The 68,843-nt window shown below is 49.6% G+C and overlaps 4 protein-coding genes across 7 annotated transcripts in view; 2 read left to right on the top strand and 2 right to left on the bottom strand.

Moving 5' to 3' along the window:
• The window catches only part of LOC102181259 (nuclear envelope pore membrane protein POM 121C), a 19,142-nt gene extending 16,939 nt beyond the window's left edge, over nucleotides 1-2,203 (top strand). The window contains exon 13 of the mRNA XM_013974863.2: nucleotides 34-2,203. Coding sequence (XP_013830317.2) covers nucleotides 34-131 — 98 coding nt within the window. The 3' untranslated portion in view covers nucleotides 132-2,203. The remainder of the gene's footprint in view (nucleotides 1-33) is intronic.
• On the bottom strand, nucleotides 2,197-7,503 carry NSUN5 (NOP2/Sun RNA methyltransferase family member 5). Its single transcript, XM_018040555.1, has 10 exons — nucleotides 7,370-7,503; nucleotides 7,149-7,271; nucleotides 6,092-6,266; nucleotides 5,893-6,001; nucleotides 3,944-4,082; nucleotides 3,737-3,852; nucleotides 3,192-3,370; nucleotides 2,806-3,016; nucleotides 2,590-2,730; nucleotides 2,197-2,505 (listed from the first exon to the last, which is right to left on the bottom strand). Exons 1-10 carry the CDS (start codon nucleotides 7,460-7,462, stop codon nucleotides 2,403-2,405), a joined length of 1,389 nt encoding a protein of 462 aa, XP_017896044.1. The 5' UTR covers nucleotides 7,463-7,503; the 3' UTR covers nucleotides 2,197-2,402.
• Nucleotides 11,256-19,808, bottom strand: TRIM50 (tripartite motif containing 50). 2 transcript variants are annotated; one of them, XM_018040552.1, is made up of 7 exons: nucleotides 19,622-19,808; nucleotides 18,618-19,095; nucleotides 15,547-15,642; nucleotides 14,534-14,764; nucleotides 14,409-14,431; nucleotides 13,734-13,858; nucleotides 11,256-12,099 (listed from the first exon to the last, which is right to left on the bottom strand). In XM_018040552.1, the coding sequence occupies exons 2-7, from the start codon at nucleotides 19,014-19,016 to the stop codon at nucleotides 11,510-11,512; spliced, it is 1,464 nt and encodes a 487-aa protein (XP_017896041.1). In that variant the 5' UTR covers nucleotides 19,017-19,095; nucleotides 19,622-19,808; the 3' UTR covers nucleotides 11,256-11,509. The 2 variants fall into 2 exon arrangements, with proteins under 2 accessions (XP_017896041.1, XP_017896042.1); XM_018040553.1 differs by having other exon boundaries at nucleotides 14,409-14,428.
• On the top strand, nucleotides 26,019-48,951 carry FKBP6 (FK506 binding protein 6). Of its 3 annotated transcripts, XM_018040070.1 has the most exons (9): nucleotides 26,019-26,139; nucleotides 26,362-26,479; nucleotides 26,784-26,873; nucleotides 28,058-28,260; nucleotides 29,734-29,853; nucleotides 35,063-35,257; nucleotides 35,381-35,490; nucleotides 36,917-37,009; nucleotides 48,481-48,951. In XM_018040070.1, exons 1-8 carry the CDS (start codon nucleotides 26,083-26,085, stop codon nucleotides 37,005-37,007), a joined length of 984 nt encoding a protein of 327 aa, XP_017895559.1. In that variant the 5' UTR covers nucleotides 26,019-26,082; the 3' UTR covers nucleotides 37,008-37,009; nucleotides 48,481-48,951. The 3 variants fall into 3 exon arrangements, with proteins under 3 accessions (XP_017895559.1, XP_017895560.1, XP_017895561.1); XM_018040071.1 differs by lacking the exons at nucleotides 26,019-26,139; nucleotides 48,481-48,951 and adding an exon at nucleotides 26,201-26,263 and having other exon boundaries at nucleotides 36,917-37,011; XM_018040072.1 differs by lacking the exons at nucleotides 26,019-26,139; nucleotides 26,784-26,873; nucleotides 48,481-48,951 and adding an exon at nucleotides 26,202-26,263 and having other exon boundaries at nucleotides 36,917-37,011.

Raw genomic sequence — 68,843 nt, 5'->3', positions numbered from 1 at the left:
CCGCCCTGATGAGATCTTGTTGAATCTTTCCAGGATCGACAGCCCCTTCCTTTTCCATTGGTGCGGGATCCAAGACCCCAGGGGCTCGACAGCGGCTACAGGCCCGGAGGCAGCACACCCGCAAGAAATAGCCTTCGTCCCTCACCCAGCCCCCCACCACCCCTTGCCCAAATCCAGACCTCGGCACCTGCTAGGAAGAGCCTCTGATCCTTCTGGTTCCGCCACACAGACCAACCCCAGGCCTCTGGCTTCAGCCCGCAGGGAGGTAGTGGCAGCGCCAGGGGCTGTTTCCCTCTCAGGAAGCAGAAGCCCCAGGTCAGGGGGGTCATGGGGGGAGGGATGTGGCAGGGCAGAAGCTGTTACCTTACTTGAACAGTTGAACTGGTGAAGCTGGAGAGAACTAAAGAAACATCTGTACATACTGTCCACTTCCTTCCCCAACGCTCGTGTAGTGTGTGAGCTCAGGCAGGCAGCCCGCTGCCCACCTCCTCTCCGACAGCCGTCTTGGCTGGAGGCCAGCAGGTCAAGCCCTGCTGCCTGCATCTCTGTGCACTTGATGGGTTGGGGTGGACCGTCCCCGAAGCCGCACTGGGCTTGGCTTGGCTGTACAAGTGGCTTTCCCCCTCCAGTCCCATGAGGGGACTGTTTCCCCACTTCTTGCTGCTTTATCCCTCACCAGTTCTTTGCAGGGTCAATTCCTTTTAAAATGATCCTGAGTCTAGCTTTGCCTTGGAGACCCCAGCGGGTGCAGCTCCTGCTATTCCACTTCCTCCTGCCAAGTCCAAGCCGACCTTTCACCCCCAACCCGCTCTGCCAGTTTGGCCCCTCAAAGCTTGGTGGCTCAAGACTGTTAGCCTGGCAGACCCAGGGGTGGTACCTCCCTCGGGAGAGGGAAGCTCTTGGCACAGGCAGGACACACCGCACACACACAGCCGCCCCACCCCGCTTTCAGCTGCCTGCTCACCCACCGTCCCCATTGGCCTCCCGGGCCCGTCTGCCTCTCCGGGATAGTCTGTTTAAAGCTTTGTCCTGTGTTACGTTGTCTGATGCTCATATGTCTGTTGCTCTTTGAATCGAGTTTGGAGGAAGAATTGAATTGTGTGAGTGGCGGCATGTTGGTAGTGCCGGACTTAACTGTTGCTCAAGTTTCTGGGGCCTCGCTCATCAAGTGTGGAAAGTGGCACCACTCTGTGGCTCCAAGTGCCGAGTCTTGAATTCTCACATGGTGTTTCGACTTTAAAGGGCTGGCAGCCCAGGAGGACGGGGCCATGGGGAAGGGCTTCTGCCCTATGCTCGCTCTTTCCCACCTACCTAACCTCAGTGTCTATAGTATATGTTAGAAACCCTAAATTAATGAACCACTTTTTAAAATTGCCGTCTTCCTCCCTCCCTTCCCTTCCCTTCTCCCTTTGTTCCCAACCCAAGCCCCTTACCCCAGGCCCATGAGCCTTGCTGCCATGCCCATCCTCTTTGGGAGAAGTATGAATGCGTGTGTCTAAATTAAAAGAAAAAAATATTTAAACATTTTTTAACAATAAAAATTTATTTTTGTATTTAAGCTAAATTGCCTTTTAAATTCCTTCAAGCTTGGTTCATTGAGGTGGTTCAGTATAAATGCTATTTGACTAGAGATTAGTTGTGTAGAGTTAAGTTATGCCTGTGTGAAGAAGAGGCTCAGATGCTGTCCCGGCAGCATTCCTGAGGGACTTGAGCTCCTTCTGGAAAACAGAAAAATGTAATTCTTATTTTATGAATAATGTGACGTAGGTGTAACTAGTCCCCTCCCCTTTGTGACTGAGGGTGAATGGTTCGTGGCGGGGGACACGCCTCCACACCCCGAGAGCTCTGTTGCGTGTGGAGCTGGGGGTGAGGGGCCTGAGTCCTGGGTACCTGTTCGGATGGAAGGGAGCGGGCACGGGTCTAGAAATCAGGCTGCTGCCTATACCTCACGGAAGGTAGACCCTCAGCTCGATTACCTCAGCTCCACAGGCAGGACAGCTGGTCCAGGAGCCCCCCGCCCCAAGTGTGAGCGCGTGAATGTGGGTGTGGACACGTACGTGCACTGGACAGGGACGGGAGGCTGAGACTTTCCATTATAAACGAAGACTGAATTCCTGTGAGTCTAGTTGGAATTTTTAGTATGAATGTGAGATTTTTCTCCTTGCTTATGTCATTAAGAATAAAAAAACTGTGATCTATCGTAGACCATGTCCTGCGTTTTATTTTTGTGAGCAGCAGTGCGTCTCACCCACAAAAGCACAGCCCAGGGAAGGGACCCAAAGCAGAGGAGTGTCCCGTCTCTCTCCAGCTGGAGGAACGGGGTTCCCGGTCTTCTTCCTCCAGCCATAACCAGACTGCCACCTGGGGCTGAGGGCCTGAGAGGAGTTGGCGCTCTGCGCCCGCTACGTGCCAGGGGTAGCCGCCGCTTTCCGCCGCCTCTTCTTCCCCTTTGGGGCTGGGCTGGGCGTCAGCTCTGAGGCTGCTGCTTCAGCCTGTGAAACAGAGCTAGAAGAAAAGTAAAGGGGGTGAGATGTGCCCCAGTCCTCCAGCCTCTTCCAGGGAGGCCCCCCCCCCCCCCCGGTCACTCACCTCGGCACCTCTACCCGTTCAAGCACCGCAATGAAGAAGCCACCAGTGAGCGTGGTCTCGGGGGAGGCCCGGAGGCAGTGTTCAGCGCCTGGAAAGGCGCCGAGGCCTCGGTGTGGCCAGGAGGGGAGGACGGCAGCCAGCCTGCAGGCAGGCATTAGGGTGGGCTTCTAGGTCAGAGGCAGCCCCCTCCCCAAGGCCCTGGTGGACACCTACTACCTGAAGGCCCCCAGGCTCTGCTGCAGGGCGGCGCTCACCACGTCTTCATTCTCTTCCTGGCAGACGGAGCACGTGGAGTAGACGAGGCGTCGCAGGGCGGGGAACGTGAGCGCGTGGCTCAGCGCCCGCTGCTGGAAGGCAGCCAGTGCTCGCAGGCGCTCCGGGCTCGGCATGCCAGCCTTGGGCTCCTCCAGCTGTCTGCTGGGCATCCCTAGGGAAGAGTGCTTTCAGCACAGCCAGCCTGGAAGAGCAGGTCCCGCTTCCAGGAGAGCACGTCTGCCACGGGTCACAGGAACCAAACCTCAGGCCAGGACAACCGACCACCCCTCACGCCCCAAGGTTGCCCTGGGTCTGTGGGCCCTGGGCCGTGCTCCCCGCCGTCTCACCAGAGCCGCTACAGGAGGGATCCAGCAAGATGTACTGGACCTGACAGTAACGCTGGTCCGAGGGCGAGACCGTCAGGAAGTCCTGCTCGGCCAGCTCGCAGCAGGAGACCCCCGCCCGGGCCAGCAGGGTAGCCATAGACGCCAGTCGCTTGGCATCCTGGTCAAAGGCAAAGATCTTCCTAGGGAGGAGGGCAGAGTTGAAGTGAACTGAGAGCTTAATGGAGCACGTAAGAGCCCACAGCTCTGACACAGTAACACGTACGTGAAGTCAGGACACACAGACTATTTAAATATCTTTAACTTCTAAAAAGCTCAGTGGTCAGAAATAGCTGGCCTGGGCTCTGTGCTCCGAGGGCTCGGGGACTCACATCTCATACCTGCCGCCCACTGGGAAGCTTAGGGAGCTGCCCTAGGTCCAGAAGGGAACACTGAAAGGCAAGGCCTCCTTTCAGCCTGCAGGACTTCCTGGAATAAGTGCTCCTTATCTCTTCCTACAAAGTACGGGATCAGATCCCACCCCACTCCTGTCTGACCATGGCACTCACCCTTGGTTCTTGAGAAGAGCAGCCAAGTGACTGGTCTTATTGCCTGGGGCAGCGCATGCATCGATGACGTGGGACCCCGGGGGCGGAGCCAGCAGCATGGCCGGGAGACAACTTGCCTGGCGGCGCAGAGCACAGGGGCTGGGTGAACGGAGGCCCCAGGCTGACCACCCCCCACCTGCTTCCCCCCTTTCCACCCATCCTCCCTACCTTGTCTTGCAGGATGAGGTGACCGGCTTGGTACAGTGGATGGTCATGCAGATCTGTTTGGGCAGGAAACACAAGCAACTCTGGCAGCAAGGGATCCAGGAGAAAACACTTCCCTTTGAGGGCCCTGATGTCATCGAGGCTGCCAGGGAATACGAACTGCTTATTCCACATTTTATGCCTCCCTCCATGCCAGGTACCAGCCAGGCACTTCACACGTCACCTGACTGCTTACTGGTGTGACAAAAGCTTTAAACTGCTGTGAGTATATTAACACGCCGATAAGACAGAGGCAACAGTTCAGAGACGGGGTTCTCAGGCCAGACTCTGTGTCCAGAAGATGCCAGAGGTGGAGGCATGGGCACCTCAGCCTCTGTACTTCTCGAAAACGGTAGGTATTAAATGACATGCAAACCTCGTAGGAAAAGATTTCGCACACATTAGGCTCGCAACAGCCAGTACTATCAGAACATAACCCTGGGGGGAGAGGCCTGGTACAGGGAGGTGAGTACTAAGTCGATTCCTGATGGATGAATTAGTACCCAGAGGAGCTGAGGTGAAAACTTTGTTCTCTAAACTATGGAAAAGCACTGTCCATTCACTTGCCCCATGTAGAAAACATGAGAGAATAACAACTCAGATGAGAAAGCTAACAAGCAGCGGAAAGAAAAAGTGAGTCACTCGGCCGTGTCTGACTCTTTGAGACCCCCTGGACTGTAGCCCACCAGGCTCCCCTGTCCATGGAATTCTCCAGGCAAGAATACTGGAGTGGGAAGCCATTCCCTTCTCCAGGGGATCTTCCCAACTCAGGGATCAAACCCAGGCTTCCCACATTGCAGGCACATTCTTGACCGTCTGAGCCACCAGGGAAGCCTGACAAGTAGCAGTGCTGGCATCCAAACCGACACACAGCCATCCGCCACCACCCTGGTCTCTGCAGGCCTACAGGGAGACATCTGCAACAGAGGGAGAGGACGCCGCTTCCCAGAGCGGTGAGGGGACAGAACAGGAGGCAGGAGTGCAGGGGCGGGGCGGCCACGGAGCAGCAAGCACCGCAGGAACACAGGTGCACAGCAGACGCGCCTGGAAGGGGCAGGGAGGCACAGCCCAGCGGAGGGCCAAGGGTTTTCAGTGAGGGAGTAAAGCGTCAGGTCTGCGTTCAGAACTTTCTGCAGCCAACACAGAGAGGACGAGTGTGACAGCAAAGTCTGGACATGGGGAGGCCGGCTGAGGGTTCTCCGTGCCAGCCACGACAGGATATGATGCTGAAACCTAAGCAGTGTCCGGAAGGAGAGACTCTAAAGGCAGAGCAGTGAATGCCCAGACAGACAGGAGGGAAGCGTGTACAATGACTCAGTTTCGACTTTGACCAAATGGGTGCGCAATAGTGACATCTGTTAAAACAAGGAGTGCACAAGATGCCAAGTTTAGGGATGCAAGGATGTAAAGTAATCGATGTGTGATATACCGCAAACGGCAAAAATCACATGACCATCTCAACAGATGCAGAAAAGGCATTTGAAAAAATTCAGCACCCACTCATGATAAAACTTCTCATCAAACTTGGTACTGAAGGAACACATAGCAACGTAATAAAGTCTGTATATGACAAACCCACAGCTCACATCACACTCAGTGGGGAAAGGCTGAAAGTTCTTCCTCTAAAATCAGGCACAAGACAAGGACGGCTACTCCAGTCACTTCTATTTAATACAGCATTCCATGCTCAGTCGCGTCTGACTCTCTGCGACCCCCATTGACTGCAGCCCGCCAAACTGCTCTGTCCAAGGGATTTTCCAGGCAAGAATACTGGAGTAGTTTGCCATTTCCTCCTCCAGGGGATCTTCCTGATCCAAGGTTTGAACCTGCATCCCCTGCACTGGTAGGCTGATTCTTAACCACTGAGCCACCTGGGAAGCCCATTCCATGCTCAGGTAGGGTTCTAAACTCACCCAGAAGCTCGACCCTGGTAGGAGAAACCTTGTCTCTTAAAATAATCAATGGCATCTTCAGCGCAGGTCTTCAAAGTGTTCACTCGCACAAATCGAGGCACCTGGGAGGCTAGGAAGCAATCAGCAGTGAGTGAGCAGGAACCGGGCCCTCTCCTGAGGGCCTGATGGCTATCCCCCATCTCCACACCTCCCAGCTCACCTGAGCCAGGCTTGGATCCCACTTCCAACAGGTCCTCGTTCCGGCTCACACCTTGACGAACCTTGAGCCGCGCCAACTCAGCCTTCAGCCTGGCCTGGTGCCGCTCCAGCAGAGGCTTCCATCGTCCCCCACGCCCTCTAAAGCCTCTTCCCAGCAGTAAGTCATATACTAGCACCTGGGATGGAGAAAGGAGGCAAGAAAACCTTGAGTATGAAGATCCTGGAACTCCACAGGGCTGGAACTGTAAAAGTTAAACAGACCACTTATCAAGATAGTAATGGGTAAAAGTGAGCTACCCTGTTCAAGATCACACAAGAAATTAACAGACAGGTACACGATTTGAACCTGGTACCTGGCTTCCCAGTCCCGAACACCTTCCCCATGCTTCTCACCAGGAAAAGCTCTGGATCTGAACCTTCCTCGTCAACATCACCTTTTCGTTTTACCTAAAGAGAGCCTGCTGCGCTATCAACACTTTGGTCTTCTGTTTCTTTCACACAAGGCTCAAAGTTAAAGCATGTGCTCTGCTGCTAAGTTGCTTCAGTCGTGTCTGACTCTGTGCGACCCCACAGACGGCAGCCCACCAGGCTCCCCCGTCCCTAAGATTCTCCAGGCAAGAACACTGGAGTGGGTGGCCATTTCCTTCTCCAATGCGTGAAAGTGAAGTCGCTCGGTCGTGTCCGACTCTTCGCGACCCCATGGACTGCAGCCCACCAGGCTCCTCCGTCCATGGGATTTTCCAGGCGAGAGTACTGGAGTGGGGTGCCATTGCCTTCGCCTAAAGTATGTGCACCTCCTCTCAATTCATAAACCAGTGAGGGGCTGCGCCTCCTCATTTCGGAGGAGCGACTTGCTAGCATCACACAGTGGACGGCGACGGAGCTGACACCCTAAGGTTAGGAGGGGCTCACCCTCCTGTTGGAGACAGAAATGGCAACCCACTCCAGTATTCTTACCTGGAGAATCCTGTGGACAGAGGAGCCTGGTGGCCTGCTGTCCATGGGGTCGCAGAGAGTCGGACACGACTGAAGCGACTTAGCATGCACCCTTCTGTTACCTTGGCTAGGTGCGGCCGCAGCTTCTTCTCGGCTCGCAGGAGGCCGGCGTTGGCGATCACGGCGTCCAGCACGGCGGAGTAACGCTGCGTTTCGCACACCAGCGCGTACAGCTGCTTCACGTTCTGCGCTCGGCCGAGAAGACCCAGGTGAGACGCGGGCCGGGCCGAGCTAGCCCCCTCCCGGGGACCCCCTCCCGGGCACGAACCCCGAACCCTGCTACCTGGAAGTTGCTGGCGTACACCAGCCCCTTGAGCGAACCCTGGCGGCTCTCCACGCCGGCCAGCACGGCCGCCGCTGCCGAGTACACCGCCATGCTCCGTGCCCGCGCGCGCGCCTTTACGGCTCTGTCGCGAAGCGCGCGCGGCTCCCCACCGCCCCCACCTGACTTCCGGGTCAAAGGGCACGGGTGTTCCGGACCCGGAAGTCCCCGTACCCATTCAGGTGGTCCCAGGGCGTGTGACAGTTCACTCTCCTGTAAGGGTCTGGAGGCCGACGCAGAGAACCCGGCTGACCACTTCTTCGCAGTTCTTTGCGTTTTTCTTTCAATCCTTGCCGATATTACAGGCAAACAATGAGATTTTATTGATGTTTTAATTTCTGTGATTGAGGTTAAACATTTTCCCGTTATTGGTCGTTTGTATTTCTTCTATTATGACATGTAGATGTCTTTGGCTTACCGCTCTACTGTCTGTTCAGTTCAGTTGCTCAGTCGTGTCCGACTCTTTGCGACCCCAGGCCTCCCTGTCCATCACCAACTCCTGGAGTTCACTCAGACTCATGCCCATGGAGTCAGTGATGCCATCCAGCCATCTCATCCTCTGTCGTCCCCTTCTCCGCCTACCCTCAATCCCTCCCAGCATCAGAGTCTTTTCCAATGAGTCAACTCTTCGCATCAGGTGGCCAAAGTACTGGAGTTTCAGCTATAGCATCAGTCCTTCCAAAGAACACCCAGGACTGATCTCCTTTAGAATGGACTGGTTGGATCTCCTTGCAGTCCAAGGGACTCCCAAGGGTCTTCTCCAACACCACAGTTCAAAAGCATCAATTCTTCAGCAATCAGCTTTCTTCACAGTCTAACTCTCACATCCATACATGACCACTGGAAAAACCATAGCCTTGACTAGACGGACCTTTGTTGGCAAAGTAATGTCTCTGCTTTTTAATATGCTATCTAGGTTGGTCATAACTTTCCTTCCAAGGAGTAAGTGTCTTTTAATTTCATGGCTGCAGTCACCATCTGCAGTGATTTTGGAGCCCCCAAAAATAAAGTCTGACAGTTTCCACTGTTTCCCCAACTGTTTGCCATGAAGTGATGGGACCCGATTCCATGATCTTCGTTTTCTGAATGTTGAGCTTTAAGCCAACTTTTTCACTCTCCTCTTTCACTTTCATCAATAGGCTTTTTAGTTCCTCTTGACTTTCTGCCATAAGGGTGGTGTTATCTGCATATCTGACATTATTGATATTTCTCCCGGCAATCTTGATTCCAGCTTGTGCTTCTTCCAGTCCAGCGTTTCTCATGATGTACTCCGCATATGATTTAAATAAGCAGGGTGACAATATACAGCCTTGATGTACTCCTTTTCCTATTTGGAACCAGTCTGTTGTTCCATGTCAAGTTCTAACTGTTGCTTCCTGACCTACATATAGGTTTCTCAAGAGGCAGGTCATGTGGTCTGGTATTCCCATCTCTTCCAGAATTTTCCACAGTTTATTGTGATCCACACAAAGTCTTTGGCATAATCAATAAAGCAGAAATAGATGTTTTTTTCTGGAACTCTCTTGCTTTTTCCATGGCCTTTATATATTAACAATATATACCTCTTAGGTTTTGCCATTTTTCCAGTTTTTTTTTTTAATGTGGTTTATAATTGTTTCGGACACCATGAAGTTCTCATTTTAAAAGTATTTACCTTTATGGTTTCTGCCCTTGACATCACACTTGAAACCCACTTCACATCTGTACAGTATAGAAATCATCTATGCTTCATCATTTCACACTTAAATCCACTGACTGCTGCACCGCGTGTGGGATCGGAGTTCCCTGACCAGGGCTCCAACCTGTACCCTCTGCAGTGGGTGTGCAGAATCCGAATCTGGGCTTTCAGGACACTGCTGAACACACCTTCTTTGTTGCAAAGCTTTGGCTTCCATGACCTCCTCTGCTGGCATTCCCTCCCTTCTCTCTGCCAAGGTCTACGTTTCCTTGGCCACCCTGCCTAAGTTGCTCCCTAGGTTCTGGTGTTCCATTCACCGACCTCCTTTCCATCAGTCTGATATTTCCTCCCCTGGGGCAGACTCACCCACTTCCACACTGTTGTTCGTACAGGACAAAGTTAACATCAAGTAGCATAGATGCACACCCTCCACCCCAACCAACCCCTACGCTCATCTCCAATCCCAGCTGCAGCATCCCGTTTTGTTTTGCTGGCTGCACTTCACGGCGTGTGGGATCTTATTTCCCAGACCAGGGATCGAACCCTCGCACCCTGTACTGAAGGCAGAGTCTTAACCACTGGACCACCAGGGAGCTGCCCCCACTGCAGCATCACCCCTTCTGAACCTAGATCCCTGCAGGCTCTTTTCTGCCAGTGTTCCACTTCTTTCAGTTTAAATGCCAATTCCACATGAAGAATTAACTATTATTTCCTCTGTCTCTTGCATATTAGATGTGCATCAGTTAAGATCTTTCTGTTGCAAGCACAAACACTTACTCTGGTTAGCCAATCGAAAGAGAGGATTTATTAAATGGGTGCAGAATTATGCCATCATGTCCATCATGGTCTGGCTGCAGGCAGGGTGGTGCACACAAGGGAGTCGCTGAGCAGAGTTTAAAGAAAGGAATTTTCTAAAAAGAACAGTCAGAGGTGAGGAGGTTGATGGGTGATGGCGCAGAACTCAGGGCTGGCGACAGCGCTGTTCGCCACCAGGAATATAGGAAGAATCGCAAAGAGGGGGGACCCTGCAATGCATAGCCCAGCAGGTGGAAAAGCAAGAAAATAAGCACCTCCAACTCCCTTCTCCTGCCCTGGGATCTCCTGCCAGCCTCTCCCATCAGCTGAACCCAACAGGAAGCCAGAAGGATGTGCATTCTAGCGAGGCCAGCCCCCTGGGCCACGCAGGATGGAGAGCAGAGGTAGCGTCATGAAACTGAAGGAAGAGCTACACAACCAAAAACCAAGTCTGGAAAGCGTCAAGCATGCAGCAACCAAGGCCAAGGCCCGACAGATGCAGCTGATCCAGAGACAACAAGCAGGACTTCCCTGAGGGTCCAGTGGTTCATCTACCTGCCAGTCCAGGGCACAAGGTTGGATCCCTGATCTGAAAGATTCCACATGCAATGAAGCAACAAAGCCTGTGCACCCACAACTCCTGAGCCTGTGCTGTAGAGCCCAGGAACCCCAACTACTGAGCCCGTGCACCTAGAACCCGTGCTCCGCAAGAGAAGCCACCACGGTGAGAAGCCTGCCCATCGCACCTAGAGAAAGCATGCGCACAGCAATAAAGACCCAGCATGGCCAAAAAAATTAACACGTAAATTTTCAAAATTTTCAAAAAGAGACAAGAAGCCGCTTTTGATTATGACTTACACAGATGGCAGGGGGAAGATTAGCCAAAGGCAGCAGCTCATGTAGGCCTTGTTGCCCACGGCAGAAAGGATGGTGTGGAAATCAAAGGGCTCATGGCTGTGAGATGTGGCCCTACCAGAGGCTGGCGCTGCTTTTAAAGACCTGAGCATAAAGCAGTGAGCACGTGCAGCAACTGATCACTGCAGATCATTTGACAAGAGAGAAATAACGTCTGTTTTATTATCCTTAAAGTTCACAGTGATGGGGGAATTATGTGTGGGAGTGTTTCCACCCTCAGGGGGAAGCGTGATCGAGGTTAGGAGGGGCTAAGGGAAGCCTGCTCTTCCCAGGTGGCACAAGTGGTGAAGAACTGGCCCGCCAGTGCAGGAGATGTGAGACGTGGGTTTGATCCCTGGGTCGGGAAGATCTCGAGGAGGGCATGGCAACCCACGCCAGTATTCTTGCCTGGAGAATCCCCATGGACAGAGGAGCCTGCCAGGCTGCAGTCCACAGGGTCGCAAAGAGTTGGACACGACTGAAGTGACTGAGCCTGCGTGCAACAAGAGAAGCCCAGCTTGACCCTTGGACCCCAAGGCCTGGCTCTGCTGGTTAATAAGCAGGTTAATAGCCAGATAGAGGTTAATAAACATGCCCCTGGCTATGTTATTCTCCCAACAATAAATGTTTCTAGGGGCACCCAGGCAAAGACCTCCCCAAAAGAGGAAGTCATCGCCTTCGCTCACTGGAGTCAGCAGGACCCCTCAAGCCCCACGCCAAGCGGAAAGGCAGCCCTACAGCTTGGTGGGCTGCAGTGGGGAGAGGAGGCCAGGCCCGCCGGGCGGCGGCAGCACCATGGGTAGGGAGTTGCTGCCCCTGTCGTGCCAGCACACGTCCAGGATGGGGTACAGCTTGCCCTGGAAGTCGGCCTGGAACGAGTAGAGTGGCCGCAGGTCATCGGGGCGGTCGGCGTCAAAAAAGGTGAGCTCCCCCTGCTCATAGTGCAGGTAGATGCCGATGCGGTGGGGGTGGCCCGGCACGGGCAGGGGCACCCGGGGGCAGCTGAAGGCCTCGTACACTCGGCCCTCCTTCAGGCCGATGAGCCACACGCCGTGCTCCGGGGACTTGCTTAGCTTGCCCTTGCGGCTGGCTGTGCCCTTGATGACCCCCAGGCGCCAGTCGCTCTTGCTGCCCACCACCACCTCCCAGTAGTGGCGGCCGCAGGAGAAGCCCCTGCTGGCCAGGACACATGTGCTGTAATCGAAGCGTTCGGGCTGGCTGGCGCGCCGCTGGGCCAGGAGCCCACACTGCACCACCGTGTTGCCCTTGGAGAGCTCCAGGAGTGGGTGGGCCGTGGCCGGATCCAGCTTGAGGGACTCTGGGGCTGGGGGAGAGAGAGTGGGGAGGTGTGTTCAAGGCAGCCGGCCCTGCCCAAGGGAGGCCGGTGGGAAGCCCTGAGCTTCTTGTAAGAACCAAGTCCCTCATCCCTGTATCAACAGGGCCTGGAAAGGGTGGGGCCGGAGCAGGCAACCCCGATTCTCTGAAGCAGCGAGTGATGCCTGAAGGGTGGAGAATGGGCCACTGTGAGCCCAGGCGTTCCAGCCAGGAACATGGTGAGGGTGGCCTGCCTAAGGCAGAGGTGCCGATGGAAGGACCTGGGAGACGGCCTGTTACGTGGGTGCCTCAGCTCCGCTCCCCAGGTCTTCTGGAGATTCTAACAACTGCAGTGGCTTCCGTGGGTATGCCAGCAGTGCAGTCAAGGACTGCACTATCCCACATGACCTCTGTGCGCGCTGTCACTGACCAGTCTCGATCCAAAATGTGCAAACAATGTTCATGGTTCGGAGATTATCTGCAGGTCTTTCTTCTCTCCCCTTTCTTCCCTTTTCTTAAAATATATTTATTTGGCTTCCCTGGGTGTTGTGGCACCTGAGATCTCGTTCCCTGACCAGGGATTGAACCCGGGCCTCCTACATTGGGAGAACAGTCTTAACCGCTGGACCACCAGGGAAGTCCCCCTTCTCCTTCTCTTATAGCGATCCTGTTTTCGTCTTTGCTGGGTGAAATCAGTCTACTGACTGTTTTCCCTCATAAGCTAGTAATGAAGGAGTTAAATGTCCGAGTTATTTTTTGGCAAAGCAGCAGCTGCCATTTATTAAGCATAAACTACACACACCCTCCCAGGTGGCAAGGTGGTAAGGAATTCGCCTGCCAGTGCAGGAGACCTAGGTTTGATTCCTGGGTCAGGAAGATCCTCTGGAGTAAGAAATGGCACCCCACTCCAGTATTCTTGCCTGGAGAATCCCATGGACAGAGGAGTCTGGCAGGTTACAGTCCATGGGGTTGCAAAGAGTCGGACATGACTGAGCACACAAATCGCACACATCTATTTGGAATACACAGCCCAGCAAGGTGAGCTCCTTACAGAAAAAGAAACTAAGGTTCAGGGACTATAGATGAGGAAACTGAGGCTCAGGGACTTCTCTGCCAGTCCAGTGGTTAAGGCTCTGAGCTCCCAATGCAGGGGGTGAGGGGAGGGGTTCGCCCCCAGTCAGAGAACTAGATCTCACAGGCTTCAGCTCAAAGATTCCACAAGCTGCAACTAAGACCCAGAACAGCCAAATTAAATAAATAAATAAATAGGAAACACAAGTCTCAAATTACACCACTCACCCAGTCACCACTTAGAGATGGAGGTGAGCTTGAGCACCCCCTGCTGGCAGAAGCCCAGCCCTGCACCCTCACTGTCAGCTGCCCCAGCCTCACACAGTGAAAGGTTTGGGGAGCAGCAGGACAGGACTGAGCGACTTCACTTTCACTTTTCACTTTCCTGCATTGGAGAAGGAAATGGCCACCCACTCCAGTGTTCTTGCCTGGAGAATCCCAGGGACGGGGGAGCCTGGTGGGCTGCCGTCTATGGGGTTGCACAGAGTCGGACACGACCGAAGCGTCTTAGCAGCAGCAGGGCAGCCGGGGCGGGGTGGGGCGGGGTGGGGCGGGGTGGGGGGGGGTGCTCACCTGGCAGAACCTTTCGGAAAAGCCTTTTCCACACCGTCAGCTTGATGTCAGCCTGGTGCAGGCCTGGCTTGAAGGAGATGGGGCTGAAGGCACCTTCCGAGAGTCGGGCCTGCTGGAGCTCTGGTCTGAAGTCAAAGGTTCACAGTGATGACGGAGCTGCTCACCCAAGTACCCCAGCCTTGTCACCCATGTGCAGGCCCATCCAGCCAAATCCCCGCTCAGAAGACCGTGCACTTGAGAGGCCCATCATGTCCCCCCACCAGCCGCTCTCTGGGGCCCTGCCTCCATCCCGGAAACACTCCGCATCAGTAGCTCTCCAGGGGCAGGTGTGGGACCAGCAGCATCACATCACCTGGGCCTTGTCAGAAATGCAAGTTTTCTTGGCTCCCACCCTAGATCTGCTGACTCAGAACTGATGACAGGGGTCCAGGGATTTATGGTTAAAGAGTCCTCCAGGTGGCTCTGATGAGCTGCTTGAAGAGCTCGCCTCTGAATCAGGGGAACCCCGCCCCCAGCTCCAGCCAGAGTGGAAACCAAACTCAGCCAATCAGATCCTCTAGCCATTCACTTAAGCCAATGCTTCTTACCCAGTTGTCCTTAAACTAAGGGAAATTGGAAACAAACAAAAAAAAACAGGGAGACACTCCTACGGCTCCGGAAGTGCAAGGGGAATACCTGGAGGCCATGGTGTGGTACTTCTGGAAGACAAGAGGGAGGCGGGTTAGGGCACCGAGGAGGCCATGCAGAAGTCCCTTAGGAAGGGGGAGGCTCTTGGGGACACGGGGGCCTCGTCCGCTCACCCGGATGAACTCGTGGTGACTCTCGCTGCCGAACTGCTCCAGCACACCCGCGGCCTGGACCAGCCGCTCCCGGGCGCCCCGGGCCTGGTCCAGCTGCATGTCCAGGGAGGCTACGAGGCCGCGGGTGTGGCCCTCCACCCCCTCCAGGCAGCGGGCCTTCTCCTCGTCCACCAGGTGGTGGAGCTCCTGGAACTCACGGCGGATCACCCAGCTGAAGACATCGGACTCGTTCTGGGACAGGGAGAGGCTGGTCAAAGCAGGCGCCAAGGCTGACCTCCGCGTCCCCACATCCTGGCAGCTCAGGCCTTCCTGGGCCCTTCTGACCGTTCTCAGTCCTCAACCCCCGAGTCGGAGGGCTGACTCCTGCCGGGGTGTTCACGCCTGGATGCAGCCCCGGGGGGGAGGGCAGCAGTGGCAGGGGAGAGGCTGGGCCCCCAGCGCCCAGTTCAGTGCAGCGACTCCTCGTCCATCAGATGCAGTGATGCTGTCTCCCTCCCCGGCGTGAGGAAGATTCACTGAGCTGACTTTCAAGGACACTGGTCTCCTGCTTCTGTTTCATGATTACCTGTAAGGCCGGGGCTCCACACCCTCTCAGCCCCAAGGGCCCCTCATTTAGGAACGGCAGCCAGCCCGAGGGCTGCAGCCTCTCCATGCCTGCGCTTTGAAGGTACCAGGAGGGCATCGAACAGGCTGTCAAGGTCAGACAGACACAGGTGGCAGGGGCCGGGCAGTCATGCCCACGCGTTAAGCTGTTTACCTCCGGGACTTGGGCTCTGAGTTATCTCGGTCCCAAGGACGTGGAGGACACAAGCCAACTTGGAGACAGCCCTGACGACTGTGGTGAATTCCCCCAGGAGCCTGTGCGCTTTTTCCCACCCCGCCTGGAATGCTTTGAAATTCTGGCTTTATAGGGAAGGCGTGGGTTCCTGTAAAGGGCAAATCGGAACTGGGCTCTGCAGGAAAGGGGAGGTGGCTGGCCCTGGGCGGGGGTCGCCGAGGGCAGGGGCACTCACCACAATCCGAGTCCTGTTGTTCACCAGTTTGGCAATTTGCTCATCTACCTTCTTCTGCTCCTGCTTCAGGTTGGAGATGAGGGCTGCTAGCTCCTCCTGGAGGCAAACGGGCCATGGGCCTGTGAGCCACGACCCCTTCACTCTCCCAGCCCCTGAGGCCAAGGTAGGGGGCAGCCCCATGAACACAAGCACTCCCAGTGGAACCAGGGAGCTGCCTGGATACCCTCGACCCCCAAACAGGTAAGACTACTCAAGAATACCGCAAACTGACGGCAGCAACTGCCCAGACAGAGGAGGGTCTCCTCGTCATCCCTTTCTGTGACATTGACAGAGACGCTAAACGTGGTTATAGCCACCAGAAGTTACCACACAACATCCATGCAGGGCGACTGTCAATCTGAGGTCAACACTCCTTGCACAGAATGCTGCCTGTAGGGTACCCACCTGGTAAGCCTGCTGGGCACCAGCAGGTCCAGAATTAGTGAGCATTTGATCAAGAGTAATCACAAAAAGGCTGGCCCCAAGTGAAGTCAACAGTGTATGCAGTGGCCCGGGTTACACCTGGTGACCCCTCACTGCCTGTGAAGACCTGAATCCATCTCCGGCAGCCTTGGGCCCAGCCTGGATTTAGGGCCTCCAGGCTGCAATAAACTCACTTCCTCTGGGCTGCCCTGGCCCCACATCCAGCCTAACTTTAGGGGTCCACCAGAACCACCTAGACCACCATTTGGCTGCATGACTTGACGGGAGCCCAGGTGGTCTGTGCCCATAGACCGTGCAGAGTATTCAGCTTAGATCGTGCCCAAGTAGAAGTCGGCTGCAAGAGCCTTTCCGGAAGGGAACTGAGAAAAAATAAAACCAGCATGCAGATGGATGAACAGAGTCCTTGCTCTCCATAATAAGACAGCCGAGCTCATAGGAGAAGGGCACAGCAATAGTAACCCTCCCAAGGCAAAGAGAGATGGGACGAGTTCTTTCTCATCGACTGGGCCACTGTGAGTGGAAACAGATTGCACAAATAAAGTATCTCAAGATCTCAATCCACAGGAGAAAACGGGAATGCACGAGAGAGATCTGAGGGGACCTCCCTGGCTGTCCAGTGATTAAGACTGCACCTTCCAATGCAGGCGGTGCGGGTTCTGGTCTGGGCGCTAAGATCCCACATGCCTCATGGCCAAAAAACCAAAACATAAAACAGAAGCAATATTGTAACAGATTCAATAAAGACTTTAAAAATGGTCCATGTTAAAAAAAATTTTTTTTTAAAGATCTGATAAAGGAACTGAATTTAGTTGCATCACAGTCTTGAAATCACAAAAGCCTACATCCAAAAACTAGGGTCCAAGCCCCCCCAGCTCCGAGCCAGAGATGACAAGCTCCCAGCAGTCTCCTTTTCTGCCAGGCAGCCCTCTGCTCGTAAAGCTGGACTCGGTTGCACTGCACTGCAATTTTGCTTCCGCCTTTCACAGCCCCCTACAACTACTCTTGCCAAGGTAACCAACTCTTACTGCAGAATCTGACTGGTTCTTTTCAATCCTGAGCTGACATTTCACACAAGTGACTTCTACCTTGTCAAAATGCTCTGTTCCTCCAGTTTCCAGAAGACCGCATGCAGCCAGCGCCCCCGAGTCCTCTGCGGATTCTTTCTGTCCCCTTCGGGGTTCTCTACCCAAATCTTAAGCCCCGAAGCCCCTGGTGGGCATTCTCAGTGTCTTCCCCATCACCCTGCAGACTCGGCTGGTCAGTCTTCTCTGCACCTCGGACTGCAAAGACCACCTGCATGTAGGTCACCCCCAATCTCTTATTCCCAGCCTCACCCTCCAGTCTACACTCGGGCAGAGAGACGGGGCCACATCACGACTGTTTAAACACTTCCGACACTGGTCGTCTGAATGAACCCCCGATTCCTTCTCATGTGACACAGGCCTTTTCATGAGCTGGCCCCTGCTTGCCTCCCCTCACTCCCACCTCACTGTCCCTTGAGCTGAATGGAATAATGTCTGATTCCTCAAATGTGCCATGCCGTTTGCTCCTCGGTCTTCTGCCCATGCTCTTTGTATACTCAGAATGCTTTTCCTCCCCTTCCTTTCAAGTCCTCCTGAGGGTCCAGGTCTCAGCTTGGCAGTCCACTTCCTCCAGGAAGCCTTCCTGATCACCCAAGACCATGCAAGAGCCATGTTCCAGCTGGGCTCACCTTTGCCTGTATTGGACCTCAACAGCAGCACCTGACACTCGGGATGGTGTCAGACCCCCAGACTGTGAGGGCTGGCGCAGTGAGCTCCTTGCCCACTGCTGTACCATGGACACAAGCGCCACCCGGGGCACATGCTAGAGCTCCTTTCCCTCCTCTCCCAGGGTCGGAGGGGCAAAGAAAGGCTGCCCAGAGCACTTGGCCAGGAAATCCCGGGAGCAGCTTCCAGGGGCCCCTCTGCCTACACACACTGATGCACTTCCCTCGTCTCTTGAACTTTGTCATTCCTGGTCCTTACTCCCCCTGTCCCTACTGCTAAGCTCCAGGCCAGGTTCCCTATGACAATTTACCTCCAAGAGCCCTTCCTGCCCTTCCTTGATCGGTTGTCTGGGGAATGAAAAACTGGCCTTGGTTTGAATCCTAGCTCTGCCACTGACAAACTGTATGACCTTGACTAAGATCCTCATGCGTTCTCTGAGCCTGTTTCCTCATTTATAAATACAACAATAACCCCACTCTTCATAAACCTTAGATAAACAGACGAACTTAAGATGATATCATTATTATTATTCATCTTAAAATAGCCATCTGCGAGTTCTGAGGCAAAGGTCCATGAGGGTAGGAATCCATTGATTCCACAAAGACATTTTGGGCATTTACGACCTGCCCAGCACGGTTCTAGGTGCGGAAACATCCCAGGGGATGAAACCAAGTCCCTGCCCTCACCTGCCTCAGGGTGAAGTCCCTGGAGGGCTCAGGAATCTAACGGGAAATAAAACCGGAGGTGGAGGGCAGTAGTTCGAGATGCAGGGCGCTCTCCGTCCCCCAGGGCAGCCCCACCCCCGGCCCGCCTGCTGCCCCCAGCAGCCTCGCTGCCCACCTTCATGCGGCTATAGACGGTGGGCACGGGCGTAACCCGGTGGTGCTGGTGGGCGCCCAGCAGGCCGCAGAGGCCGCAGATGAGCTCCTGGTCCTTCTCGCAGAAGAGGCTGAGCGGGTTCCGGTGGTGCGCGCACAGCTGGGGCTCCGGGTCCCCTGGGAGCTGCAGGGCTTCGATCACCTTCGCCAGGGAGACGTTGGGTGGGGAGCTGCTGTAGTCCACCTCCCGCCGGCACTCGGGGCAGCGCAGCTCTGCGGCCAGGTGGCGCGACAGGGACGCCAGGCAGCCTTTGCAGTAGGAGTGGCCGCACTGCAGCATCAGGGGCTCCTTGAAGACCTCCAGGCACATGGGGCACTGCAGGCGGTCCTCCAGCTCGGGCACGCTCACCTGCCACGCCATCCACGGCGCCCGCGGGGGCCCAGGGCAGCCTCCCTGGAGCCGGCCCCCTCCACTCCTTCGGCCCCCAGCCCCAAGGGCCCTGAAAGGAGAGGCTGCTAAGGATGCCAGCCTTCGATTCCAGCCCTGCCCCACGATGACCTTGGGTCTGTTTTCCCATCTTTAAATCAAAGGGCTTAAATGAAAAGAGCAGTCACTTGGAGGTCCAGGTGCCTACACTTTAAACTCAGATTTGGAGGTAAACGTGAAAGGGGCCACCTGCAGGGTCACCTGAAGTGACATTAACAATGCAAGCTCCAGCCCAGCGGGTGTCCTGACCTAGAACTGGGCAGCAGAAACAAGCCAAGGTCCTTCCCAGTTTCTAGATCAGTTCTCAAACTGGCGAGAAGCTGGTGGAAGCAGAGTTACAACAGAATTCCTGAGTCACGCCATCACATATCTCCAATGAGCCCCAGAAATCTATGCTTACAAGACACACCCCCCAGGCCATTCAGAAACATAGTTCTGTTTTAGAACAATACTGTCCAGGAGCTGGGACCTTGGAGCTGTCTCCTGGGCTCCCACCCTGCTCCCCTGTAAAAGCCAATTGGGATTGAAAAGCATCTCACCAGAAGTCAGCAGTGGCCCCAGGGAGAACCCCTGCACTGGCCTCTCAGGATCCTCCGAGCCCTCCAGAGGGGCCTCACACCAGCAACAGTGACTCAATCTGCTCGGCCTTCTCTTCTCCCCAGGATGGGACGGCAGGGGCAGAGACCTGGGATTGTGGCCGGAAACCTGTTCTACCTAGTCTCTGCCCCTTTGCTCCTCCCCTTTGCCAGAAACGACACCCCCCTCCACCCCTGTGCCCTCAAGGTCGCTGAGAATCAGGTGGAGGCTGGGCCACATCACGGGACTAGGGAGGGAGCCTCTGCTCTGCCAGCTCTGATAACGGCGGAACTCAGGTACTCACCTTGGCCCGGCCTGGGGGAGGGTCAGAGACAGAGGGACCGGGTACCTGCTCACACCTCTCAGACCCCAAAAGGGAGTGGACTCGTGCTTTGACACAATTCTCTCTCAATCTGCATCTCTCCCTCTCTCTCTTTAGAATTCTGAAGATGTTCTTGCTTCCCTAGATTTTAAAATTGATGTCTACCTTCTATAAAGTGCACAAACGTTAACAATATGCTTGAGGTACAATTTATACACGTGCATGCACTCTCAAGGTCAAGATACAGAGGACCGGACTTCCCTGGTGCTACAGTGGATAGGAGTCTGCCAGCCAATGCAGGGGACATGGGTTCGAACCCTGGGCCGGGAAGATCCACGTGCCACGGAGCAGCTAAGCCCATGCCCCACAACTACTGAATCCGCACACTCTGGCGCCCGTGCTCCGTCCACACAAGAGAAGCCACCACGGCAAGAGACCTGGGCACCACGAGGAAGAGGAGCCCATGCGAAGCAACGAAGACCCAGAACAACCAAAAAAATAAACCAAAGTAATTAATTAAAAAGCAAAGGTACAGAGAAGCTTCTGGGTTGGTGACTGTACCCACGTGCTGGGAGGGTGCTGCACCTCGGTTCCATGGGAACCCAAGGACCTGTGCTCTGGACTCTTCCGGATCTCACCCTATGTACCTCTTCATCTGGCTGTTTATTTACATCCTTTATAATAAACTGATAAATAATTTTAAAAAAATATCAAGCTACAGAACATTTCTAGCACCCAGAGTCTTTATCACATGTCCCTGAGTCAGAACCCCTAACAAAGGGAGCTGCTATCCTGACTCATATCATCATAGATTAATGTGGCCTGGTTTCCTTTTTTTTTTTTTTTTTTGTCTATGCTGGGTCTTAGTTATGGCATGTGGTTTCTAGTTCCCTGACTAGGGATCAAACCTGGGCCCCCTGTATTGGGAACTCAGAGCCTTAGCCCCTGGACCACCAGGAAAATCCCCGACTGGTTTTGAATTTCAAATAAACAGAATTACCTATATATTATTTTGTGTCCAAGTTTTTAGTCAACATTGAATTATTATTAAGTTTTTTATTTTTATTAAATACATTTTAATACATTTTTATTAAAATCTTTCAATGGTTTAACACAAAGATAAACTCAAATGGATTAAAGACCAAAATGTAAGACCAGCAACTATGAAACTCTCAGACAAAAACATAGGCAGAACACTCAACATAAATCAAAGCAAGATCCTCTATGACCCCCCTCCTAGAGTAACAGAAATAAAACAAAAGTAAACAAGTAGGACCTGATTAAACTTAAAAGCTTTTGCACAGCAAAGGAAACTATAAGCAAGGTGAAAAGACAACCCTCAGAATGGGAGAAAATAACAGCAAATGAAACAGCTGACAAAGGACTAATTTCCAAAATATACAAGCAGCTCATACAACTCAAGACCAGAAAAACAAACCACCCAATCAAAAAGTGGGTAAAAGGCCTAGACAGACTTTTCTCCAAAGACATACAGATGGCTAACAAACACATGAAAAGATGGTCAACATCACTCATTATTATAGAAATGCAAATCAAAACTATCATGAGTTATCACCTCACACCAGTCAGAATAAAGTTGATAAAGTGAAGTCGCTCCAACTCTGCATCATGTCCAACTCTTTGTGATCCCATGGACTGTGGCCTACCAAGCTCCTCAGTCCATGGACTTTTCCAGGCAAGAGTACCAGAGTGGGTGGCCATTTCCTTCTCCGGGGGTCTTCCCAACCCAGGGATTGAACCCGGGTCTCCCACATTGCAGACAGACACTTTACCGTCTAAGCCACCAGGGAAGCTGGTCAGAATGGCCATCATCAAAAAGTCTACAAACAATAAATGCTGGAGGGGGTGTGGAGAAAAGGGAACACTCTTGCACTGTTGGTGGGAATGTAAACTGATACCACCACTATGAAAGACAGTATGGAGATTCCTTGAGAAACTAGGAATAAAACCACCATATGACCCAGCAATCCCACTCCCAGGCATATACCCAGAGGAAACCAAAATTGAAAAAGACACATGTATCCCACTGTTCATTGCAGCACTATTTACAACAGCTAGAACATGGAAGCAACCTAGATGTCCAGCAACAGATAATGGATAAAGAAGTTGTGGTACAGATATACGATGGAATATTACTCAGCCATAAAAGGGAATGCCTTTTAGTCAGCTCTAATGAGGTGATGAACCTGGAACCTATTATACAGAGTGAAGTCAGTCAGAAAGAGAAAGATAAATATCGTATTCTATCACATATATACAGATCTAGAAAAATGGTACTGAAGAATTTACTTACAGGGCAGCAGTGGAGAAACAGACATAGAGAATAGACTTACATACTTGGGGAGAGGGGAGGAGAGGGTGAGATGGATGGAGAGAGTAACGTGGAAACTTACATTACCCTGTGTAAAATAGATAGCCAACGGGAATTTGCTATATGGCTCAGGAAACTCAAACAGGGGCTCTGTATCAACGTATGGCTTGACACCTATGGCTCATGTTGAGGTTTGACAGAAAACAACAAAATTTTGTAACACAATTATCCTTCAATAAAAAATACACTAAAAAAGTCTTTCAATGGTTTAGAAAGATAAATATTTTCTAAATATTTGTTATACAGTCAATAAATATTTTGGTTATACCATGTTATGCATTTCACAGGAGTGTGGAGGGAAATCACTGAATGGAAAAGACAGAGGTGGGTGTTAAGAAACAAGGATCTTTGGACCAACATGCCACCACCACGGCAAGTTTAAGCACTCATGCCTGTAGGAGAGGTAGGGCTGTGACTCCAGCGACAAGCTAGACCAAGGCCTGGTATAGACAGGTAGAGAGTCAATTTTATTGAATTCAACAAATATTTATTGAGAACCTTCTGTGTTGAGCACTGCGCTGGGAGGCTCAGACCGTAAAGAATCTGCCTGCAGTGCAGGAGATCCGGGTTTGATCCCTGTGTTGGGAAGATCCCCTGGAGAAGGAAACAGCAACACACTCCAGTATTCTTGCCAGGGAAATCCCATGGACCAAAGGGCTTGGCGGGCCAAGGGGCTCCATGGGGTCGCAAAGAGTCATGACTGAGCATCAAGCACAGAAAAAACAAGACAAAGCTTGTGTCCTTTTGGAGTTTATAATACATAGGGGTAGGCCACAAATAAATGGGATAATAGAACAGCGTTATATATAATATATATAATAAAATGCTTTGCAGGAAGTAAATGGGGTGATAAGAAAGAGGCAGATGGGGTGGCAGAACTGTGCATCTCATTTAAAATGTACCTCAGGCAAAGGGGGTAGCAAGTGCAAAGGACCTGAGGCTGGAAAGAGCTCAGTACAGCTGACCCTCGAGCAGCATGGGGTTAATCCTGACATACTTTAGTCGGCTCTCTCCATCCATGGATTCACCCAACCACGGATGGTGCAGTACTATGGCCTTGACTGTTGAAAAGTATCCCTGTATAATTGGACACTTGTGATCCAAATCCCTGTTGTTCAAAGGTTAACCGTATTTACGAGATCCACCAGAGAGGAGGCTTGGGTGGCTGGATCACAGGAAGTCAGAGGGAGCCCCAGAAGATGAGGTCAGAGGGGCTGGCAGGGAAGGCCTGGTAGACCAGTGCAAAGGTTTGGATTTAATTTCAAGGGCGTTGGGAGCTATTGGTGGGTTTAAAGCAAGGGAATATGATCTGATTTATATTTTTTAAAGATCACTCTGGCCACTGTATAGATATGGATCACAGTGGGCTGAGCACTTGGGTGGATGGACAGTGATGCCAAGAAGATCAAGGTGAAAAACGCAGATGGGCGAGTGCAGAGTCAGATGCCTGAGAACAAGCAGGTGGAGCGACTGAGTAGCCCAGTGGTCTGCAGACTTCAGTAGAACTAAGAATCACCTGAGGGCTTGTTAAACAGAGGCTTCTCAACCCAGCCCCAGAGATGCTGATTCAGGAGTACGGGGATGGACCCAATTTTGTCCCAATTTTCAAAAGTTCCCAGGCAACACCGCTGCTGCTAGTCTGAGCACTACACTTTCAGAGCCACTGGAAAAGTCAATTGCACTCAAACACCCGGAGCCCTGGGGCCCTGGGAGGCTCTGGGCTGGCTGGGCGTATCACATACATAAACCTGTGGGAATGGTTGGGCTCTCAGGGATTGGGAATTGAGAAGGGCGGGGGGTTCATAGACAGGGCCCTGAGACTGCTACTGTTTAGAGATCAAGAACAGGAAGACAACTGAGAAGGGACAGCTGAGCTGGTAGGCGGAAAATCAGGAGTGTGTGGTGACCAGGACAGTGTGGCATGAACAGTGACTACCCAAAGGACGTGTGCAGGCTAGTCGCTCAGTCGTGTCCAACTCTTCGCGACCCCATGGACAGTAGCCCGCCAGGCCCCTCTGTCTGTGGAATTCTCTAGGCAAATCTCCTCCTCCAGGGGATCTTCCCGACCTAGGAATCAAACCTGCGTCTCCTGCATTGCAGGCAGATTCTTTACCATCTGAGCCACCAGCTAAACCCACTGGATGTCCATGCCCTAATTCTTAGGATCTGTGAATATGCTTCCTTAGACGGCAAAAGGGACTTTGCAAATGTAATAATTATAGTCATGGAGCTGAATTATCACGGTGGGTCCAATCTAATCATGTTGCCCCTTAACACAGAACGTGCCCTGGCTGGAGTCAGAGATGCAGCAGGAGAGGAGGCCAGCTTATAAAAACATCAACCAGGTAATATTCCCTCCCAGCCTGAGAAGGAATCAGCAAGCTGTTGCTGACTCTGAGATGTATAGGGGCCCATGTGCAAGGACCACAGAGTAGCCTCTAAAAGATAAGGGTCACTGTTGGCTGACAACAAGGACACAGGGACCTCGAGGCCAAGAGTTTCAAGGACCTGGATTAGCCAATGATCTGACCGGGCTTTAAAGTGGATTCTTTCCCAAAGCCTTGAGTGAGGCTGATGCCTCCATCTTAGCCCAGCAAGAGTAGTGTTAAGACTTCTACCACCAGACCTGTGAGATAATAAATGTATTGCTTAAAACAGTTCCTTTTGTGGTCATTTGTTACAAGAGGCAAAACCCCCCCAAAAAACTAAATACAGAAGCCAAAAGAAAACAGGCAGTTAAAGGTCAGGTCAGCTTCATCAAATGCTGCCGAGAGTCCAGTAACTAGAGGACAAAGAGGGGTCTAATGGAGTTGGCAACAACAAAAGTGAATGGTGGCCTGAACCCCGGGAAAGTGGTACTCGAGTGGAAAAGAAAATGAAGAGTAAGGAGGTGGAGACAGGATAGTTGAGAAAGCCTTTGTAGAAACCCTTTTGAGAAGTTTTTCCCAGGAAGAGGAGGAATGAGACCACCTGTAGCAGGAGGGAGATTTGGGACAAAGAGAAGCCTGTTTGTTTTTAGGTGGGGGATTTAGGGACACACCTAAGTGAAATGAAATGACCCCGTGGTCAAGGCAAGATGGGTGCAGGAGAGATGGGATGCCCAGTGATGCCCAGTCCTCAACTTGCCAAGAGTGGGAGGAAGTAAGGAACAGGTTGGAGCGGGTGGGATCTCGGGCCATTCTCCCTTTGTACCAGGAGCACACAGGTGTAGCAGACTTGCTGATGGCCAGGGGCAGGCCCAGCATCACCTTGCTTCTGCAGGAACTGGGCAGATTGACTTTAAAGTGCTGTCCGCCTCCTATGTATCCCTGGAGCCGGAAGGAGAGGGAGGGAGGGTTGGAATCACCCACATCCATGGCCCTGACCATTTCAGCAGCCCCCACCACCACCCCGCGTCTGAAGCCTTGTCCTCTGCAGCGTGTCCCGCCGGCCACGTGTCCGCAGCTCGGCCATCACGTACCCAGCGGCTGATCCTCAGCACCTGCACATCCTGGCCGAAAGCTGCGTCACGCTCCCCGTGCCCCTGCCACGTGTCCCGTGGTGCACCACGTGTCCCGTCATGCCCCACGCGGCCTCAAGTAGCGCGGGATCCCGCTCTGTGCGTGCCCCACCCACTCCCACCACGTGCCCGGTCACGTGACCTTCCCGGTGTCCGCGCACGTGGTCTGGCGCACTCGCCACTGGCGGTTGGCGGCGGTTGGAGCCGAGCCATGAGCGTCTCCTCGAGGCCCTTGAACGGATTGTCACGGTTGGACGCGGAAGACCGGGTATAAAAGGGCGACCGCATCGCTGTGGGGCATAGGGCGGCGGGGCCTAGGGGCAGGCGGCACGGAAATGGGGGGCAGCGCCCGGAACCCGGGAGTCCTGCAAAGAGACGACTCCCCCAGACAGGTGAGGGCCCGGGCGCCGGGGAGTAGGGGTTGTTTGGAGCCGGCAGAGTCAGGGTGTCCATCCAGGGCTCTGAGGTGGTGTGTTTCATCCCCCATAAGTCTCCATACCAGCGCTTAAGTCAAAGGATGCTGGACATTTCCGGGGACCGAGGCGTGCTGAAGGATGTCATTCGAGAGGGAGCTGGAGAGCTGGTGACACCGGACGCCTCCGTGCTCGGTATGTTTGGCGGCCGGGCCCAGGTGCCCTCTGCCCTGGGAGGCTGGCGTGCCCAAGGGCTGGGTTTCAAGGAGTAAGTGAGGAAACCCATTACCCTTTGTGTGAGACAGCCGTGAACAGGGGCTCTGGGAGGCCATCAGCCCAGCTCTTGAGCCACACCGCCAAAGGGTAGGCATCTAAACGTTGAGCAAAACTTTTTTCAATCATGGGGTGGGGGGTAGGGGTCAAGTTCAAGGTACTTAACATTGTTTCTGGGTGACAAAGAGATTTGATATGGAGGCATGAGTGTCTTTTCTTTTCCTAGTGAAATATTCTGGATATCTGGAGCACATGGACAAGCCTTTTGATTCTAATTGCTTTAGGAAAACTCCTCGGCTCATGAAACTTGGAGAGGGTAAGTTCAGATGAAAGTGAAAGTGTTGGGGACTCAGTCCTGTCAGACTCTGTGACTTCTTGGACCGCCAGGTTCCTCCGTCCTTGGAATTCTCCAGGCAAGAGTACTGGAGTGGGTTGCCATTTCCTTCTCCAGGGGATCTTTCCCACCCAGGGACTGAACCCAAGTCTCCTTCATTGCAGGCAGATTCTTTGCCATCTGAGCCACCAGGTAGTCCAAGTTCAGATAAAGTGAAAGTGAAGTCGCTTAGTCGTGTCCGACTCTTTGCTACCCGTGGACTGTATGTAGCCCACCAAGCTCCTCCATCCATGGGATTCTCCAGGCAAGAATACTGGAGTGGGTTGCCATTTCCTTCTCCAGGGGATCTTCCCGACCCAGGGATCGAACCCAGGTCTCCCACATTGCAGGCAGATGCTTTAACCTCTGCACCACTAGGGAAGCCCTGATAAGGAAGTTCAGATAAGGAGCTGGAAAAAAGAAGTTGCTTGAGGGAACTGACAGAGGGTAGTGCCTGAGGACCGGAAAACTATCCAGGGCACTTGAGTCCGTTTTTCTGAGGCTGGGTTTTGCTAAACCAGCTGTGTTGTCTTCCACATTCTCCTCTGAGACCTAGATATTTGGGAGATGGCTTCCCTGACAGGGTTATCTTTGCATTTGTGGCGTAACCAGGCGTGCTACATATTTCTTTGTTTATTATGAAGACATTTGTTGAATGACTATTCCATAAGGCAGAGTGAAAAAAAAGGATGTACTCATATGGTTAGAAAGGCTGTGACCAGTGTTGTAGAGATTGACACACTCCAGACAACTAAGCTGGTGAAATCTGGGGGACGGTAAAATGTATAAGCAGTGTTTGGTGGGAATGCTTAATGAAGGCACAGTTCATTCCAGCTGGGAATCGTTCACCTCAGATGGGGTATTCAAATGAGCCCTAAAGTTTGAATAAGAGCTCGCTCAGAGTAGAAGCCGGGCGTGAGGGGGTAGGAGAACACATTGCGGGAAGAAGATGAACAAAGATGCCAAGGCCAGGACACTGCAGCAGCTGGAGGAGTCTGGGGGCGGGGTGAATTGGGACGACAACGCAGAAGGCTTGGGGATGCCTTTCGGAGAGATGTGGATGTGAAAGGGGAGGCAGTGAGGAGCAATGGGCCAGCTTCCACCGTGTTTTTTGTCACTTCTTCCAGATATTACACTGTGGGGCATGGAGCTGGGCCTTCTGAGCATGCGGAGAGGGGAGCTGGCCAGGTTCCTGTTCAAACCCACCTATGCCTACGGAACACTGGGCTGCCCTCCGCTGATCCCCCCAAACACCACCGTCTTGTTTGAGATCGAGTTGCTCGACTTCCTGGACTCTGCTGAGTCGGACAAGTTTTGTGCCCTCTCAGCCGTAAGTTCTGGAGCACAGATGTTAGCTCTTTGGTAGAGGAATGGGTTTGTGTTTCAGGTGATTATCCTACCCCACTGGTGATCGTCAGCCCCAGGGTCTGACCAAGGCCCCGGTGTGGAGAGGTGGAGGGGAGGAGTATCTTACCACTCGCTAGTGTGTGTCTGCCTGAGTGCTGCTGGCCCTGATGTGTGGGAACCTGTGCTCGGCCAGGGTTATGGACCAGCAGGTTGAGCTGCCCTTTGTCACCATTTGCCTACGTCTGCCTGAAAGACAGTATTCGCTTCTCAGTGCTGTTTGGGTTTCAGCAAGTTGAGCACTGGTAGCTCATAACTAGGCTGACTGTGTAATTTGTTGTCCAACCCAGGACTCTTGAGAGGGAAATTGCAAACGGATGGGATACGAGGACTCTGGGTGTAAACTGGGATGGATGGCCTCTGTCTTAACATAGCTTTAAAACTGCTTTTCCTCTGTAGCCTCACACAGAACTTACCCTGTACAGACGGGGCTTCTAATCGTCAGCAGTGATGGGTGCTCCTTGTCCTGCTGTCTCACTCTGGCTGTACACTTGGCCTTAGATGTCCACCCCGGGTTCACATGATGTCTCCCCGGCTAAACCATCACCACCGCAAGGGAGAGACTACCGTTTTCTCATATTTTCACAATACAGAGGTTCTTGCAGAAAACCTGGGTCCCACCTCTTGTGTGCTGATTTAGAATGTTTAGGGGTGGGGCTGGAGAAGGCGATGGCACCCCACTCTAGTACTCTTGTCTGGAAAATCCCATGGACAGAGGAGCCTGGTGGGCTGCAGTCCATGGGGTCGCTAAGAGTTGGATATGACTGAGCGACTTCACTTTCACTTTTCACTTTCATGCATTGGAGAAGGAAATGGCAGCCCACTCCAGTGTTCTTGCCTGGAGAATCCCAGGCACAGGGGAGCCTGATGGGCTGCCGTCTATGGGGTTGCACAAAGTTGGAGACGACTGAAGTGACTTAGCAGCAGCAGGGGTGGGGCCAGGATGTCTGTTTAAAAAGAGGCTCCACTGGTAATTCTGATGTGCACCCAGGGTAGAGCATCATGGTCGGAAAGACGAGCAGAGCTCTGGGCAGACCAGGACTGTCAAACACTCGCTGGATGAGTAGTTGTCATGAGACCTGCACTGTGTGCTTGGCAGGTTCCATCAGCTTCTAATTCTGTGCGAAACTGTTTCTTTAGGGAGCATCTCTGGGTAGGTCTAAACTAGTGGACCTCCTTTTGGCCCTCATCCGTAAAACAGCAGTAATGACATCTACCTGCTGTGGCTTCTGTTGGGATTCAGAGATGACTCCTACGCAGGCCCCTAGCCCCTCCTCGGCACAGCTGCGGCGGCAGAGGTCATGGTCTAAAGGAACAGACCTAACAGCTGTAGTGACATTGGCGCTGTGGCGGTGGGGCTTTCAGTTTCCTTGCTGACATCCTTGTCTTTGATCCTTAGGAGCAACAGAGTCAGTTTCCACTTCAGAAGGTCCTAAAGGTGGCAGCTACTGAACGAGAGTTTGGCAACTACCTTTTCCGCCAAAATCGTTTCTATGATGCCAAAGTGAGATATAAACGGGTAAGACTGCCTCAGAGTGTAAGTGTAGACCCTGGAAACTTCCTTCTTTAAGAGAGAGAGACTTTATCTCTGTCCCTTCTTCTCACCTACAACTGTTAAGAAAAATCTTAACCTAAAAATCCTCATGCCAGAGGGCTAAAAACTGGGAGAGGGGATGCAGGGTTTAGGGGAACCTGGTAATATTTTAGTATGGATGTGGTTTACATGAGTGTGTTCAGGTTGTGATCGTTCATCGAGCTCGATGCTTGCTTTTGTACTTGACTGTGTATTTCAATAAAATTTTTTTAAATTCTCTTTCTAGTTTTGGGTCGTCTACCAACTGACTTCTCTACCCCATTTGCCATGTTTATTTCCTGTCTCTTTGACAGTGGACATTCATCTGAATCTAATGCCATTCTTGCCAAGCTTCTGATTGTGATTTGGCTTCCTGTGGAGGTTCTGCTGACAGGAATCCGCTGTTTGCTTTGTAACGCGTTCACGAATATAATGAGTACTTTCTGTGTGCCCAACTTTGCCTCCTAGGCTATAGAGGCAAACAGGATAAAGTTTAGGGGCATTCCGATTTTTGTCTCATTTGCATAGCGAGCCTAAACATTCAGGATTTGCATTCAGCTGTAAACCACAAACTCCTGAAAATTTTTTTCAAAAACTAGTGATGTAATTTTTCTCACATAAGAAGGGAGGCACTTCAAGGCCAGCATAAACAGCTGTTCCACAAAGCCATCAGGGAACGTTCCAGAGGTCTCTCTGATCAGCTGCCCTTAAGCGTGTCTTTATTGTCTTTTTCCTTCTCAAGATGGTAGTTCAACCTGCAGCATCATGTGGTCATCTGGGCAGGAAGAAGGGAGGGAAGAAGAGTCTGGTGTGTGTATTCATAGTACAAGCTTTCCAGAATTCTCCTACCCTGACTTCTCATGATATCCTATGGTGAATGTCCATTTGCCCTTAGCTGTATGCAGATAGGAAGCTGGAAAGTATGGTTTAATTACTATGTTGCTGCTTTGAATGAAATGGAGGCTCTATTGGAAGAGGAGGGAAATATTTCTTCTTTTTCTCTCTCTTAGCATAATAGCCTCTAGGTCCATTTGTTCGTCACAGATGGTGAGGTTTTGTTCCATCTTATATGAGCTAAATAATATTCCATTATGTATATATACCACATCTTTAAATATTCATCTGTTGCTGGGCTCCTGGGTGGTGGTGGTCAGTCACTAAGTGGTTTCTGACTGTTAGCGACCCCATGGACTGCAGCACGCCAGGCCTCGCTGTCCATCATCAACTCCCAGAATTTGCTCAAACTCATGTCCATTGAATTGGTGATGCCGTCCAACCATCTCATCCTCTGTCATCTCCTTCTCTTCCCTGCGCTCAATCTTTCCCAGCATCACGATCTTTTCCAGTGAGTCGCCTCTGGCTACTGTAAATAATGCTTCAGTCAACATAGGGTGTATATATCTTTTCAAATTAGTGTTTTTGTTTCCTTTGGACAAATACCCAGGAGTGGAATGCTGGATCATATAGTAATTGTGTGTTTAACTTTTTGAGTAACCATACTGTTTTCCATAGTGGCTGCATCAATTTATATTCTTGCCAACAGTGCCCAGGGTTTTCTTTTCTCCACGATCTTGCCAGCTCCTGGCTATTTGTTGTCTTTTTGATGATAGCCATTCTGGCAGGTGTGAGGTGATACCTTATTGTGGTTTGATTTGCATTTCCCTGATGACTGGTGGTGGTGAGTATCTTTTCATGTGCTTCCTGGCTGTATATATATCTTCTTTGGAAAAATGTCTATTTGGGTCCTCTGCTTATCTTTCAATCAGTTGTTTATTAATGTTAAGTTGTGTGAGTTCTTTGTATATGTTGGATAATAACGTCTCACTGGATATATTGTTTTGCAGATACCTTCTCCCATTCATTGGTGGCTTTTTCTTCTTGTTGATAGTTTCCTCTGCTATGCTTTTTAATTTGATGTAGTTCGATTTGTTTATTTTTGCTTTTGTTTCCTCAGCCTGAAGAGACATACCCAAAAAAGTATTCCAGACGTGGGTGTCAGAGAGCATGCTGTCTGTGTTCTCTTCTAAAAGTTTCTTGGTTTCAGGCCTTACATTTTAAGGCTTTCCCTGGTGGCTCAGATGGAAAAGAATCTGCCTGCAGTGGGGAGAGACCTGGGTTTGACTCCTGGGTTAGGAACATCCCCTGGTGGAGGAGGGCATGGCAACCCACTCCAGTATTCTTGCCTGGAGAATCCCCATGGACAGAGGAGCCTGGTGGGCTATAGTTCTTGGGGCTGCAAAGAGTTAGACACGATTGAGCATAGCACACAGCCTGCGTTTTAAATCTTGAAATTGTGTGTGGTCTGAGTAAGTAGTCCAGTTTGGTTCTTTTGTCTGTAGCTGTCCAGTTTTCCCAGAGCCATTTATTGCTTACTGTTGTTGAGATATAATTCACGTAGCATAAAATTCACACTTTTAAGTGTACAGTTCAGTAATTCTTAGTTTATTCACAAGGTTGTGCAGCCATTACCACTACTGAATTCCAGAACACTCCATCACCCCAAAAAGAAACCTGTTAGCAGTTACCATTCCCTCCTGCTAAGTAGCTTCAGTCATGTCCGACTCTGTGCAACCCTAGAGACAGCAGCCCACCAAGGCTGCCCCGTCCCTAGGATTCTCCAGGCAAGAACACTGGAGTGGGTTGCCATTTCCTTCTTCAACCGTTCCCTCCTACACCCCCGATAATCCCTGTTTTACTCTTTCTATGGATTTGCTTATCTGGGATATTATGTGTAAATGGAATTATGAAGCATGTGATCCTTTGTGTTTGGCTTCTTTCAGGAAGCAAAATGCTTTCAGAGTTTATCTAGGTTGTAGTATGTATTAGCAGTTTATTCCTTTTAAAAATTTTATTTTTTAAATTGTAAAATTTGCCAAACATAAGTTTTACCATTTTAAGCACTTTTAGGTATATAACCCCGTGGCATTAAGTACGTTCAGAATGTTGTGCAACCATTGCCACTGCCTGTTCCAGAACTTTTTCATCATCTCAAACAGAAGTTCTTTATCCAGTAAACAGTAACTCCCACTTCTCCTGCCCCCAGCTTCTGGCAACCTCTATTCTGCTTTCTGTCTCTGTGAGTCTATCTGTTGCGGGTACTCATGTGAGTGGAGTAATAGCGGCATTTACCCTGTCCTGGCTCCTGTCACTCAGCGTGATGTTTCCGGGTCATCCATGCTGCAGCGTGAGTTAGTACCTTATTCCTTCCTATAGATGAATAACATACTCTGTCGTGCGGCTCTTATTGGGGCTTCCCTGCTGGCTCAGACAGTAAAGACTCTGCCTGCAATGTTGGAGACCCGGGTTTGATCTCTGGGTCAGAAATTGCTTTTCCTTGGAGAAAGGAATGGCTTCCCACTCCGGTATTCTTGCCTGGAGAATTCCGTGGCCAGAGGGGCCTGGCAGCCTGAGCCTGTCGGCTGTAGCCACGGGGATCTTGCTGCCTCTTGTTTATGTTCATCAGTTGGTGGGCATTTGGGTTGTTTCCACTTTATGGCTATGGTGAATAATGTTTCTAAGAACATTTGTTCACCAGTTTTTGTGCATAGACTGATGTTTTCAGTTCTTTGGGGTACATAGCTAGGAGCGCAATTGCTGGGTCATATGGTGAACCTGTTTAACTTTTTGAAGTACTGCCAAGTTGTTTTCCGTGGTGGCTACAACTTTTCACATTCCCACCAACAATACAAGGCTCCCAGTTACTCCACATCCTCACCAACACTTACCTTCCATTTTTTATCCTAGTGGGTATCCTAGTGGGTATAAAGTAGTATGTCATTGTGATTTTGCGTTTCCGTGATAACTAATGATGTGTTGGGTGTCTTTTCATATACTTATTAGCTATTGGTGTGTCTTCCTAGGAGAAATGTTTATTCAAATCCTGTGCCCATTTTAAATTTGATTGTCTTTATTGTTGAGTTGTAAAAGTTCTTTATTCTGGATACTAAACCCTTATCAAATGTGATTTGGAAATATTTTCTCCTATTCTGTGGTTGTTATTTTACTTTTGTACATTCCTGAAAAGGAAAAGATGTCTTTTTATTTCAAAAGTCAAAATAAATTATCTGAAGGCATGGACAATGACAGCAGTAAACCATTCTATGTTGTCGACCGAAACCGGTGACTGCCTGTTATAATGATCTTTCTTAAACATCATTCAGCCTTCAGTCATTTTGTTCTTTCACTTTTTTGATAGTGTCCTTTGAAGCACAAAAGCTTTTAATTTTGATAAAGTCCCGGTAATTTATTCTTTAGCTGTTTGTGCTTTCAGTGTCAGAATTCATCTAAGACTACAAAGGTTTACACTCATGTTTTCCTCTAAGAGTCTTTCTTACAGTTAAGCTCTTAGGTTTAGGTCTGTGGTCCATTTTGATTAATTGTATGTTGTCTGAGGTAGGAGTCAACTTCATCCTCTTGCTTGCTGACATCCGTTTATCACAGCACCATCTGCTGAAAGGCTACTCTTTCTCCGTTGAGTGGTGTTGGCACCTTGTTAATAATCAGTTGATTCTAGATGTACATAGGTTTGTTCCTGGATTCTCCATCTGCCTTGTTGGTTCTGTTCCATTGATCTATGTGTCTGTCTGTATGGGGACCACACTGGCTTGGTAGTAAGCTCTGAAATTAGAGAGTGTGAGTCTTTCAACTTTGATCTCTCTCTGACCACCCTGCCTTCACCGCGCCTTTTTTAAGTGTTAGGATCCCATGAATTTCCATATGAATTTTCAGATCAGCTTGACCATTTTTGCAAAAAAGGCAGTTGAAATTTTGGCAGTGGTTGAATTGAAAATGTAGAATAATTTGGGCACTATTGCCATCTTAACAGAATTAGGTGTTTTAATCTGTGAACATGAACTGTCTTTCCCTTTACTGAGATCTTGAATTTCAACAACGTTTTATAGTTTTCAGTCTATAAGTGTTGCACTTTAAATTTATTGCCACTTATTTTATTCTTTTTGGTACTATTATAAATGGAGTTGTTTTCTTAATTTCCTGTTTGAATTGTTGTTAAAGAAATACAGCTAACACATATATTGATTTTGTGTCTTGCAACTTTGTGAGCTCATTTTTTAGCTCTGATTGTGTGTGTGTATTCTTAGGGTTTGCTGTACATAAGACCACCTTCTCTCGACCACCTGTCTCTTCCTTTCCGCAGGCCTTGTTGCTCCTCCACCGGCGAACAGCGGCCCCTGAAGAGCAGCACTTGGTGGAGACTGCTAAGCTGCTTGTTTTCCTCAACCTGTCCTTTACTTACCTGAAGCTGGAGCGCCCCACCATGGCCCTGCGCTATGGAGAGCAGGCTCTGATCATTGACCAAAAGAATGCCAAGGCCCTCTTCCGCTGTGGACAGGTGAGCGGGAGGGCAGGGACCTGGGATGGAATGCTCGAGGAACGGCCGCAGGGCGGCGGTCAACTGTGTTACTGCCGCAGGGCTCTTTCCTAAAGTGTGCTTGTAACGTTGTCCTTTGAGCAGGCTTGTCTCCTTATGACTGAGTACCAGAAGGCCCGGGATTTTCTAGTCCGAGCCCAGAGGGAGCAGCCCTTCAATCACGACATCAATAACGAGCTGAAGAAACTGGCCAGGTGAGACCACTGTTTGCAGGAGTACAATCAGAGAAAGAAATGTGTGGTGTATCTGCCGCTCTGGCCTGTTCACTTCAGTAAAGAACTGTTTGATGTTGCCAAGCCCATGTTAGGAGGCAGCGCCCCCTAGAGCTGGCTTTAGGAAGTGCTCAGCGCTCTAAACCCGCAGCTCTGGAGAGGGGGTGGAGGCGTAAGACAGACCTCCAAACCACACACGTCTGGACCATTGCCCACCTCCCTGTCCTCCTTACCAGGCAATACCCTAAAGAGGTGGCCAGTGTGATTTTTAGAAAGGGCAGCATTCTTCAGATATTCTTCCCTGCCAGCTGAGAACCTCTGTTCTCAACTGACTGCAGGAAGATGTCTTAAAGATGCTGATTTGATCTGAAATGGCTCTTTCCAGTCTGAGGCATTCCCTAGGATGACTCTCTTGTTACCCAGGTGATACCGATACCAGTATTTCAGTAATGTAACTTTTTCTGATGGTGGAAGCTACATATTCATTGTAGAAAACTTTGAAAATTTCAACATAATTCCATCGCCTCATAACCACTTTTTTTTTTTAAGGTGGTCTTTTGTTTCTCTTTATCGGTGAGGTTTCTCTACTTATGTTAACATTTTTAAACGTTTAATCCAGATTGCTGGTTAAAGCTTTCTTTTTTAAAAAGTACGTGTCTATTTCTGGCTGTGCTGGGCCTTTGTTGCTGCGAGCAGGCCTTCTCTCGTCGCAGCGAGCGGGGGCTGCTCGCTAGTTGCAGTCCGGGGTCGTCTTGGCGGTGGCTTCTCTTGTTGAAGAGCACAGGCTGCCGGTGTGCAGGCTTCAGCAGCTGTGACCCACGGGTGTAGCTGCCCTGAGGCGTGAAGGGATTGAATCGTGTCCCTTGCACTGCAAGGCGGATTCTTAAGCTCTGGACTGTCAAGGAAGCCCTAAAGCTTTTTTGACATTAAAAAAAAAAAGCACAAGGTGTGTGTACCTCCTACTTGGGTCCAACTATTTGCATTTCAGGCCTTGAAGACTTACAGAAATTTCCTTTCTAGTGTTTATAAATATCCTGATAAGAAAGGTATAAAAATTTTGCAATCTGACCATTTTTTAGCAGGAAAACCCCAAGATAAATGAGAGATCTCTGAGTATGAGGTGTTGCTCAGCTGGACGCAGCTGACAGCCTCTCTGACAGTGGCTCCCAGCCTTCGAGGCTGCTGTCTTTGCAGATGGTGGGCTTTTTGTCCAAGGGTTTCCTGAACAGCCCTCTGGGGAGCCCCCCCATTTCCCCCTCTTCCAGCATTGTTTCCACCCCCTCCTGATTGGGTTTGAGGCCTGCTGAAGTTGCGGTGTTTCTGGCCCTGAGTGGAGAATTCTAGCCGCCAGGTGTCACTTGCCATAGCTGCTGCACGTCTCTTAACTACTGGGTATTTCTCCCTGCAGTTATTACAGGGACTACATGGACAAAGAGAGAGAAATGTGTCACCGGATGTTTGCTCCTGGTGACAATGGCTCTACAGTAGGAGAAAACTAAAGGTAAGCTGACACACAAAAAGCTTCAGGATGAACCCATCATCAGGTGAAAATACCGTTAACTCAAAAATGCATTTACTACGTCCTCCCGGAACAGTGTGGTTTAGCCTCACCAGTCTTAAATGAGTTCCTTTTTAAAAATAATTTTACGTATGGATTTCTAGCTGTCCTGGGTCCTGGTTGCCACGTGGACTCTCCTTTAGCTGTGGGAGCGGGGGCCACCCTATAGTTGTGGTATGTGGTCTTCTCAGTGCGGAGCACGGCTTCTAGGGAGCATGTCTTTGGCAGCTACAGCCTGTGGGCTCAGTAGCTGTGGCCCCTGGGCTCCAGAGCACTGGCTCAACAGTCGTGGCACACATGCTCGTCTGCTCCACGGCATGTGGGATCTTCCTGGACCAGGGATCGAACTGGTGTCTCCTGCATTGGCAGGCAGATTCTTTACCCCTGGACCATCAGGGAAGCAAGCTCCAGCCTCGCCAGTCTAAATCACTCTCAGAAACACTGACGTTAGGCTACAGTTGGGCCAAATCAATCCACAGAAAACCTGTTTTATAAGTGTTGACTGGTAATTTATTGAACACTGTACTGACAGCAAGCCAGAATGGTTGTCTGGGTTCAGAATGCTGCCAGGCTATCGGTTGTTTACCCTCATGATCACTGGACTGATGGGAGCTCTAGCTCACTGCCCTGCATCGTGAGAGCCCATGGGGCTGTGTGCTGCCAAGCCGGGAAAAGATCTGAATTCAGAATTTCATGTATAAACATCACTGCTGAATGAGTATCGAATTTGCACCATCATATGGTAGAGAAGTTGTGAATCAGGTTGTCGTAAGCCAGGGGCCATCTGCTGTCTGGGTGAGAAGGTGGGCTGTTCTCCTTGGTCCCCAAATGACAAATGCTGCCCACTGGAAAGAGAGGAGCCCTCCCTCCTGGAGCCGTGGGCCGCTGTGGTGCAGAGGCAGGCCCGTGCTGTGGGCCTTCTTGAAGGGTCACGGAAGACTTGGAAGGTCCATCCAGGGCTCGGGCTAGATTCATAGGTCTGAGAAGGGTCCGTCTAGTCAAGGCTATGGTTTTTCTAGTGGTCATGTATGCATGTGAGAGTTGGACCGTGAAGAAGGCTGAGCACCGAAGAATTGATGCTTTTGAACTGTGGTGTTGGATAAGACTCTTGAGAGTCCCTTGGACTGCAAGGAGATCCAACCGGTCCATTCTGAAGGAGATCAGCCCTGGGATTTCTTTGGAAGGAATGATGCTAAAGCTGAAGCTCCAGTACTTTGGCCACCTGATGCTAAGAGTTGATTCACTGGAAAAGACTCTGATGCTGGGAGGGATTTGGGGCAGGAGGAGAAGGGGACGACAGAGGATGAGATGGCTGGATGGCATCACGGACTTGATGGACGTGAGTCTGAGTGAACTCCGGGAGTTGGTGATGGACAGGGAGGCCTGGCGTGCTGCGATTCATGTTGTTGCAAAGAGTTGGACAAGACTGAGCGACTGAACTGAAGCCTAAACGTGAAAGCAGAAATGTTTCATGGCTTTTATTCATCTCCTTCACAGTAGTGAGGCTGTCCTTATGGTTATTAATGTGATGGTTTATCTGGGCAATGAAGATGATGCTTTATCTGGTTTTTCCCCCAAACCTGAAAGCCTCCAACCTTACCTTCCATTGAACACATTGTTAATGATGATTGATCCAGATGTCGAGGGTGGGGATGGTTGGTGACCGCTAAGGTTCCACTTACTCCAAGAACTAGAGACGGAAGGTGCTGGGGCAGCAGGGGGCGGACCCCCGGTCCTTCAGCAAACACACCCCACCGGGGGTTACACACCGGGTTCTGGTTTCTCCAGGACTGCATGATGTAACTCTATTGTCTGGTTTACTGTTATTTCAGAAAATTAATGGAAACAAAATCACCTGCCTTAAACACCTGCTTGGCTTGAGTAGATAGCTCTGCTCTCCTAAGAGAAGTCAAACGAGAGACAAGAAAACAGCTGCCGAACGGGCTCATGGTGATAAATCTCTTCTTTGTTTCCTGCTCTGTCTCTCTACAAAAGAGGCCTGAGAGAAGGAGGCAGTGAAAAGGCCCATTCAGTCCAGAGTTTTCTCACGAGTGATCCGTACGCTCTTGTCTCTGCTCCATCAGAAACAGACAGTTGGTGTCACACGCCAGCGTCACTGTCACCACTGACCATGACCCTGTGACCCTGGCCTCCAGGCCTTGTGGGGACACCGGTGTGTTCACAGCTCTCCTGAGCTATGAGCCAGATGACCATTGGTGTCCGGCAGAAATGGAGGTCCAGTGGCTTTTCACCATGACATTTTGGACCATGAGCTGGCAGGCCCTTCTGCTTAATGAACATCCTGTTTCTCCCAGGTGTGTCCTAGGAACAAGGCCTTGGAAACCCAACAGGACAGTTTCCTCTCTGTTGTCCTCACCTCCCACCTCTCTGCGTCCAGGAGACATTTTTTAGCTGCTGATTCCGAGATGGCTTCTGGGGTGTCCCAAAGTCTCGAGTCCGTCTGTATCACCAGCAGATTCCCACTGCCACTGAGATTGTAACACGTTTTAACTTTTGTGTCATCCATGGTTTCTCGGCTCCCCTTTTTTGTATTGTATTGTACTCGTACCTGGTTAGTCACTTCAGAAATCTAGCTTTTTATCAATAGATCATGTCACCAACCTAGTTTTAACTAACTAGGATCATTTAAAATCCATTGTCTTCCAGGCTGTTAGAAGCTACTGACTTTTCTCCGTCTTGTCTTCTGAAATGTTTGTTTCTTCTGATGGAACAAGAGTGCCCTCAATTATATTCTCTAAGCCTCTGGTGATAGTAAACTTAGTTTTTTGACATCAGTGGGCCATGTCTCTTTCACCTTTGTATTTTCTAGCATCTGGAACCATGCCTAGCATGGGATTGGCACTCAGTAAAGGGTGGCTGGATCAAGTATGAATTAGCCGAAACACCAGCCTCACCTCCTTGAATCCTTGCCTTCCCAGCTGACTCCCGTACTGGCTCTCAGGATTCATGTTCTTGCCGATAGCAGAAACCCGTCCTTAACAGTGTTCACTGCAGAAGAGGTTTGCTGAGGGGACCCTGGGGGAGCCTACGGGATTTGGGGAGACACTGAGCACTCAGAACTCGGCTGGTAGAGATGGAGGGCCTTGGGGAGTCCATCCTTCCTCGCTGCCTCCTCTCCTGCCCTGAGGAGGCCCAGGCGTCCGTTCCCACAGCCTTTCTATACAGAGGGGAATTCCTAACCCACCCTGCCCTCCTCTGAGCCAGTGCAGCTCCAGTTTGAAAAATCTCTAAGCAGGACTCTGGCTGGGTTTGGAGGGTGTGGAGTCCCAATTATTATGTCATTTCATCCACAAGGATTTCCCTGCGTATCTCTCAAAGATAAGGGTCACTCTTAAAATTTTCTTTCATTCTCTGAAATGCTTGTCTGTCTGCTCATTTGCTTTTGTTTTTCTCTTTTCCATGTTGCAGACTTTCCACAAATGGTTGGTGTTTCTTGGCTGCTTATTCACATTTAAGAATGAAACAGTAAGAAAATTTGACCAGGGGCTCTGTTTACCTGGGCAGGTCTTCTCAACTCATCCTTCTTAATTTAAGGCTGAATAGATGGGTGCCAACCGAAATGCTTTGAGATCCTTAAATACCACAGGGAGGAGCTTTGCACTGGGCTCCAACTCCTACACTAGCCTATAAATTCTGTATTAATCTGCATATCCTCAATTTCTAGTGAGGCTGAACACCTGGCATATTTATTGGGCCGTATATTCTTTGTGCATATTTCCTGTTGCTGTCCTTTGCTCACTCTTGGGCGTTTTCTTTATTGGTTTGTAAGAACCCTTTTCATGTGATGGCTGTTTACTAAATGTCTGTTATGCACGTTCACATAGTTTCTTCTGGTTGTTTTGAGTATTTATACATTTCTGTGTGTGGCTGCTTTCTGTGTGGTCTCTGGAATCCACCCTGTGCTCACACGTGGCCTGTGGGAGTAAGCAGAGGTCTGTCATGAGGGAGCAGGAGAGCTCAGGGTGTGACAGGCTTGCTGATAGCTCTTCTTGGAGTCTGAGCATCAGTCTGTGTCCACAGTGCTTTGTAATGTCCATAAGCCCATTTAATCTTCCCATCATATTTTGAGGGAGAAATTATGCCTATTTTACAGATCGGGGGGAGGAATAAAGCTCAGAAAATCAGACCCTTTCTCTGTGAAGGTCTTTGTGTGTGTGTAAACAACTGTGACCATTTTCATTTGATTTGAAATGTAAACCCCCAGATGCTGTCTGAGGCTTTGAATACATTCAACTTCTCTCTCTAGCTGGGGCGTTATCACTGATTGCTCAGGGATTTTTTTAATTCCTTTCTTAGGTGTTTAGGAATTTCCTCCCTCTTCTCTGCTCTCCATACTCAAGAGAAGCTGAAGCCTTTGGGCTACAGAATTAAGAAGATTGAGCCATGTTGCTTGGCCAGCCTCAGGGAAAGAATATCCTTACAGATTTTTTGAAAGTGTTTTCTGGAAAGTCAGAGCAGCTCCCAAGAGGCTCAGGTAGAAATAAAGGCTAATAATAAGCTCCTGTAGTTGAGGTTCTAGCGTTCCTTTAGTCCTGGTTCAGAGAGTGTCGGCCAGAGTGAGCCCTGGAGCTGCAGGCTCCACAGAGCTCAGTGCCGAGGCTCGGGGGTCCTCTGGGGTCAGGGGTTCCCGTGTTCCAAAATAGCCTTCCTGTGTCCGACCTGTACTGGTCACTTGCCAGGAAACCCTAGGAGCAGATCATCATCCCTCACAGTGTGTGACCAGATACAGATGAGAATCTGCTTGATCCTGTTCTTCCCAAACGGATTAAGGAGAAACTCAAATCCACTGTAGAGTCTATAAAGGTATTTCATGCCTCCAATTAGACGTGTCTGAGTCCTGAATAAATAGTAACTTGCTTCAGTGTATTTTTGTGATTTTATACGTTGTCAGTTCTGACTGACTTTCCCTGGATCTCCACTTCTCTTACTCCTCCCAACAGAGGTGTGTTTTCCGGGGAGTAACTGGGCATCCATCCTCTTGTTGGATGAGGGCCATGCCATTTTCCAGGCAGACTGTTAGATAGTCCCTTGATCTTTAGGAAATCTGTGACGTGCCTTTTCCTCCAGCTCAGGAGGTTTCTGACGCCATCCCTTTGTCGTGTGCCTGTAAATACTCCACTTGGGTTGGCACCTTTTGATGTGCCGCTTCCTGGGAAATGTTTCCACTGGTAGTTTCTTCGGCCCCTTCACCTCTCTTCACAGCCCCTTTTGGCAGCCGCTGTTGTTGCTGTTGTTCAGTTGCCAGGTCATGCCTAACTCTTCGTGACCCCTGGACTGCCCATGGCAGCCTTCCACGTCTCTCACCATCTCCAGAGTTTGCCCAGGTTCATTCATGTCCATCAAGTCAGTGATGCCATCCAACCGTCTCATCATCTGTCGCCCTCTTTTTCTGCCTTCAGTCTTTCCCAACATCAGGGTCTTTTCCAGTGAGTCAGTTGTTCTCATCAGGTGGCCATAGTATTGGAGCTTTAGCATCAGTTCTTTCAAAGAGTATGCAGGGTTGATTTCCTTAAGACTGACTGGTTTGATCTTGCTTTCCAAGGAGCTCTCAAGAGTCCTGACAGCATAGCAGGCCCTGAGCCCCACTGCCGACTGAGGTTTACTTCTGGGCTCTTTGTGAGTGAGGTGTCAACGAAGGCTAGTTAGTTAAATTCAGGAGATAGACCAGGGTCCTTTTTCTAGTCTTCAAATCAGTGATTACTGACGTGCCCTTACCTTTCCATAGGGGGCTGAAACATGGAAAATCTGGATTCTCAGACTTAGCTTGTTTTCTGCGACATCAGCCGAGTCATTGAACCCCTCTGGGCTGCAATCTTGCCGTTCGTACAATGCAGCGATCAGATCTTTAAGATCTCTCTGTACCTCCTTCGTTCCCGTCAGATGTTGGCTCAGTCTGTTTTTAATTTCTTGGATTCATAATTACCTAATTACGAATAAGCCGTGTCTCTAGGCCTGTGTAACCCAGGCCCTGACTTAGATGAGTAAGGATACAGGCATAGAGTGAAAGAAGCAAGCATCAGTAGTCAGGAATGAACATGAAGTCACCCAGGAGGAGGTGTAGAGAGAGGAGGGACCCTGGGAGCACAGCATGGAACCAAGAGGACAGGCTGGGAGCCCGGGGGACGAGTTGGGAGGGTTAGCTGGGAAGGCTCTGGTGGGCTTCAAGGAGCCACGCACGAGCCCCTGAGTAGTTGCGTGTCCTGCACAGAGACAAGTGACAGCTGCTGTCAGCTTCACAGCGGGGTCTCTGACACCAGGAGAGGCAGAAACAAAAACAGGACAAAAGAAACCCTCCAGGGGGTGAATTTCACAGAGGAGTGACCAGCTGCGTCATGCCCGCCAACACAAAGGACAAAGACTGGGAAATGGCTCAGTCATTCATCCCAGTGTGGAGTGGGGGGCATGCAGGCAAAACCACACGCCTGCCCCCACCCCCCCCCACCCACCCCACCCCCCCCCCCGCACTGAGAGCAGGAAGTGCAAGGCAAGGAGCAAGCCTATGCTGCTGGCCCAGCCTCCTCAAACCCTGGTTGGTGGGCCCCTCCCCAGGGGCTCGACTCAGCAGCTTGGCTGGGGCCCCAGACTAGCTGTTTGTCACGAACTTCCAGGTGCTGTGGGTCAGCTGGTCCGTGGAGCACAGTAAGGTAGACTGCTTTCTCAAGACATCCTCGTGAGAAGAGGAAAGGACCGGGTGCAGGGCGGTTAGAAACCCAACACGGTGGATAACGCAAGCCTTGCTTGGAAACGGGTGGCCGGTGGCGGCACTTCTGACCCCGTCTGTCATGTATCTTGCTGTCTTCCCCTCCATGCTGTGGCAGCTGATGGCCGTGAGCGCTGACAGGTGTCATCGGAGGAAGTGTGCTGAGTCCCCAGGTCAGGGCAGAGGCCCGGGCGCGCTCGGGTTCAGTTTACACCTAGAAAGGCTAGGCTTCAGGGGACCACTCAGCTCGATGCGTGTTTCCAGCAGGAAGGGAGCACTCCGTGATGCCTGCCTCCCACCAGTGCTGAGAAGTAGAGGTAGTTGGGTGGAGGTGCGGACCAGGGATGCCGAGGGGACTACAGCAGGAGGAGTCCGTGTGGAGCTGGCCACCAGCGGCCAGGCCAAGGTGGGGACAGGCAGATGAGGAGGGCCCGGCAGTGAGGGCTGGCTTTGCGCAGCGGTGGCGGGAGGAGGGGCAGGAGGGGGACCGCGAGGCCAGAGGGCACAGCCAACTGGCGGCGTGGCCAAACATCACATCGTGGAGTACGTTAGGGGCTCGGGCGTCTGGGAAAGTTTTTCTCAGTTGGATGTTCGAGATACCCAGACCAGCTTATTCTGATTGAGGGATGCATTTTGAGTTAGAGAAGTAGTTGAGCGGATTCAGGGAGGGTCCAGGAGTCTTCACCTTCTTGTGCATTACCTGGGACTTGAAGAGGGATCTACAGCTTTCACCAGTTTTTCAAAGGCTGTATGACACCCAAGAGGGGAAGATCCATTGTTCTAGAGGTTTCTCAAGACACTGTTCACGTCTGCCCGCTCACTGTGGCTCACAGGCTCTAGACCAGGGCTGTGGACGGGCAGGGCTGGTTCACGACGCCGTGGGAACTCCTTTTATCCACCTGGCCCTGGGCCCTTTACCCTAGGGTTTCAGACAGAGACACCCCAGGCTCCACAGCCTCTGGCTCCAGGTCCCAGGATTACACCACTTCCCTGTCTTCTCGTTAGGTTCTCACACCCTTCTCTGATTACTGCCCACTATTCTGTGCAGCTACTGTGGACACTGATCATATCATTGCTGGAGTTTCTATTTCACAGTGACTGTGCCTTTTCCCCAGGCCTGGGGTTCACTCTCCTCAGAAGCAGCTTGTTTAGTATTAATATATTCAGCTGGAGTCTGCCCTCCTGGACCTTTGTCTATGTTCCCTGCCCGAGTCTGACTTCTGTCTTTGTAGGTCTCCTGGCTGATCTTTGCTTAAGCCCCAGGTACATGACGGCTTTCTCTCTGCCGTTTGCACCTTAGTATTCAATGAGTATTGGATTTTCAAAATGAAATGTGAACTTTTTTATTTTGATGCATTTTCGTTCATGCTTAAGCGTCCCTTTTTATTAGTTTCAAATTGAAAATTCTGTTCACTGAACTTCACAAGCCCCAGTATCTGATCTTGGACATTCTCCTTGCCCATCTGCACCCTCAGGTGCACGTTTGTGCTGTGTAAATGTTGAACACAGGGCTTATTTCTACAGTCAGTCCATGGGACACAGACTGGATTGAGTTTTTGTTTTCATTGATGATTATTAAACTTTTTATTATGGATATTTTCAGACCTATTCAGATTTAGAAAGAATAGCATGACAGTGTGGTTATCAGCATTCTGCTGTTCCGTTTCTTCTACCATCCTCCCGCCCTGTAACTTTTTGTCAGTATTTTAATTTAAATTATAAAAATGCTATGTGCTTATGGTTTTAACCCAGAAGGTGGAGAATAAAAGCTCCCTGTCCCCAAACCCTGTTTTCTAGAGGTAACCACTGACGTTTCTTATGTGTCCTTCCCAAAGCATTTCTGTGAATATTCAGGATTATGGGTGTCTGTGTAATCTTGCACACAAATAGAAGTATACATTTCGTACCATAATGCAGTTTGGGTGTTTTCTAGGTTAGCATACAAAGAGCTGCCTCAGTTTAAGAAAACAACTCAGCGGCATTCCATCCTACAAGGGAATCCTCATCTTCCTAGCAGTGATTGATAGGCAAACAGACAGATGACATGGTTATCCCCTCAGCTGAGTTTTCTATGATGTTTGTTTAAATGTCATGTCACTGGGTGATACATGTGTAACTTCAACTGATCCAGGAGTCACTAGCTCTCAAGCTTCTATACCAGCTTATATCCCCTTTGGTGCTGTTGAGATTCCATTATTTGGCTTTGCCATCGTTAGTATTGTTAGATGCCTTAATCTTTGCCAGTTTGGCACATCTAAAATGAGATCTTGTTATTAGTATTGCCATGTCCATGATCAGGCATCTTTTCAGATGTTCAAGTATCCTTTCTATAAATTGCCTGTTTCTCTTTCTGAGTTTTTCAGGTTTGGGGGGTTTTGTTTTTTTTGTTTTTTGTTTTTTTTTTTTTGATAGTAAAATGTCGGTTGCTTCCCTGGATACTCTAGGCATACGATCGTCATTCAAGTAATGGTAACTTTGTCCTCTGTTTCCCACCTTCTCTTATTCAGAGCCCGTCTCCCCCTGTGGGCTGAGCACTTCCAGAATAGTGTTAGATGGTGGTGACGGACGGCTCAGCACCACATCTTGCGTGACCATGGTGGGTGGACCTGTTGCTGCTATACTGCTCAGCATGATCCAGGCTTTCAGTGAAGATACAGTCTTCTTTCTGTCATGCTAAGGAAATGCTTTTATACTCAAGTTTCTGTCAGGAACGATTGTTATCAAATGCCTTCCTGTCACAAAGATAAGCTTTTTTTAACCTTTGGCCTCTTATTGTGGTTTATAATGTTGAATCTTTGCAGTAGGGATAGAAATATTGTGCATTTTTAGTTGGTTGCTTTGGGAGAGGACTGAGTGCCTTTAACACAAAAGAGCATATTCCTTCCCTAAGCAGACACAGTCATGGGACATTCTGTAATGAAAGACCTGTAAGCTGAGTAGGAGAATTGGAGGCAAAAAGAAGCTGCATTTGCTCTTCGTAGGTTAATAGGAGTCCTCGGTTTTCCTTGGGTTGCATGATGAGCGCTGGCACAGGCGAAGGGGCTGCTCTCCCGACTGGTTCTTCAGCCCCGCAGTCTCTTCCACAGAGCAGCCAGACTCATCCCTAAAAAGGCAGTTCCCTGCTCAGAAGCTCCAGTGACCTCCACTGGGGAGAGTGAGCCTGAAGCCCTCTCAGTGCCTCTGTGGCCCGCGTGACAGGCCCCCTTGCTGGCTTTCTTCCTTGTGCTCACTCCACTTTGCCCACACAGACCTGGTACCTGTCACGCTCTCCAGTCATGGTCTTGACTCTGGGCCTTTGCACTGACCTTCCTCCAAGCGGGAAAGCCCTTCTGACTGTTCAGAGCTCGGTCTACTTAAATGTCGCCTCCTTGGAGAGGTCTTTCCGGTTACTTTATGTTAAATAACAACTGACGTCCTTCTGTGTCCCCATAGCCTGATGATTTTTCTTCACAGTAGTTATGTGTTTTGGTTTATCTCTTTATCCCACTGAAGAACGTCCCAGGAGGTGTGTCAGTTGCATTTCACTGGTGCCATGTTTTTCTGTAATGTACTATAAAGGGCAGCCAAGCAGGCTTAGCCAGCAGAGTGCCACAGCACTTAGAGGCACAGAAAAGCACTCTTCCTGGTAGATTTAAATGAGCAGCAAGATGGACATCCTCAGAAAGCACTGGCCTCCTCTCCTGTCTGCACTGGCCCACCTGCTTCTTCCCAGGGCTTGGGTTGAGGGGACTGTCTCAGGCAGGTGTCTCTCCCCCACCCTGAAGCTGCTGTTCAGCAAGACGGCAATGAAGGATGTGTTCTTGACTCTGACCCCCGCCCCTCAGCCCTGGTCACCCACATGCGCCAGGGCCCCAGGCTGGGCCGGCGTGTCAGCCAGCGCCCACCCCTGTGTCCCAGCGTTTCCCACGGCTCTGGGCCCAGCTGGGGAGGCAGTGGCTGCAGAGCCCTCAGTGGGTTGTCCCGCCAGCTTTCGTTGTGTTCCCACCTTCAGTCGAGGTCGTACTGGTCTTGCGACAGCTCAGTGAAGTATATCCTGTAGGAGTGTTTGACAGGTGAGGAAGCAAGGGGTACAGCTGGCCCAGGGTCATAGAGCCAGAAATAGTGGAACCGGGAGCCCACTTGGACCCCCCGGCTCTGGGTAGACTACCACACCGGGTCCCTGCCGTCAGCGCCCGAGTTACCAGCCTTCGTGGCGAAGCCAGCTATCCTGTGGAACTTCCGGGTGAGGCCTGCCCAGGCGTTTTGTCTGGTTACATCCCTAGTGGTCAGTGCCGCCCATGTGTCCCCCTGAAAGCAGCCGCTTGTATGTTTGGCCCTTTGGGAGTGCTTTTGACATCCTCGAGTGGTTGAGGATGTGTAGCCCTTGTGGAACAATCGAGATGGACCAATGAGGAGAGCTCTGCCCACACTCAGGAGTTAGTCATCTCTTTGGGGGCTTCATCTGAACAGTAAAATTGAACTAGATGGTCTCAGGGGCCCTTATGTTCTGATTTTCTGAGGTGATGTTCTTGAAGTTTCAAAGCCACCTTATTGACAGGTCACCATTTCCCAGGACCCACCCCTTAGGGCCCTTGCCCCCTAGGGGCATCTGTCTGTCCCTGGTTCCTGTCTGGACTCAGACCCGGAACTGGCTCTGGCGCCCTCTGGGACAGCTGAGTCCACTGTGTTTCTAACTGCTGTGTTTGATTCCTAGATTTTGCAGCTAATAACAAGCAAGAGAAGCTGCCTGGAGTTCTCCATCATTATGGGAGGTGGGCAGAGCGCTTTCCGGAAGGATCTCCTCGGGGCAGACTGTGTGCACGACCTGCTTGGAAGAGGGGCTGAGTTTCTGCAGTCCAAGGCCACGGCCCCGTCTTGACTGACGCTGCTGGAGTGTTTTCACAGCTGCTGCTTTCTGTTTCACGTCTTCACGCAGAGGAGGTGAAAGGGCAGCTGCTGATGAGTAGGACAAAGCTATTTTTAAGGCAATTGCTTGTTTTTCCAAATAGAATTAGTCCTTGGCTTTTCCCCAGTCCCAGCCCCCTTCCTGCTGCTCTCGTCCCTGGGTGAATACAAATAGGGATTGCTTTGTGTATTTTGTAGGGCTCTTAGCTTTGAAAAGGGAGAATTATGTTACAGATGTTTTTTTGTTGTAAGTAAATAAAACACTTCCTTGTCTTTGCAAGATCCAGTGTAACTTGTGTTGAGTAGAGGGACAGCTGTTCACTGAGATCAGTTGGGCCAGTGAGAGTGCGGGTTGGGTTTGTTCTCTGGAGCCACAGCAGTTCTTTGTGACCTGAGGGTAAATGCGTGTGCCTTTGCATTGGGGTTCCCTTGAAATCTGCTCCCTTCTATGGGGAGCTGTTTCAAGAGAGTTAATTGGAAACCTGGGAGCCAGCCAGTCCTCCGGCACTGTTGTGGACGGTGAGTCTTGCAAAAATGTGTGTGTGTTGAGGTGTTACAAAGCCAGCCTCCCCGCGGTGTCTTGGACAGTGTGGTGCTGGGTGGTGATAGCTGCCACCTGAGGGTCCGCCCGGGGCCCTCACCTCATTGCTGCTGCTCATTCTTGGTACGAGTCTGGGAGGTGAGCAATGGCCCTGCCCTGACCAGGAAGGAACAAACTGGCCTCGAGGGACTCTGACACTGCCCCAGGGCTCTTCCGAGTCAGGGCCGCTTCTCCCCATCATGGGACAGCGGGGCTGGTTTGGACAGGCCTCTGGCTCCCAAAGGGCTTGGCCGTCCCCACCCAGCCCTGGTGCTCGGTCCTCCTCTGTGAGCCTTGCTCTCCCCACCCGACCCTCACCGTCTCATTCAGAGCCATGGCCTGAGCCCAGGGAGGAAGGTCTGGGCCTGGGTCACGCGGTGAGGGCCGAGCTGGAGTGCTCCTAACTGAGAGGGCGGCCTGTCCTGCCACATGCTCAGAGATCTCCCCGCTCCCCACGCCCGCAGGCTGGTTGCTGTCTTCTGAACAGGGTCTGAGGGCTTTTCCGTTAGAGACAAGGCCCAGAGCCCTGGCTGACTTTTACTGAGCAAACTGGGCGATAGGTGGCGACATAACCCGCTCTATGCTTCCTGTCGAGCCCTGCGGCCCACAGAAACCGCGGCCCACCTGCCTGGGCTGCTGCAGGTGCCCCAGCCTGGGCGGGGTGGTGACCTTTGGGACGGCTCTCTGCCTCTCTCTCTCTTGCCCGAGCTGCTTCACCCAGCCCAGCTGTTCAGAGACTGGTCTGTGCTGGGCATTGCCTTCGTTCCTGGGCCCCTGCCTTTCTTTCAAGAGGAAAAGATGTCGAGTGTGGTTAGTTCTCAGCCTAGAAGGAGAGGTTCTGCAGGCCGGTGAGTTGTGACAAGGGAGCCTAAGGGACCCGCTCCAGCCAGCCAGGAGCGCAGCAGGGGCTGCAGCCCTGAGGGGACCCGCGTGCCCGTCTGAGAAAAGACGTCTTTGCATTTATGTCATGTGGGCAGACAGATGGCATGGGGCCAGCAGAGTGTGTGTGTGTGTTGGCTGAGAAATCAGACCCTCCTGTAGGCCTTGGGGAGCCCGGCAGGCCCCTCCCCAGGTGACCAGCACCCCAAAGATGCCTGTTCTCTCTGGATCTCAGGAGCCAGGCTGGGCTCTTGGCTGCTGCTCTCTTGACCTCGTTAAGCTCACCTTGACCTCTCTGATGCTTTGGTCAACCCAGTCACGATGAATGACCTAATAATGATGAGTAGTCGCACTTAATCCAGAGCATCAGTTGAGCAGAAATGTGTGTGTGTGTGTGTGTGTGTGCAGATAGATAATAATGCAATATGATATAGTGTACTAAGCCAAAAATGTTTTTCTTACAAATGTGGTTTTCTTCACAGCCCTTCAGACTAAAAGTGCAGCTGCCTGTGGGGAAGGACCTGAGTCAGATCTCCACGTCCCCCTCAGCCCCCTATACCAGCCCCCTCCCAGCAGCACACCCTCACTGATGCTCAGAAGAGGGAGGAACACCCTTCTAGGGAGAACAGTCGGACCCAGAAAATCCACCAACCAAAAGGGGAATTGACTTGGGTGGGAATGGCGGGGCTTCAAGGCTGCTCTTTGAGAAATGTCAGGAAACAAGAACAGTACCAGGAGACAGGTTCCAGACAGACGGCCAGTTTGGAAAAGGTGGATTCTAGAGAAAGGTCACAGGCCCCAGAGAGAGCCCTGCACTTAGTCCTGCTTGGCGACGCAGTGTCTGTGCAGTGACCGAGCTGGGTGCTCTCGGGAAGCCCAAGCAACCGGAATCCAAGTTCCCAGCGCGAGACCTGAGCTGGTTTCTGAGAACCTCCGGAGGAGAGCTGTGAGATGGGTAAGTGGGTGGAGATGCGCTAGAGTCATCATCGCCTGGAGGAGGCTTGCCTGACTCCCAGTCCCGCTGCCGGGGCTTGTGCTGGAGGGACTCCCGCGGGACTCCCGAGATCCTTGGCACAAAGATGTGAAAGTCGTGTCCCTCAGGCTGCTCCCCCTACCCCGGGCCTGAGCCAGACCCTCGGGGCTGCTGCCCACCCTCCTCCTGCTCAGCTTTATCCCCTGCCTCCTGAGTGTCCCTTGTGTCAACCCCTTGTGCTCCGTGTCTCTGCCCTGCCTGGGTCAGAGGTCATGGCTTCTCACCTTGCTCACTGGACACCCTTCCCCCGGCTTCCAGTCCTAGTCTCCAGACCTCCTCCACCTGCTTGCCGTGTCCTGCTCCAGCTTAAATGCTTCAGTAGCTCCCAGTACCCTTTGAGATAAAGTTCAAACTCCCTAATTTAGCACAGGAGGCCTGGCCTGCCTCCAGCCACTCCCTGCCAGGCACCCTGCCTTCCGGCCAGGCTGCCACCTGCAGTTCCTCAGTGTTCACAGCGACCCACATTGTGCCCCACTGTGTGTTGCTGTCAGATCAGACCGCATTTCGACTCCTTTTCCAAAGCTTAAGACAGCATCCTGAGTGGAAGCCGCCACGGCTCACAAGGAGGCAGGGCGTGTGCCCCAGCAAACCGATGGTCGGCCCAACAATCATGGGAAATGGGCCATTCAGCATAAGAGGAAACTTCTCTGCCCCTCGTCTGTTAAAATCACAAACCTTCCTCTCTTCTTGGTATTAAAATACTTCTCATATTTTAAAAAATTTTAATTTTTTTATACAAGAAACAAGATAGTTATATGCATAAACCTGGAGCGAGAGAAAAAAAAGGCTACCTCCTCCAGGCAGCCTTCCCTGACCACCTAGATGGACATACCTGCCTCCAAGGTACCCAAACCCTTGGTTCCCAACACCCCACAGTAACCAGATGGTCTGACCTGACTTCCCCAAGGTTTTGAGCTTCCAGGGCAGGGATGGGAGGTCACCTGACTGTGGTCCTCCATTCCCCAGCACAGAGAAATAAGATCCTCGCTTTGTAGAAGGAATAAATGGAGCTCACTTAGGACCTATGTTCACATACGTCATGAAATCATTATGGACAAGTCAGAAAGTTAATGCAGGATAGGTCTGCCTGGGCTGGCTGTATTGAGGAGTCTAGTTCAAGGACCCTTGATGGGAAAAAAATAAACCCAGGTCAGACAAAAGACTGGACTCGTATGAGCCATAGGGGACGGTGACTGCTAAAGAGGGCAGGGCAAGCACAGGTGAGGGCCGCGGGACCCTGGACCTCCTGGCACATCTGCAGGCTGCAGGTTTAGAGATGGTTACCCACCCAGAGAAGGGCCGAGGGCACACAGACTCCTTCACAACAGGCCTGCATTCCTCCGAGGTGGCTGCGAAAGCCAAGTAGGATGGCATGTTCCGTGTCAGAAAAGCCCTAGGCGCCGACAGCACACAGCAGCTAGTTGGCTGGAAATGCGGTGAGGGTTTCCCACTCGGTTGTGAATAGTTGTTGGAAAATGTGCGGTTGACAGGGAGAACTAGAGGCCGTGACACTGTCAGCCCCTCTTCTCCTGGCCTGACCCGGGTCAGTCGTCCCCACCCAAGAGATGGAGTGACTCCCCAGCCCAAGGGTCACCCCCAGGGCACCCTCGACCTTGTGCCCCTTGCTAGGGCAGGCACGCCCCCATCTCAGCTTCTCCCGAACCCCCGGCCAGGCCCACTTGCCCCACCCTGCTCGGCCACACTTGGAGTATAAGGCAGACTCCCAGGTGGGCTGACCCCTGCCTGGCCACAGCCGATAGCTGCCCGCCATCAATAGCACAGTGTCCCCGGCACACAAAGAGCCTTACTCAGGCTCCGTGGAGTGGCTGTGAAAATCACTGAGGTGCAGTTCCAACCTCAGAATTACTCAGCAGCCCTTTCCTGCGTCACTGGTTCCTTTCTGGATTCCGTGAGGGGGCCTGTCCTAACCTTGCCCTTGATTCTCAGGGCCCCTCTTCCCTTCCATGCACCCCCTTCTCCGCTCTCCAGGCCCAGTCACCTGGCCTCTTCCTCCACAGAGCCAATAAACGTCACTGGGCATGAAATAAGGTGCCCCTTTCCCCTCACCCCTCCTTCTGCATCTTTGCCCACCTCACCTCCTCCCCAGGGTCTTCAGGGCAGGAGCGGCGAGTGGGGGAAATGCCCACCCCTAGCCCCTCTCTATGCCATTGATCCTGGCCCCAGTGGTTCATCAACCATCCTCTGTCTGTGAAACACAGGCTTCTCTCTTTCTGCCTCCAGACATGGCCCAGCCACTCCTTCCTAATAAAAGACTTCTTCAGTCCTGCCTCCTCCTCTTACCCATAGCCAGACCCCTTTTATTTAATTCTATGTATTTAATTATTGAAAAATGGAATGCATTCCTATGACATTTGATGTACAAATAGGATCCCTCCCATCCTTGCCCTCTTCCCCACTCCTGATCCCTTTACTGTTGGCAGTTTCCTCGTTATTCTTCCAGGAGAGTTAACTTTTACATGAGAATATCTTCATATAAGTCTTCCTCCTTTAAACAAATGAGACGTAATTCACATACCATGAATCTCACTCTTTTAAGTTATATGATTAAGTGGGTTTTTTTTTTAAGCATGTTCACAAGTTGTACAACCATCACCCTAATTCAAGAGTATTTTGATTACCCCAGAAAGAAATGCTATACCCATCGGCCGTCACAACCCACTCCCTCCTCTGAGGCCCTGACAGCCATCAATCTCCTTTCCTCAATCTCAAAAACCTCTATGACTTTACCTCTCCTGGGTGTTTCATAGAAATGGAATCATATAATATGCGGCCTTTCGTCTCTGGCTTTTTTCACTTTAGCATAGTGGTTTCAAGGTTCATCTATGTAGTAGCACATTTCAGTACTTTATTCCTCTTTATGGCTAAGTAGTTTGACTCATTGGAAAAGACTCTGATGCTGGGAGGGATTGGGGGCAGGAGAAGAAGGGGACGACAGAGGATGAGATGGCTGAATGGCATCACTGACTCAATGGATGCGAGTCTGAGTGTACTCCGGGAGTTGGTGATGGACAGGGAGGCCTGGCGTGCTGCGATTCATGGAGTCGCAAGGAGTTGGACACGACTGAGCAACTGAACTGAACTGAACTGAACTGAATGTTCAATTGTATGTATTCAGCACCTTTTTTTAATCCATTGATTAGTTGATAGACATTTGTTTCCACTTCCTGGTTATAATGGATAATGCTACTATAAACATTTGTGTATATTTTTGTTTGTTTCAGTTCTTGTGGTTATACATCTGGGAGTGGAGTTGCTGGATCATATGGTAGTTCCACAGGTCATTTCTTGAGGAATAGTCAGACTGTTTTCCACAGCAACTGCACCATTTTACATTCTACCAGCCATGTATGAGGGCTCTGATTTCTTCTTGTCCTTGCCAACACCTGTTACTTTTGGGTGGTCATAATAGCAGTGGTGTTATAACTATTCTAGTGGGTGTGAACAAGTATCTCATAGTGGTTTTGATTTGTATTTCCCCGAGGACAACTGAAGTCAAGCATCCTTCATGTGCTTTTCATTCGTGTATCTTCTTTGGAAGAAATGTCTGTTTAGATCCTTTGACCACGTTTTAAATTGGATCGTTTGTCTTTTCGTTGTTGAATTGAAATGAGTTCTTCATATACTCTGGAAGTAGTCCCATATCAGACTTATGGTTTATAAAAATTTCCTCCTGGTCTGTAGATTGTTTTCACTTTCTTGATGGTGTCCTTTGAGGCACAATTTTGATGAAGTCTTATTGACCTGTCTTCTCTTTTGTTGCTTATGCTACTGGTGTCATCCAAGAAACCTCTGCCAAATACAAGGTTATGAAGATTTACCTCTGTGTTTTAAGAGTTTCATAGCTTTAGCTCTTAAATTTAGGTTGATTCAGTTTGAGTTAGCATTTGTATCTGACACGAAGTGAGGGTACGGCTTTATTCTTTGCACGTGGCTATCCAGTTTCCTAGAACCATTTGTATTGTATGTAGAGAATATTCAAGACCAGACCTACTGAATGGTCTTGGTATCCTTGTCAAAAAACAACTGGTCATAAATGTGCGGGTTTGCTGCTGGACCGTGGCTTCTGTTTCGGTGACCTCTGTGTGTGTCTGTCCACGTGCCCACTGCCCACCAGGCTTGATGACTGTAGCCTTGTACTAAGTTTTATAATTAGGAATTGTGACTCCTCCAACCTTGGTGTTTTTCCATTTTGTTTTAGCTATTCTGGATTCCTTGCATTTTTCCATGTGAATTTTTGGGTCAGCTTGTGAATTTCTAAAAAAAAAAAGCAGCTTTTGAGTAGGACTTCAGTGGGGATTGTATTGAATCTGTAGATTCATTTGAGGAATACTGCTAATTTTATAATGTGCAGTCTTCTAATCCATGAACGTGGATATCATTCTGTTTATTTAGGCCTCTAAGGTCTTTCAGTGACATCTCGTGGTTTTTAGTGTCTCTTCCTCCTCTCTGTTAAGCCTGCACCCACCTGGCTTTAGGCTGAGTTGTCTGCACTTGTTTTCTCAGCGTCCCCTCCATTGCTTGCCCCTTGGCCCACTGCTGTCAGATGTCTGGACCACCACCCCGTGGACACAACTCTGATCTGGGTCCTCAGTGACCCCGGAGCTGACTGTCCAGAAGAGCACCTTCCTTCTGGAAAGAAGTCTTCTTCCCATGGACCTCTGAGATCACTTGCCACTTTGGAGCAATCCTTTATTAAAACACCTTCTCATATAGCTTTCACAATGCCCTCTCCTTGTTCTGTCCCCCTCACTGAGTCTTCTCTCACCCCTCCTCTATCCCTTCCTCCGCCAGCCCCATAGATATTGGGGTTCTGTCCTTGCCCATCATCTCTTCCACAAGAATGCGTTCCTCTCAGGTGAACACATTGACCCCCCAAGGGCTCAGTCCTGCTTTTACCTCGGAGCCTCCTAAACCTCTTCCTCCAGCCCTGCCCTCTCTGGACCCAGGGGCCTTGAGACCTCGCTTCCCCGGTCTCTCTGGGCAACCCAGCCTCCTCTCATGTTTCTGAGTTTAGTTAGCGATCACATCCAAGCCAGAAACAAACCTCGGGGTCACCGTGTTTGACTGTCCCCTCTTGCCCTCACTTCTCAAATCTCACCCATCATCACATCCTATGGTTTCTGCCCCCTCAGTATTCTAAAGACACATCTAGAGCCGCATAGAGCAGACTCCTGCCTTCAGCCTTGACTCCGTGCCTGGGGGAGCAGAGTGGGAATGCAGCCACCTAGCCCACAGCATTGGAAGCACAAATGCCACATGGCGGATGCAGGCTGCAGGCTCAGAGGAGGGGGAAGGGAGGCGGGTGCGCACTGAGCTGTGAAGGATGGAGATCAGCAGAGAAGGACGGAAGACCACGCCCGAGCGTGGGGTTCAGGAGCAAGTCAGTCCTAGTGAGGTGGGAGGGAGGGCGCAGGAGGGCAGAGGGAGGCTGGCTGGTGTGGCTGGGAGGCTGGCTGGTGTGGCTGGGAGGCTGGCTGTGGTCAGACACAGCGAGGCTGTAACTCATTCTTATTATGCCCCTGTGACTCTGGATGCCACACTCAGCACCGAAGCCTCAGCTTCCTTACCCGACACCTGGGGTATGGTGAGGATCACCCCCGATCACACTTGTACAAATCCTTCATAAATGGTAAGGAGGCCGGACAGGCGTAAGGCAGCCCAAGGCCAGAAAGGGAAGCAGGGGAAGGTCGCAAGGACCAAGTGGAAGGGCTCAGGCTTTACTGTTTAGGTGTGGTGAGGATGTTAGGTGGGAACTCTCAATTCCCGCAGACAGAAACCAAATGGGAAGAGATTAGCTGTTGCCACGGGTGGCTCTGTGTGCAGCAGAGCTGGGCCCTGTGGGGACCCAGGACGATGCCTGTGTCTCTCTGGGTTTTCCTCTTTCTCTCTCCCCACCCCCCACCCGCTGCATCTCTCACCTCCACTTCCCTCTTGGCATTGGGGAGCCTGTGGCCACCTCAGCCTCACTTCTCTCGGGCCCCAAGACCCAGAGCCTCCCTGCTGGCTTTCACAGCAAAGCTTTGACTTTGGTCATGTGGGTCACTGCTCGTCCCAGAACCAATCAGGCAGGTGGGTGGTGTTCTTTGATTGGCCAACAGGAGCCTGCCCTCCTCCTGTGTTAGGGTGGAAGCCAAGTGGTGGGATGGGTTTGGGAGGGAAGGTTCCCAGGGGCCAGGCTGTGGGCCAACATAACCTCTCCCCCTGCAGGGAGTCTTGGGGCTTCTGAATAGAGTTGATTAATCCTCCTGTGAAGGGCCAGGAGGGATGAGGAGGGCAGACCTGGGCAGTGGCCAAGGGGGCCTGTCTCATAGAGGAAGGCCCAGGCACCCTGCAGTTCCCAAGCTGTTCTTGCCTCTCCACAGAGCCTCTGTCTTCAAGCTCACAGGAGTCCTGAGAAGTAGGGAGGGCTGACGTGGCTGTGCCCGAGGTCAGGGTGAGCGGCTTTCCCAGCATCCACGGGAGTAAGGGTCCTGGCCTCGCAAACCATTAGGCTGTCCTCCAGGGAGAGACCTGTAACAGCAGCAGCGCCTGGGGCCGGTAGCAGGCATGGACCCTCTCTCCCCGAGCCAGGAAGAGATGGGATGGGAGAGGCCCACACTGGGTGAGGGGCTGCAGGAGGAACGCAGAGTCTGCTCGGGCCCAAGAGGGGCCTCGAGGAAGGACCAGGCACCAGTCGCGGCAGTCTGGCGCAGGGATGATCCAGGCGGGCTTCACGGAGGCGGCTGCCTGGAGTCCACTGAGCACCCAGGATGCGCTGGGGGCTGAGATGAAGACGCGCAGCCCGGGAGCCAGAGGGGCGGCCCCAGCGAGGGGCGGCGGGCCGTGGTGTGGACCGGAGCGCTCGGACGGGAATCCCCGGGCCCCACCTGGGGTCTCCGGTCGCGCAGGTGAGGCTCCAGCCAGCAAGCGCGCCGCCGGCCCGGCCCGGCCTCCTCCGGCTCTCTCCCCGCCCGCGGCCCCGGGATCCCCGCCGCCGCCGGGCGATTTGGGCGCGTCAGCAGAGCGGAAACGGGGAGCGGCGCCAGCCCGGGGCGGTGGGGACGCGGCCTGGCAGCGGCCGGCGGCCCCGCAGGTTCTGTTCCGCCCGCGTTTGTGTTGGCAGCTGCCCGCGGCGCGCGGCCGGGCCGATGAAAGGGCCCTCTGTCTGCGCCCCAGCGGCCCCGCTCGCCTTTCATTCTTAATATAATCTTCACTTCATTTTTAACCGAGCAGAGGTTCTCTTGGAATTCTTCCCCTTCTTCCAAAAATACATGTGCGTGTGCATGTGCGTGTGTGTGTGTGTGTGTGTGTGTGTGTGAAGTTCCTTCACGGTGAAGGTCGGGATTGTCCCGGGGAAGGGAAGTGCGAAACCCGAGGCGGACTCAGAGCGAGACACAGAAATGCCTTTCTTCCCGAGCAGGGGCCTCTCTGGGGATCGCCGGCTCCGCTGCGGTGTCCCCCATCCCAGCCCTGGGGTCTGGAGCGAGAGGATTGTTCCTTCTCCCACGACTGTCCACACCCCAGCCCGAAAGAAAATGGGCTGTTTGGAGGCGAAGGACAGTGGGCGGGGGGTGGGGTGCTTCTCCAGGGGTCCCTGCCCAGAGCTGGCCGGAAAGCACTGTGGTCAGGTGTAGCCAGCTCGGACTATCCTCCCAGAAACCGGTACAAAGGACGCAGGGCCCCTGGGTTGGGGGTTCTGGTTGGGCAGACTTTACTCTGTACTGAGGTCTGTGGGCAAACTGAACAGTGACTGGAAAGCTGTCTCCAGCCAGCCCTCCCATTCACCTGGCTGGGCAGATGGGGAACATTCTAGACTTCACCAAGGACTGCCATTTGGAGAGGTTCCCACTTGAAGCAGCACAGGACGAGGGCTTTTGATGCATGTGCCCAGGTTCTGGGCATTAGGGATGGTCATCCATACGGAAGAGAGACCGAAGGCTCAGAGAAGCCAGGTGACTTACCCCAAGGCCCAGAGCATGAGCATGTGAACGGCCAGAACTGTGGGAGCAGGTGGCAAGAATCCTGGGTTCGCCCTTCTGTGTCAGTGTTTTGAGGGCCAGGAAATTTTGATTCCAATTCTTAAAAAAAATTAATTTGTGCTTATATTTGGACTTGCGATTTGAGCAGTATAGCAGATTATATAACCTGAAAACTAGCCTGCCTTAAACATCTAGGAAATCTCAACTTAAACAAAAACAGCAAAAAAAAAAACCACCACCACCAACAACAACCCACCAACATTATCCCTTTAAGTCCAAGAAATTAAGAACCAAAAGGAAATCTCCAAGAGCTAGAAATGAAGACGGTGACGAAGGCAAATTGAGCAGAGCCGCCCTAATGGGGGGCACGGAGGCAGGAGGGCGCAGGCAGCAGGCGGGCAGGCTGTCCCTCAGACAAGGCGGTGCGGGGTCTCCCCAAAGTGGGCCTTGAGACAGAGACCTCAACTCAAGCTGGGCCTGCCTGGGGCTATGCCCGCAGTGAAACAAGGTGCTCGGCCAAAAAGGAAAGGGAAAACAAGACCTTTAGGCACAAAAGGACAAGAGGAAGTTGGTCTGTGTTATCGAGGCTGGTAGAATATTTTTAAATCAGCCTCCTGAGAGTTTGTCACCATAAGTCAGTGCCCTCACAAGCTTTAGATTTGGAGTGATTCTGCCTGTTAGCCTAAAACTAAAAGAATAACATAAACATTGGTCCCAGGCTTAGTAACATCTGCGGGGTACTTAACAGAAACAAATACAAAACCTGCTCTAAAAGAGCAGGTCCTCAAATGAGGTCCATGGGCCTCTCACAGATAAAGCCCGGGTGAAGATGAGTGGATAGTGAGTAGAAGAAAACTCAACCCCAGTTAAAAGTCTGGAGATACAAAAACAGCAAGATTAAACACCCCAAACCAATCTGATAGACACTTGAAGTATATTTTTGTTTGTTTGTTTGTTTGACCATGCCATGTGGCATGTGGGATCTTAGTTCCCTGACCAGGGATCAAACTGGTGCCTTCTGCAGTGGAAGCATGGAGTCTTAACCACTAGAACTCCAGGGAAGTACAAAATAAACATGTTTAAAATGATAAAGGGTAAAAAACGTGAGCAAAAATTACACAAACACAGAAGTATAATATTACTTACTTCTGGTTTAGTTGCTCAGTTGTATCCAACTCTTTGCAACTCCATGGACTGTAGCACACCAGGCTTCCCTGTCTTTCAGTATTTCCCAGAGTTTACTCAAACTCATGTCCATTGAGTCAATAATGCCATCAGCCATCTCATCCTCTGTCATACCCTTCTCCTCCTGCCCTCAATCTTTCCCAGCATCAAGGTCTTTTCCAGTGAGTTGTCTCTTCACATCAGGTGGCCAAAGTTTTGGAGCTTCAGTCCTTACAGTGAATATTCAGGACTGATTTCCATTAGGATTGACTGGTTTGCTCTGCTTGCAGTCCAAGGGACTCTCAAGAGTCCTCCAGCACCACAATTCGAAAGCATCAATTCTTCGGTGCCCAGCCTTCTTTATCACTTTCTTACTTTTATAAAATTCCATTTTCCTCCACGTGATCTTGCCACTGCATCTCCCATCATCAACAAGTAGAGTCTTTTCCTCCACCCCTTTAATCTAGGCTTCCTTTGCAACTTCATTTGACCAATAAAATGTGGCAAAGTGATGTTGATTCTGAGCTTTGGCCCCAAGAGGCCTCAGGCACTTCCATTCACTCTCTTGAAAACCTTTGTGAATAAGCCCAGAGCAGTCTGCTGGAGGACGAGGGGCAATGTGAAGTAAAGAAGTGCCATCCTAACTGAAGCCATCCCAGACCAGCCAGTCCCTAGCTGACCACATATGCATGAGTGAGCTCGCCCAAGACCAGAAGAACCACCCAACTGGGCATGGCCCAGACTGGTGACACACAGAATCATGAGCTAAATAAATGGTTGTCATTTTAAACTGATATATGTGGGGGTGATTTGTTATTTATACAACAGAAACTTACTGATAATCGAGAGTATAAGAAACATGAATAGAGTAAGTCCTGTCCCACATCGAAAAGGAGTTCCACGGGGGAGGAGAATAGGCAGATGGTGGAGAGGATATATTCAAAGAGATAATGTCTACTCAATTCCAGTTTTTATAAAAATGTAAATCCTCAGTTTCAGAAAGCACTGGTCCCAGTAAGATGAATAAATTCAGAACTGCATACATCACTATGAAACTGCCACACACCATAAAGAAGATCTTACAGACAGTCAGAGAGAAAGACAGATTCCCTTCAAAGGAATGACAGGGACTCTGCCACGAGATGTGTTAATGGCAGCATTAGAAGTCTGAAGACTGTTTCAAAGAGTATCTTCAAATTACTGAGAGAAAGTGAGAGTGTATCTAGAAATTCTCTAGCTAAATCATTATTGAAGACCAAGGATAAAAATAAGATTTTTTTTTTTTTTTACAGAGACCAAAAGAGTTTATTATTAACAAACTTTTAATGGACTGACTATATATCTATATAAAAATCTGTGTCCCATATATCCTGTGTAGCATATACATATCTCCTGTATATGGTATATATTATAACCCAGGATGAAATGGTGATAAGAAAGAATCAATGATAAACAAAAACACAAAACTTAGTAAATTTATTGATAACAGTAACCAATTTGAGGGTATAAAAAGATGTGATTGAAGTATTAAACACTATTTAGGTGACTAAATATTCAAACACTTGGAAATAAACCAGCTTGAATAAATTTATGGGCCTGAAATGCCCAATTCATTCTGTGAGGCCAGTATTACCCTGATATCAGAGTCAAACAAAGGCATACAAGAAACAAAACTGCAAATTAATATCCTTTATGAATGTAAATGAAAAAACTTCTCAGTAAAATACAAGCCAACAATGTAGCATCATATAAAAAAGATTATACACCATGACTAAGTGGGACTTATCCTAGAAATACAAGAGGGGTTCAACAAACAAAAATCGGTCAAAATAACTCAAATGTATAAAAGAACTAAACTGATAAAACTCTTATAAGGAAACAGGGATAATGTTTTTGACAATGGTTTCTAAGAATGACACCAAAGCATGAGCAACAAAAGAAAAAAAATGGATGAATTGGACTTTATCAAAATTAAAACCTTGTGCTGCCAAGGATACCATCAAGAAAGTGAAAAGATAACCAACAGCACAGAGAAAACATTTACAAATCATACCTCTGATAAAGGATTCGTATGCAGAATATATGAAGACCTCTAAGGAATACCCTGCCGGTGCAGTGATTAAGATGCTGCATTTTCACTCCCATGGGCCCAGGTTCAATCCCTCCATGGGGAACTAAGAGCCCCCGAGCCACGTGGTGCAGCCAAAAAAAGAAAAAACAAAACTCAACAACGAATAAATCAACAACCCAGCTTAAAACAGGCAAAGGATCTAAATGGATATTTCTCAAAAGCAGACATACAGATGGCCAGTAAGCCCATGAAAAGATGCTCAACATCATTAGTCGCTGCTGCTGCTGCTAAGTCACTTCAGTCGTGTCTGACTCTGCAACCCCATAGACGGCAGCCCACCAGGCTCCCCCGTCCCTGTGAATCTCCAGGCAAGAACACTGGAGTGGGTTGCCATTTCCTTCTCCAGTGCATGACAGTGAAAAGTGAAAGTGAAGTCGCTCAGTCGTGTCCAACTCTTTGCGACCCCATGGACTGCAGCCTACCAGGCTCCTCCGTCCATGGGATTTTCCAGGCAAGAGTACTGGAGTGGGGGGCCATTGCCTTCTGCTATGCTATGCTATGCTAAGTTGCTTCAGTCGTGTCCAACTCTTTGTGACCCCATGGACTGCAGCCCACCAGGCTCCTCCGTCCATGGGATTTTCCAGGCAAGAGTACTGGAGTGGGGTGCCATTGCTTTCTGCTAGGGAAATGCAAACCAAAACCACAGAAACCGCTTCACAGCCACAAGGATGGCTATGGTTTTTTAAAAAAGAAAAAAAAACAGTAAAGGGATATGGAGAAACTGGACCCTCATACGTGACTGGATGGGAGTGTAAAATGGGGCAGCTTCTGTGGTACCAGTGGTCTGTCAGCTATGATCTAGAAATTCCACTTCTAAGTGTGTTACCAAGAGAACCGAAAACATGTTCACACAAAAGTACATACACAAATATTCATAGCAACAGTACTCATAATAGCCAAAAATCAGAGGCAAAACTGATGCCTGAAAAAATAGAAAGGCTCAATAGACCTAGAGTCATGAAATAAATTGAACTGGTAGTTTCACATCTTCAAAAATAAAACGCTAGGTTTAGGTGACTCTTTGGGTGATTTCTTACAGGTATTCAAGGAACATGAAATACAAGTCATGAACAAAATATTCTGGAGAAGAGAAAAAGATGGGATGCTCAACTGACTCTTTTTACAAGGCTGTTATAGTATTGAACCCAACATCAAACAAAAACTATAGGAAAAGGAAATTATAAATCAGCCTGTCTTAATAACATAGATGCAAAAATCCTGAGCAACTTTAGCAAATTAAATCCAAGTAAAAAAAGACATTTTGACCAAGTTGGAAATTATACCAGATATACAAAGATTGTTCAGCATTAGAAAGATCTATTAATATAATTCACCATGTAACCAGATTATAGGAGAAAAACCATATGAATGTGATAAATGCAGAGAAAGTGACTGATAAAGTAATACCCGCTTATATTTAAGAAACAAAAACAAAAAGAACCCTCTCAATAAGCCACAAACACAAGAGCATTTCCTTAATCTGAATCCCTGGTTTTGGTGAAAATGTGGATTCAACCTAAGCATCCATAACTAAGTCAGTGACTAAAGGAATTCAAGTGTTTTCCCCCTGTGACAAAATTTTACATGACAGTTAAAATGACAGAGCAGAGCTACATGTGCCAACATGGATAAATGAAAAATACACTATTGGTTTTTTTAAAAGTGTCTTTATCTTTTAAAGATACATATTGCAGTTTTTACAGATGAAATTGCATGATTTCTATTTTGCTTTAAAATAATTGAGGGGAGTAACAGAAAGTGATAGAGGTTTTTATGAAGTATGTGTAGCCATAACTGATCTTGTGGAAGCCAGGTATTTGTGTCCATGGGGTTTTTTCTATTTTCATGGGGGTCTTTTGCATATATTTGCAAAAAAAATGTGAAAAGAAAACAAGTTGGAAAATGATATATTCAAAATTATAGTATTTACACAGTTTAAAAGCATGCAAAACCATACTTTATAGTGATACATATTTATATAGTTAAAAAGAAATTCAGGGGAGTAATAAACACAAAATTCAGGAGGAGAAGAGGGGAAATGACATGGAGAGATTTATACAGAGAACTTCAACTGGTTTTGTTTTATTTCTGAAGCAAATAATACAAAATGTGCAGATTTAACAAAGCTGGATTGTATTAACTGTTGGTTATATAATTTTTTTCTGAATCCTCTTCTGAATGCCTGACACATTTGTTAAAAAAAATTTTTGGCTATTTACAAAGAGCAACAGGAATACTCAGATGTACTTTATTACTAATGTTTGCACAAAGCAAAACTTATTCCTAAAGGTTAAGTCAATAAATGATTGTTATTGTAATTAAATAAATTTGACACTATAAAAAGTATACTAATAAAGTACCACTTCCATCTGTTTTGCGTATTGAGAAGCTCACACAAACTTTAAAAAAATCTTACTAAGGGGAGTTCCCTGGTGGTCCAGTTTTTAGGACATGGCACTTTTCACTGGTGGGGCCCAGGTTCAATCCTTGGTGGGGGAACAAGTATCCGGCAAGCCATGCAAAAAAAGAAATCTTACTAGGGAGTATATCATAAAACAGCTGAGATATAATCGACAAAATATACAATTTAGAGTATTCAACTTGGTAATTTTTAGTATATTCATTGTGTGTGTATGTCAAATATGTACAGTCATCACAATCAACTTTAAAACATTTTCAACACCACACAAAAAACCAAAACAACCTTTTAACCTTTAGCTATCTCTCCGTTAACCCACATCTCTCCCAAACTTAAGCAAAAATTAATCTACTTTGCGTTTTCTATACATTTGTCTGTACTACACATTTTATATAATGGTATCACACCCCATGCGTCTTTTTTGTAACTGGCTTCTTTCACTGAGCATGTTTTCAAGATTCATCCATGTTGCAGCATGTATCAGTACTTCTTTCCTTTTTGTGTGTATGCAAGCACTCGGTCGTGGCTGATTCTTTGCGACCCCGTGGACTGTAACCCACCAGGCTCCTCTACTAGAGTGGATTGCATTTCCTTCTCCGGGGGATCTTCCCAATCCGGGGACTGAACTCACGTCTCCTGTGTCTTCTGCATCAGCAGGTGGGTACTTTACCAGCTGAGCAATCGGGGAAGCTATTTTATAGCTGAACAGTAGTATGCTTATGTATGAATCGCTCAAATTTTGTTTATCCATTCATCATTTGATTTGTTTCCATCTTTTGCTTATTATGAATAAGGCTGCTATAAACATTCATATACAGATATTTCTGGGGACGTATTTTTCATTTCTCTTGGGTCCCTACCTAGAAATGGAATTGCTGGATCATGTGGTAACTGAATGTTTTAACTGTTTGAAGAACTACCAGGTTGCTTTCCAAAGTGACTGTACCATTTTATATCCCCTCCAACAGTACATGAGGGTTCTGATTCCTGTACAGCCTCATTCAGACTTCTCTGATTTTTTTTTTGGTTATAGCCATCCTGGTGGTGTGAAGTGGTATCTTGCTGTGTTTTGGATTTGTATTTCCCTGATGACTAATGATGTTGACCGTCTTTTCATGTGCTTCTTGCCGTTTGTATATCTTTTGAGAAATGTCATATCAGATTCTTTGCCCATTTTAAGACTGGGCTATTTGTCTTTTTATTGTTGACTTGTAAGAGTTCTTTATAATTGTACATACAACTCCCTTTTCAGATATGTGCTTTGCAGAAACTTTCTCCCACTCTGTCATTTATTTGCTAGTGAAGCACAGATTTTTAAAAATTTTGATAAAGAACAATTTTCTTTGTTGTTGTTCATGCTTTAATTGTTATATCTAAGAAACTGTTGCCTAATTAAAGTCATAAGGGTGTATCCCTATGTCTTCTTCAATTCTGAAAGAGATGGGAATACCAGACCATCTGACCTGCCTCTTGAGAAACCTGTATGCAGGTCAGGAAGCAACAGTTAGAACTGGACATGGAACAACAGACTGGTTCCAAATAGGGAAAGGAGTACATCAAGGCTGTATATTGTCACCCTGCTTATTTAACTTCTATGCAGAGTACATCATGAGAAATGCTGGGCTGGAAAAAGCACAAGGTGGAATCAAGACTGCCAGGAGAAATATCAATAATCTCAGATATGCAGATGACACCACCTTTATGGCAGAAAGTGAAGAGGAACTAAAAAGCCTCTTGATAAAAGTGAAAGAGGAGAGTAAAAAAGTTGGCTTCAAGTTCAACATTTAGAAAACTAAGATCATGGCATCTGGTCCCATCACTTCATGGGAAATAGATAGGGGAACAGTGGAAACAGTATCAGAATTTATTTTGGGGGGCTCCAAAATCACTGCAGATGGTGATTGCAGCCATGAAATTAAAAGACGCTTACTCCTTGGAAGAAAAGTTATGACCAACCTAGATAGCATACTGAAAAGGAGAGACATTACTTTGCTAACAAAGATCCATCTAGTCAAGGCTATGGTTTTTCCAGTGGTCATGGACGGATGTGAGAGTTGGACTGTGAAGAAAGCTGAGTGCTGAAGAATTGATGCTTTTGAACTGTGGTGTTGGAGAAAACTCTTGAAAGTCCCTTGGACTGCAAGGAGATCCAACCAGTCCATTCTAAAGGAGATCAGTCCTGGGTGTTCTTTGGAAGGAATGATGCTATAGCTGAAACTCCAGTACTTTGGCTACCTCATGCGAAGAGCTGACTCATTGGAAAAGACTCTGATGCTGGGAGGGATTGGGGGCAGGAGGAGAAGGGGACGACAGAGGATGAGATGGCTGGATGGCATCACCGACTCAATGGACATGAGTTTGGGTGAACTCCGGGAGTTGGTGACGGACAGGGAGGCCTGGTGTGCTACAATTCATGGGGTTGCAAAGAGTCAGACGTGACTGAGCTACTGAACTGAACTGAACTGAACTGAAGAGGTTTATCCTTTAGCTCTCTTATATTTGACCTATTTTGAGTTAATTTTTGTATATGGTGTGAGGTAAGGCTCCCCCTTCAATCTTTTGCATGGGGCTCTCCAGTTGTCCCAACACAAGTTGTTTAAAGTCCATTCTTTCCCTGTTGTATTGTCTTGGCGTTCTTGTTAACAGTTGACCATAGATACATGGGTTTGTTTCCAGACTCTCAATTATGTTCTACTAACCTATATAACTATTCTTGATTACTTTGCTTTGTAGCAATTTTCATAATCAGGAAGGAAGGAAGTTCCCCAACTTTGTTCTTTTTGAAGATTATTTTGGCTATTATGAGTCCCTTGTACTTCCATATAATTTAGGATCAGCTTGTTCATTTCTGAAAAGGCAGTTGAAATTTTTATAAGGGTTGCATTGAATTTTTACAGTACTTTAACAATATTGTCTTCCAATCTATGACTTAACACTGTTATTCTGAATATCTTCATTTGCTCTGTGGATGTGAGTTGCTATTCTGAGTCATTTCCTCAGCCCAATATGATATTATTGGCAAAACTATTGCATTTCTATATAGCCCCAACAATGTATTTTGTACGTATTATTTTTAAGTCAGCTCAGAGAAGGCGCATCCCCTTGTACTTCTCTGGTTTCACAATCGCCTTTACTCGTGTTCTTTTCCATGTGAGTTATTGTCACTTGTGTTGGCGTCACTTGCTTTCAGCCTTGAGAACTTCCTTTAGTACTGCTCATAAGGCAGTCTGCTAGCAACAAATTATCTCAATTTTTGTTTATTATGAAATGTCTTTATTTTGCCTTGAAGTTTGAAAGAAAGTTCTGCTGAGTATAAACTCAATTGACAGGTTTTTTTTTTGAGCGTTTTGAATGTTGTTCCAGCACCTTCTGACCCTCATCATTTCTGATGAGAGTCAGCTGTTCATCTCGTCGAGGGTCCCTTGTTAAGTGAAGAGCTGTTTCTGTCTTGCAGTTTTCGAGATTTTCCTCGTATATTTGGCTTCCAGCATTTATACTATCATGTGTCTGTTTGTGAATCTACTTACGTTTATCCTCCTTGGAGTTTGTTGAGATTTCCTGAAACTGTAGATTAATGTTTTTCAATACATTTGTAAACATTTCAGCCATTATTTCTTTGAAAAAAAATTTTCTGCTCCTTTTTCTCTCTCTTTTCCTTCTGATATTCCCGTTAGGCACACATGTTGGTGTATTTAATGATGCCCTACATATTTCTGAGGTTCTGTTCACTTCTCTTCATTCTTTCTTACCTCTGTCCTTCAGACTGTGGAATCTCTATCATCCACATTTACTAGTTCTTCTTACAGCACAAATCTACTGCTGTGCCTCTCTTCTGAACTTTTTCCTCCTAGTTTCTGTACTTTTCAGCTCCAGAATTTCCAGTTGGTTCTTTTTACAATTTCTATCTCTTCATTGATATTCTTTATTTGATGGTTCATCATAGCTGGTTTACTTTTTTATTGTGGTTTCTTTTAGTTCTTTGAACAT

Source organism: Capra hircus, chromosome 25, assembly GCF_001704415.2.
Source record: "Capra hircus breed San Clemente chromosome 25, ASM170441v1, whole genome shotgun sequence".
In the NCBI taxonomy this organism is placed as follows: Eukaryota; Metazoa; Chordata; class Mammalia; order Artiodactyla; family Bovidae; genus Capra; species Capra hircus.
This window is presented reverse-complemented; position numbering and strand designations above follow the sequence as displayed.

Coding starts and splice junctions, on each gene's coding strand:
- FKBP6 (XM_018040070.1), top strand. CDS start 26,083: ATGAGCGTCTCCTCGAGGCCCTTGAACGGATTGTCACGGTTGGACGCG. Junction 29,854..35,062: donor CCAAAGTGAGATATAAACGG/GTAAGACTGCCT, acceptor TCCTTTCCGCAG/GCCTTGTTGCTCCTCCACCG. Junction 35,258..35,380: donor CCCTCTTCCGCTGTGGACAG/GTGAGCGGGAGG, acceptor TCCTTTGAGCAG/GCTTGTCTCCTTATGACTGA.
- NSUN5 (XM_018040555.1), bottom strand. CDS start 7,462: ATGGCGGTGTACTCGGCAGCGGCGGCCGTGCTGGCCGGCGTGGAGAGC. Junction 3,017..3,191: donor TCCCTCCTGTAGCGGCTCTG/GTGAGACGGCGG, acceptor ACTCTTCCCTAG/GGATGCCCAGCAGACAGCTG. Junction 2,731..2,805: donor CAGAGCCTGGGGGCCTTCAG/GTAGTAGGTGTC, acceptor GCCTGCCTGCAG/GCTGGCTGCCGTCCTCCCCT.
- TRIM50 (XM_018040552.1), bottom strand. CDS start 19,016: ATGGCGTGGCAGGTGAGCGTGCCCGAGCTGGAGGACCGCCTGCAGTGC. Junction 13,859..14,408: donor TACCACACCATGGCCTCCAG/GTATTCCCCTTG, acceptor CTTTGACTTCAG/ACCAGAGCTCCAGCAGGCCC. Junction 12,100..13,733: donor TTTCCGAAAGGTTCTGCCAG/GTGAGCACCCCC, acceptor TCTCTCCCCCAG/CCCCAGAGTCCCTCAAGCTG.